Below are 71,846 nucleotides of genomic sequence, written 5' to 3' on the forward strand. Positions count from 1 at the left end.
AACTTGACACATCCATAGAAATTGTCCTTGATCTCTTGGGAAGCAATAAGATCTAGTCCCAAGAAGGTCTCTGCTAACATGGTAGGGATAGGATTCCTCCCCTCATTGATCTGATCTACCACTCCCAATAGTATTAAAGATGCAACATGGGAATTTCTGCGAAGAACATGACGTGCGAAGACCATAAAAATTAAAGCATTACATCGGCAATCCTGAAAACGAGAGTTAGTAGGATCGACGTTTTTCGAAAAAAGTTTAACAAGGTCTTGAATTTTCACGCACGTATCCGTTAAACACGGCAGAGCATCCACAATCTCATTTTTGAACAGTTTGCAAAACAGACCATGAGGAGATTCTATCCTTGAAGGTTTGATCCAGAGTCCCTCAGATGGGAGCTCTAGCATGGTACACCAATCTTCAAATATGGGACAAAGTTCAAAACGGCCAAATCGAAAGACATGAAGAACAGGATTCCAAAGTCCAGCAGCTGCTTGGAGAAACTTCCAATTTATATCCCGACTGTTCAAATAGGTGAACGAATTGATGAAATGATCAGCCATATTTCTCTGTGACTCCTCACGCGGAAGAGCTTTAATGGTATCGGCTATCCAGTTGTCCAACAAAAGGTTTGCCATAATCAGACCTGACACAAAGATAGGACGGGATAATGAGGGAATGAAGATAACTTCGAATAAACAAAGAATAAAAATAAACTTAACGATCAAGTATAAGAAGGATATTATTGATGACATCGAATGTTCCACTACTGATCAAAGATGATCAGAGACTCAGAAACGAGACCACGGTCACAAAATGACAAAAGTAGATCATAGACCGGATCTAAATCTGAAAGATGGATGTCAAAACTGCATGATCAAGGAGATTAATAATAGACTATGGCCATAAAGATAGCAGACAAACTGTCGGCCATATCTAAAGACAAGACAAGCAAACAATCTGAATAATATATGACACAACAAAAGAATGGATAAATGAGGTTTGAATCTGAGGGATAAAAAAAAGTGAAATTTATCATCATCGGGTCAAGGAATAAACCATAGCTATGAGGGTGACCAGTAGAAGCCACTAGCTAGGTTTAGATCTGAGAGATGCATAGACACGACTGATTGATTCAAGCCAGAAATCCCTACTAGAAAGTAGGTCATGATCTTATAATCAAAAGATATAGGGACATAATCTCAATAAATAGAATAACAGAGAGGCCACGACCATGAGAGGGGTAAGTAAAAGCCACTGGTCGGGTCTAGATTTGAAAAACGGACTAATACAACTGATTAGATTAGACAAGGAAACCTCACTAAAGAGTAGGCCCTCAATCTAATAATCAAAATATACATATATACATATATATACCCTAACCAGGGGCACCAGCCCTAAATATAATCCCGCAGAGTCAAGACACTTGACTCAAGACAGACATGTGAGTGTACTAGGACTGCGTTGTTGCCACATAAGGTGAGCTACAATAGTCTAAGGATAGGACAAGGCTCCTAAATCTAGGCTCCAACATGTATAAGCAATACATGTTCGTCCTTATATGAATGCAATATATATATATAAGCACATGCAGATCCTAATTGGGTTTCACTAAATCAACAAATATATCCATGTACATAATATATGTAAAATGAAAGTAGAGCTCCGGACTCAATATATCAGGTACTATGCTTATGATCCATACTTAAAATGTATAACACAAGTACGCCTAGTGTTATACATAGTATGCTTCATTGCTCATCGGCTGCTGTAAACACAAGTACGCCTAGTGTTTACGACTGCAGCACTGGCGCATAGCTTGGTAATAGATACAACAGCACCATCTGGATAGTGATATCCCATGAGATACGCATTATATATATCCCATGGAGCTAATAATAAGAAAATCAATAAAAGAGAAAAGAAAAAAAATAAAAAAAAATAAAATGATGTATGTTGTGCAGTGTGTGAATCCCTTGTTTTAAACAACTATCTGGTGCCCCTGGATTCTAAGCGATTAAATTCCCATCTATAATGATTTTAGCTCAAAATTCTTCAAAATTAATAACAAATGGCATTTTAACAGAGTTAAGCAATATCTCGAAAGAATTCCTCAGCAGAGTCGCCAGCCTGTGGACCCCGATCCGAGAGAGGGGCGGAGGGAGACGTGCCCCACGCGCAGTCTCAGGATCATCCACGTGAATGGAGAGCTCTACCAAGGAACTCTCGAAAGAAGAAATGCCTCTCACAGCATGAGTGGCGATATAAAAGGTGAGATACCTCTCGATTCGGGGACTAGCTCAGATTTGAGGCGTACCTTAAACAAAGAAGAGTCGCCATCCAAGGAAGTGGGCCAAGGATCCCATACTATGCTCTGTTGCAACGGATAACCAGAGATTATATAAAAAAAGGTTCGTGCCTGGTTACGAATTCGGAAGGTCTAAAGAGCACCTCATCCGCCCAAGTGCAAACACCTGGTCTCTTATGCCATTTACTTAATAATTTTGAAGAGTTTTGGGTGAAAATCATATGAAATGGGAACACAAATCTCCGAGAAGACGTCTATCTAATCATGCATGTCTCGGAGGAATAATAAACACACATAAAAGAAATAAAAGTGTCACCTGAGAATAACTAGGTTATGAATGTCAATTCTAAATTGGTGTCTAAGTTCTGGTGTGCAAACACATGCATGCTACAGCTAAAAGCATAAGGTCTGCGCAATAAAGTAAGAAAACACTGCAAAACATAGAAAATGACTCGATACCATATAACCCTATGACTCTAATCTATACCTAGGCCCGAGTCTTTAGATGATCTGATGTTCATCCAAAGAAGCCTACGTATCCCCGCCTCCACGAGAATCAAGGCAACGTAGTTCTTCGCACCTATTCTAATCTATGATGCCTAAGACATCTAGACCTTTAGCCTAGACTCGATCTAAAAGACCGGACTAGTTCTTAAAGCTTCTTGTGTGATTATTTACATTCCAATGGATTGTAGATTTTAGGACACCCTATATGCCCTAACTAAATGCAGGTTAGCCCTAAGCTAATGCAGGTGGTTCCTATAATCTATGTGTAGCTAGGCTGTATATCCTAAGGAAAACAGTAGGATCTATCGTATCTTAGACCTAGTCATCAATTGGCGATGTGGATCGCCAACTGACCGGACGGAGGCGTAAAACTCCTAGCTAGGACTCACTCCTAACTCTAGCACAAACAAATAAAACACACAACAAACAAACAACGAACGAGGGAGCAACTCCCGACTCAAAAACTCTCTAAATAAGACAACCTCCTAACTCTAGAGGAAGATCCTTTAAAAAAAAATATTTTGAAAGATTTTTGTAATTTTGAAAGATTTAAAATGCTTATTTTTTAAAGGTTTGGCTGGACTTGGGATGTGAATCCCAAGCTGCACTACGTACCCTGTTGAAAGGGATCAAGCCAACGTAGTTCGGAATCAGAAATCCTAACTACTCTCCTAATGACTCAAGATTTTTGGTTTTTGGAATGTTTTTGATGTTTTGGTTGTTTTATAGTGTTTTTTGAGTTTTTGACACAAGATGATTGAATCCTATCATCATAAGGGGAGGATAGACTCCTGATATCCCGCACAGGTTGGACAGCATCCTATGCTTTGCAGGGGAAAAAGACAGAAACACGACTCTGCAAGGGTTGGACAGCATCCTATACCTTGCAAGAGTGGATAGAAGAACATAATCTGATGAAAGGTTGGATAAAATCCTAACCCCTATGATGATAGAATTTGATTCCTGAACAAGAGGACTGACTCTCTAGACTAAGGATAGATTCCTATGCTAGTGGACTATCAAACTAAGATAAAGCTCACAAGTAATAAGGAAAAAGAGACCTTGTGCATATTTGGTAAAGGTAAAACACCCAGCCAGGTCGGACAGCTACCTAGCCCTAGGGTGCAACAAATGTGCAACCCAATACCCATAAGGGTAGGGGTATGTTGCCAAGCCGAGTAAGGTGTTCTCCCAAAACTAAATGACGCACAAAGAGGAGGTTTAGTAAGAGAATGAGACTGGGTAAGTCTCTCTAAAAAAAAGGGTGACTTTGTGGGACGTAGATAGTTTCCTATGCATGACTCACTGACGAGACAAAGCTCGTCTCTAAAAGATTTGACTTTCTGATGAGACATAGTGTGTCTTCAAAAGAGGTATGACATTTCATGCTGAGACATAGCTTGTCTCCCTAAAAAGGCTCTGGATTACTTTTTCAATACCCTTGCAAGAGGTTGTAATCTTGGACAAAGGCATAGCTTGGATTCCCCCAAATACAATAAGGTTGTAATCTTAACCTTATCCTTAAAGTTCGAACAAAATGGAATCTATACCATATTCCCATCTATGGACATAAAATGGTTATACCACTGTAACCATTTCAGATAAAGTGATATCTATAGCATCCAGTTCATTAGAATCCCTCATAATTTCAGAATTATCATCAGTTATTTTATATAGCAGATACAGTCATTACTATATGATTAAAATAATGATTTTCAGAACGGTTCATTATTTATGTTCAATAGAGATGGCAGAGATGGGACAAATACAGGAACTGAAGTTCAGAAAATCATGAAAATGAAGTTTGGGATGTGCAGATCTTAAATTGATTAAACAAGTTATGAGAGCCATTGAAGTTTTCAAGTAGAACTCGGTTGTTTCCAATCAATATATGAAAGTACAAGGCTGCTAGAGATCAATTCTAAAAAGAAACTGTTGCTAGCCCAATTTTAGCACCTAAAAAAAACTCAAACATACAAACTTAAAAACTAATTAATGAATCAGCTAAAGTAAAAGTTACTTTTAAATTTGACTTAGTCAGCGATTTTTCTTATGAATTTAAAGTTCAGATCAAATATCATCTTGTGCAATGTCACAATCAAATCATCAAGTGATTAACTAAGATGAAACATGCAGCTGAAATCCTAGAGTTATTATCCTATCAAAATACGACCACAATTACTAAGAAATCATTATCAACATGGCCAAATTAAGCTAGGAACATGTAACCACCACAGCATAGTTGGGTTAATATCCTCGGTCAATGTACAGTTATGAGCATGAAAATTCTTATGACATTATAGAACACAAGTTATGACCATATAAGCCTTCTGTTCAACACTATGGGCCACCCCTTTCCTTCAAAAATACAAAAGTAGTATAATCATGAAAACCTTTACAGATATTGCTACTTAATATGTTACAAAGGGTAACCACAACAGTGTACTAATATTTGCTCATGTATAAATCCTTGTATGAAACATACCCAAGACAATGTAAATATCTCATTTAGCATCACAACCAATCCGAGATAATACCGATGTGAAATCTATCAATAGCATGACCAGGACAATTCTTTCTTCTTCTTCTTTTCTTTCTTTTTATATTCACTAGGATACCATGGAGGACACAAAACACATAAAAAAGCTTGACTGAAACTTAGAATCTTTCATTTGTATAACATTCCAGGGACTGAAATATACACCTAAGTCCACAGATTTTCATTTCAGGTTAGGACTGAACAGTTCAGGTTATGATATTAATTGGTTCAAGGGTTACTAATTCCAATACCATTTACTGGAATCATAATCTCTCGATAATCTCAACATAGCCAACATGATTTGATGGTCTGTCATCTTTTCAACATTTCCAAATAGGCTAATGAAGCCAAAACAACTGTAATGGCAAATTTTCAACCCTCCCTTTAACCACCGAATCATCTAACTCAATTGTATTCTAGAGATAAGAATGAAACAAGAACAACTAACCAAGGTCTGTAAGTTATCATTCAAGATATTAATGCGAAATGAGAAGAGATGGGAGCACATCAAATATAGAGGTTGAATTCTTCACTCAAAGCTTGTATACAAAACATAACACAGCTAGCAAGGAATCTCTAAAAAGATTGAAGGACCAAATTCCAATAGTTAGATCTTATTCTAATCAAATTATTAAAATTTAAATAATCTAGAAATTCTAACACCAACAGCCCTAAGCATATAAAATCATTCATACCATCTATTTTCATACTTTTAACTCAAACAAAAGTTTAAACTATATAAAAAAAATGACAGGACCAATTAGATTTGTTGAGATAAATGGGTCTACAAAAAAATCGATATATAAAGGAAGGGGCTGTTAATATCAAGGAGATGAGGTGGTGATAATTGACTCATATTTGGTGGAAATAAGAAATCAGGTTGGAGTTTTATTAGAACAAGTGGACGGTTATCTTGAGAATTCTGTGCTATTTATACACAGTGGGATGCAATGTCCATGTTGCATATACTATGGTAGTTAGTTTTTTTTTTTTTTAAAAAAAAAAAAAAAGGGACACCTTCTCCATGACCGCTTGTGTATTTAGACTACGAACCAAGCCTCAATATACTTAAAGACACAAATAAGACATATTAACCCTGGCTTAAAATCACGCCAATTAGACAATCCTAATATGAAGTTATAAACCAAAATGAATAACAGAATCAAACTTAAATATTAAGCTTTATACTCAAATTTTTTTCAGAACTTCTATAATCTCAACTAAAATAAAGCCTTAGCTACAACCTCACATCATTCCTTAATTTTTATACAAAATAATCAAACATCCAAACCACTAACAAGATGCCTCTTATAGATGGAGATATATAACTAAAACTTTAACTATACGATACCTTTTGAGCCACACAGAATCACAGACAGATCATGTTTAAAAAAAAAATTAAAGGTTTAATGCTAAAATGAGAGCATGTAGCTTATCAAGAGTAAGATCAGGTGGCTTAAAAAAAAAAACAAATAATCATCACTTATTTTCTTAAATCAAGTAAGCAAAATATAAATTTTTTTAACAGTCTTTCTAAAGAAAACTTGAGAAATCGAGCCACACAAAGTCATCCCACCACTCAGTCCCACAATTAATCGAACAATTATGTTCATTTTCTTCTTATGATGTCAATGGAAATGACGAAACTTCAATTTAATAAATTAATAAATTCACAAATAATAAACAGAGAAAATTTGGATCAAAAGCAAACAAATTTCAAAAGTTCAGTTCTTAGATCCAAAGAGATTTAGAGTGAAATTTTTTTTTTTAGATAATAATGAATCTAAAAAAGAATAAATAATCTGCTTAAAGAAAGTTTAACAAAAATCACAGATCTAATGAAAAACAAATAAAATTTAAACATCTACTTACCTCAGACAGGCCTCTGATAAAAAATCAGCCTCTCTCTCCATAATCTCTTAGATCTCTCACAGAGATCTCTCTTCTCTGTTTAATCTTCCTTCAATTTCTCAATCCGCTCAGATCTAAGTTTTTTTTTTTTTTTATCGGATCTGAAGTAATAAATGGGGAAAAACCAGTTAGGGTTTATGCTTTTGGATCAGAGGCTATCCATCACTCCAGGTTCCAGATCCGTAAGAACGGCACAAGGAACAAATCTCCCATAGCTAACCCCATTATAGTAGATATTAAGCCTCTCAGTTTACAGATCGGAGCTCTGGCAAGTTGCCGGAGAGGTGATGGGAGAAGAAGAAGCTCGTCGGAGCTCAGATCCGTCGGAAAATGGAGTTAAGGTCAGATTTGATAGAAAATAGGCTAGATCTAGGGTTTTAAAGTGAAGATCTAGGATTTTAATGAGTATAGAAGTAAAGAGGAGGTGAAGAAGGTGATGTGGAGAAACTCCGGCGGTCGAATCTTGCCAGAGAAGAAGAAAAAGATCGGAAAAGCATGGGTTTTAAAAAAAAATGGGGATCTCTCTCGGTGAATTTTTTTCTTCTGGAAAATGAGATCTCTCCCTTCTTTACACGAATTTTTTTGGTTTTTATAAAGAAATATGGATGGTGATATCGGCACTACCAAAATGGATGAGCGCGCGGTTGCGCAAAAATTGATGATCGTGCGGTTTTGCTTGTCTTTTTTCGGATTCGGATAGATACCGCTCAGGATAAATGCACCCCCCTTCCCTGAACTTGCACTACGACTTCGCCTGGGTTCGTTTGCTAAGCAAACGCACTCGGATTTCAACAAAATTTTACGGGGAGCTAAATGACACCCTAACCTAGCTCAGGATGAAGTTTGGGGTCCTACCTTGCTGATTTGATAGGGTTTTGCTCAAACTCGAAAAGATTAGGGCATGGTCAAAATGGGGTGTCTACAGATATCAGGAGACCAAAGATTGGGCCAAGGGCTAATATGTTGGTATTTTTGAGGTTCGCTGAAGACAGTGATGCTTGAAGGTTTCTGGATCTTGGCACTAACTCAATCATTGAGGCCAGAGATGCTGAGTTCTTTGAAGACAAGTTCATCAAAGACAAGAATGTTACACTTAGTGATCTGCCAGAAAACTCTCATGCACAAGAGTCTACTGAACTAGAGGAACTTGTCTCCCTACCAGCTTATTAGGAGTTTATCAATGGAGATTCAACCATGTCTAAAGAAGTTGATGTGAATGATGATTCCATCATTCCTAAATTTCATGAGCCTTGTTCAAAGCGTATCAAGAAAGCTAAATCTTTTAGGGATGACTTTATGACATACAGTGTTGAAGCAGATCCACAGACATGCAAAGAAGTGATGAGTTCTAAAGATGCTCTACTCTGAAAAGAAGCTGTTAATGATGAGATAGACTCATTGATCCAGAACAATACTTGGGAGCTAGTAAATCTTTCTGAAGGTGCTAAGCCCATTGGTTGCAAGTGGGTCTTCAAGAAGAAGTTGCGTGCAGACGGTTCCATAGAGAAGTATAAAGCTAGATTGGTGGCTAAAGACTTCACTCAGAAAGAAGGTATAGACTTCTTTAACACTTATGCACCAGTTTGTCGGATTACAACAGTTCGTGTTTTTATCGCTTTAGCAGCAATAGAAGGAATGATTGTGCATCAGATGGATGTGAAAACGGAATTCCTAAATAGTGATCTGACTGAGGAACTGTACATGCAACAACCAGAGGGATTCTGTGTTGAAGGTCAACAGAACAAAGTGTGCAGGTTGATAAGATCTCTCTACGGTCTAAAACAAGCTCCAAAGCTATGGCACGAGAAGTTTGACAAAGTCCTCAAGAGTGATGGATTTAGTGTCAGTAACTCTGATAAATGCCTATACATCAAGGTTGATGGGGATAAGGCAGTAATCATCTGTCTCTATGTAGATGACATGATGATAATTGGGACAGATATACAGATTGTGACTTCTGTGAAAGATTTTCTTTCATCCCATTTTAGTATGAAAGATCTTGGAGCTGCCAATACTATCCTGGGGATCAGAGTTCTGAGGACAGAGTCTGGGATTAGTTTGTCTCAATCTCATTACATCGAGGGCATGCTGAAGACATATGGATATTTTGATCTGTTTGAGTTATCTGTTCCATATGACTACAACCAGAAGCTTCATAGCAATATTGGAAGAACTGTAAAGCAATTGGAGTACTCAAAGGTTATTGGTAGTCTGATGAATGCAATGCATTGCACTAGGCCAGATATCACATTTGCAGTGGGGATTCTCAGTAGGTTTACGAGCAATCCAGGTAAGGATCCAGAGATTGATGAGGTACTTGAAGGGTACTCTCAACTATTGTTTGTCCTTCTCTGGTTATCCATCAGTTGTAGAAGGTTTCTCAGATGCTAGTTGGTGTTCAGAGCCAGACGAGTCTAGATCGACTGGAGGCTTTGTTTTCACCTTGGGAGGTGCTGCGATTTCATGAAAACCCAAGAAGCAGACCATAATAGCTAAGTCTTCTATGGAGTCAGAGTTTTTTGCTTTAGAAAGTGCTGGAGATGAGGCTGAGTGGCTCAAAGATCTTCTGCTAAATCTTCCATTGAAGAAATTGCGTTTGTCGGCAATTACTATCTTTTGTGATAATCAAGCGGCCAGCTTTGTTGCAGAAAACAAGCTCTTGAATGGAAGAAAGAGGACTCTTCGTCTGAAGCACAACTATCTATCGGATCTGATAAGTCGAGGGGTCATTGCAGTGATCGATGTTCAATCATCAGAGAATGTTGTTGATCCTATGACAAAAGGTCTGAAAAGAGAATTAGTCCTGCAGACAGCCGCCAGAATGGGACTTATGTCCATTTGAGGTATGGCAATTTGCATTTGAGTTTTGGTCATTTGCATTTGAGTTATGGTCATTTGCATTTGGAATGGTCATTTTTGTTTATATCTACCATTGTAATGACGTTTATGGTTCAAAGATTTGTCTACCTAATATGTCATTAATGGTTCAAAGAATAAAACACAAGTGAACTGATTCTTGATTACTTGCATTTGTTGCAAAAAGGATTATGCATTTGTTGCAGAAATATTCTCTTACTTGTCGGAATGGGTCTCTTGCCTAGATAATCTATTTATATTTGTATCTACCATTAAACTATATTAGTGGTTCAAAGCTTAGTCTACCATCAAATATAGTTCATGGTTCAAAGAATGAAATATGAATGGATTTGTTTTGGTGCACTTTAATATAAATTGTTTGAGACCATTCCTGTGTTAGTGCACTTAACCTGTCAGAGTAGAGGATGGCTGTAAGCCTTAATGAGCCCAAAGCACTTTGTGTGTGGGATGCCTGGTAGGTGCGTGCCCTGAGGGACTCACCTATGTATGGGTAGAGGCATATCACCACTTATGTAGTCTGCGTAGACAAGACTGCTAAAGCCCTACAAAAAATGAATGTGTTGAGGTTGGCTTTAATGCCTTATTAAGTCCTAAGTATTGTAGATACTCTAAGGAGCTCACCTATGTGCGGGTGGAGATTTGCCATCTCCTATGTAATCTGAAAGATTGCTAGAGCCTACACAGAAACCTGTCATGATAAAGAGGTTGGTTTTTTAAGCCTTAATGTGGTCCGAAGTACTACGGGTACGGGGTGTTTGACAGGAACACACTAAAGAACACACCTATGTTAGGGTGGAGACTATGTGTCTTCTATGGAGCTGGCATACTCCTAGAGCCCTCGCAGAACCAGGACAAGCACTGTGTGTGCTATTTGTTTCAGGCAAGCTTGTGAGTAGTGTGGTAGTTCAAGGCGTGGCCCACTACGCACTCGTACTCTGAAGCTAGTCATGTGTGATTACTGAAAAGTAGAAAGGTGCTGGTTCAAGGCTAAGTCCACCATGTACTTACACTACAATTCAGATAATCTATTTGGAAATTCAAGTCTTCAGACATTTTCATTATGCACATTGTGACTAGAGCTCTCTGAGTTTGTGAATGATTTGAAACTTGTGGGGGATTGTTGGATTTTTTTTTTACTAAAAAAAAAAAAATCTAAGTTTCAAATATTCTATAATTGGGCTAAGGCTTTAAGGTGGCTTTTCATATTCCTTGGTACTCTAAAAGTCATGCACAAAAGGATAAAAGAGTAGGCCTTTCTTGGTGACTCTTTGTATTCCTTTTATGGTGGCTCTTTGGTTTTCTCCTTTAAGTTGAATGCCTTTAGTTCTCTCATTAAGGGTGATTCCATAAAAATGAAGAGACTCTTGGCTAGCTTCTAATAAGAGAAAAAAGAGAGAAGGAAAAGGTTCTACACCATTGTTGTGGTGTGTGGAAGGAAAGCCAACCAAGGGTGTGTCCCATATTTTGGTGTGAGATTAAGATCTACACAAGAAGCCTCAAAGTGTTTTTGTAGAGTCTGATTTGCTTAACTAGGGAGACTCGAAGCTTTGCCTTCAAAGTGTTTGGTAGGTGCACACCAACACTTAGTTGTTGTTCCTGGAGACGGTTTGGTCGTCAGATCCTTGCACCGGAATAGGGCCGAATAACGTCTTAAGCGAAGCGTTCGAGAACATACGTACAACAGCTCTACATACAAGAGAATCATCTATATTCGGTTTGATTTTTCCATCTTACTCTAAGCTTAAATTATTGCAGCTGTTCATTTTATAATTTTTCCCTATTTGCACCAACAATACTTTCCCTCCAACACAGCCAAATAATCTTTCCAAGGTTGAAAACAGTTAGCTGACAACTGCATCCCCCTTCGATCTCTCTATAAGAGCACCCCTTTGATTATTTTAGATTTTTATAACCGCATATGACATTGGCCCATGAATTGACTAATTTAACCCTTATAGTAGGGGTGCAAGTTTGGCCCTGTCAGCCGTGACCCGCCCTGAGCCCGAACAGGGTCAGGGTTGGATTTTCCAACCCTGAGGGCGGGTCAGGGTTCATTTTTTTAGACCCTGACTCAGGTCGGGTCGGGTTCTGGGTTAATGACCCGACCTTCCTGACCCGGCCTTGAGTTTTCTATTATAGAATTGAACCATCTATGTATGTTTCTTTTGCTAATGTTTTCTATTATCTTGGATTGATGTTTCTTTAGATTATTATTATTAATTGTCTCTGTTGCCCGTCATGTTGTTGAATTCATATTGTCTTATTTTGTTCCCTTTCTCTGTTTATTGATCATTTTGTTATATATGATAAGTGGTTGCTTTATTTTTGGCACTCTTAACAAGGTAACAGGTATTTGCACTAGGGTCAATTAGGGCCGGCCCTGCCCTGACCAATCAAGGCCAATCAAGGCAGGCCAGGGCCAGCACTTAGCCTGTAGGGTGGGCCATGGGTTGAGGTTCTTCGGCCCTGACTCAGGGTCAGGGCGGGTCAGGGCCGAGATAATGGGATTCAGGGTTGGGCTAGGGTTTTGAAAAACCCGACCGTGTTGCAGCCCTACCTTATAGTATTGAAAGGTGAAAATACCCTCACTCAAACCTAAGTCAGTTTTGAAGATAATATCTTTTATAAATCTCAAATAAAGTGAAATATCCTTTTTATATAAAATACTAAAATCGACTTAACTAAAAGAAATAACCACTTTTGTATATCCCTAAAGAAAGAGACTTATCGTTACCCTTTTTTTTTCTTGGAAACCAAGATATATTTCTTTGTAACCAAGATACATATATATTGTCTCTCTGTTTTTTTTCTTGGCAACCAAGAAATATTTCTTTGCAACCAAGATATATATTGTCTCTCTGTTTTTTTCTTGGCAACCAACATATATTTCTTTGTAACCAAGATACATATATATAGTGTGTAGATAACTTATCTACACATGTGTGTAGGAACCGTTTTCTCTCTCTCTCTCTCTCTCTCTCTCTCTCTCTATATATATATATATATATATATATATATATATATATAGTCTCTCTCACACACACACTAACGAGAATCCGAAGCTTTGATGAAATTTTACGGATCTCCTCATAACAAGAAAGAGAAAAACAGGTGTTGATGCAGTTGAACCTCGTGTTTCTTGGCACAAAACAAAATGAATTCCAAAATCTAACCCAAAATCCAAAACCCCTATCTAAAACTCAAACAATTCAAAACTAGGATTACTTCGTTAAATATAAGTGGTCGTCATTTCTAGAATCACTAGAAATTAAAGAATGAAATAATAGTGGTAGTCATTTAAAAAATCGCAAATTTCCTATTCGTTTATATTCAAATCATCATAATTATATTGCAAACTGAGAGAGGAGAAACCGTTTGTGTTTGGACTATACCTCTCTTTTGCTAATGTTTCAAGTAAAATCGAATCAAAATTTATGTCGATGATATTTTTGTAAAATTTTCAGATTTCACTAATCTCTGATCTTTTCATTAATACGTTTAACAGGTGCTTAAATAAGCACTTACAGATAAAGAGATAAACATAAAAGAGCTAAAGATAAGATTTGGCCTAGATTATCCCAATCCAATCTACTTTCCTAATCCAGCCCAACAATGTCAAGCTAACTAATCTCAACCTCTAATAATCCAACAGTAAGATCTTATCTTATGTGATCTCACATATCTTAACAATTTTAATTACTGACAATAATGTGTCCATGTTAGATACGATTAAATATTGGTTGAAATTTTTATTTAAAATGAAGAACATGGAGGAAACCTCATTTGTTTTAGAAATAAACATAATGGGGGATAAAAAGTTAAAGCTTTTAAGTTTATCACACAGAGTTTTTATATGGTGGCCGATCGTCAATCAACAAGGGCAGAGAGAAAAAAACTCTCCTCCTTGATTTTTGATCCAGGTCAAACCCCCCATTTTTTTTACTCCCCTTGATAAAAAAAATCAAGGGGGTTGATATTTTCTCTCTCCGCCCTTTATATGTAAAGGGCGGCCACCATATAATTTCTCTATCACAAGAAACTTATCTAGAAAAGGTCTTTAAGAAATTTAAAGTGGATAGGAGTTTAAAGAATCCTAAGATATTTGAAAGACACAGAACACTACGGGGATACACGGATTTTAGAATTTGTGATTTCTTCAAAATTGTAGATAAGAGACGAGAGAAGAAGCGGACCAGCCGTCATTTTCTGACTTCTCGCCCTTGTTTCCGTCAGCAAGAGAGTAGCAGATCATCCCATGTTTCCAGGTTTTAGAAATCTCAAGACGCAGAAGAGATTTCTAAAACCTAGATTTCTCACTTAAAATCCAAGAAACGCTGTCAGGACAGCATATAGCAGCTTGATCATGAACCCTCTTTTACACTATTTTCAAATTAAAAACCTGGATTCTAAATCCCGCGTATCCAAACGGCCCCTAGAAGGTAACATATCAAAGAAATGATATTTTTCTACGAAAATATGAGTGAGTGAAGATCAACGTATAAACATGTCTTCCTATTAGGAGGATGATTAATATTCTTTTTAACCGGGACGGGTGCACCTTTAATTTTATTGATAGAAATAAAAATTACAAGATGACATATATTGAACCTTGCCTCTAACTCGCCATAATAAAATAACAATATAACAATAAACCCTCTTTTTCCAAAACTAAACATAAAAATGTTATTTATTACGAATATAAGGAATACACAATTGGTTGCACCTAGCAACTCCTACAGAATCCTTCGGGGCACTAGAACAATTCCAAAATACTGAATTAGCACTGGTATCACCAAAAAAAAGGCAGAACAGAGATAGTATTGAGAATACGAGAATGATCTCTCTATGTTTGTCTACAAATAACATACCACCATTAGAAAAAAAAAATTTGATAAGTTAAAGATTTAAAAATTCTAACCTAGTGACAAAATAATTACAATTGGAGAATTTTGAACCTTTCAGTCTCTTCCAATCTCTCCCGTTGCCATAAGATAATGAAAATGGGGAGAGAACCCAATACATCTGGGCCGCCTTTTCCATTATATTTATAGAGAAACAGTTAGATAAAACACATTTAAAACACGTGCTTAACTACCTAAACTACTTGTGTTTGAAATTCAAAATACATAACTAAATAACTTCCGAATCTACCACTACATGATCCAACGGTCAGATCTTTCTAGATCTGATCCAATACATTCTAACAATTGCAACAACCACATCCTAAAATTTAGATTTTCACTTGTAATGGCTGTAAAGTTTATTTTTAAACGGCGAATTTAGAAAAAAATCAATTAGGCATGTTAAATCATTTTTAAACAGCGAAAAGTACTTGTTTTTTGAGATTTTAAATGATGCATGGCCTATAGTCCAGTATTTAAAAAAAAAACTGTATGGCCCACTTAATAGGATGATCCAAACCATTCATTTGTTGGGCCACAAGGTAAATAAGCTGTGCCACAAAAATTATTTCCAAAGGATGATCCTAAGTCCTAGCCCCCGATCTATAGAGGGATTGCAGATTAAAAAATTATTCGGGGACAAAAGTGGGATGTCAGGACGTCTCTTTGCATGTGGGCCACAGTGTGCACAAGTGGCTAGGCAAACAGGTCGGTTGGGCAAACAAAAGTTGTCACTTGATCTATAAGTTAACCTTTAGGATTGCACCAAGAAAAGCTAAACCGTTGATTTTAAATCCAAATAATCTTATTCGTTCAGTATAGGAACAAAATCATGTCCCGTGTGCTTGTGGGACCCAAGATTGATCCTTAGGGTCCAACCCAAATCATGTTTGTTAGCGTAGTTGATCCCTTAATTGAACTACTATATATCTCAATAGCTTGCAAGAACAAGCAACATTCTCTATAACTTGTAAGTACAAGCAACATTTTTTAAAGGCTACTGATGTTGGCACTACCATGGTTTAATAATTGCACAAAGTCAGCTTGTCTGTTCTTTTTCAAATAGCCATCAACGGCAATTACAAGTGGGGTTGGGCATGTGTCTCGATGGCTGCGGCTTTGTTTCTCACCCTTGAAAGTCGAAGGTCTGATCTTTACCAATAAAAAAACAAGCTGAGTTTGTGCAGTTAATAAAACATGATAGTGCCAGTATCAGTAACCTGTCTAAAAGGTTGGAAATATTAAATTCTTTCTAAACCACACTGACCATGTTGGATTTTTCAACGTTCAAAAAGTATTCAAAAAATCAAAATACAATGTACGGGAAATCCCAATGACTAGAAACGAATAGCCTTATCTGATTTTATTGCAATTTTAACTAACCAATTGAGGGCCAGGGGGGTGTCCAGCAAAAAGAAAGGGGGGCCCATAAATAAACACACGTTTCCTTAATTTTTCGGATTCAGAAGCAGCCTAACGCGACTTCCGATTCCGGTGGCTTCCTCCACGGTTGACAATCCACACACGGGAACACAAATACATGTTATTAAATTAAATTACCCTTAATCTACGTCATAATCACCCCCTTCTTTTTATTTAACCACACCCCTACCCCTCGCCCTATTTGAGGAAGGTTACTCTTATTTGCACTACCATGTTTCGATAATTAGACGAACTCAACTTGTTCTTTGTGTCTTCATTTCCTGCTGAGAGAGCTTTTTCGGGATAGTAATAGCTTTTGATAGCTTGTTAAATAATAAAAGTCAGCGTGAGTTCGGCCTATTATCAAAACATGGTGGTGCCAATATCATTAGCCTTTGAGGAATTATAATATGGTGTAAATGTGAAGCAAGTGTACAAGTGGTGTGGGGTCTGTTGTTTTGGTGATCCAAAACCATTCATATATTGGGTCCTACAAAAGCGATGATCCGAAAATCGATTGTCTTGCATTACATGAACTCATCTCTTCAATTTGTGGATATTTTGTACAACTTCCACATGTGTTTATTTTGTTGTTCACTTTGATAGGCCATAATTAGAAGGGCTCGGATCGTCAGGAAGGGATAATTTTGGGACATAATCGTACTTTCTGGGCCTATCATTCTATGAGGAAGTCTAGACTGAAGGGAGCCCTTGCAAAAAAGAGGTGAAAGGGTTCTCCTATTGGCTGCACATCGCCGTCATGCATTAATAATGGCTGATGTGCAGCCAATGGGGGAGCCCTTTCACCTCTTTTTTGCAAGGGCTCCCTTCAGTCTAGAATTCCTCTCATTCTATTTTAAATTGGATCGTCCATCGAAGTGCCCTACATAGGAGCCATTTCGTTAAAAGGTTTTTATAATCCAGGATGCTAAAATCCTAGATTTTACAAGGTATAATTTGGATTTTATAAGCTAAAACCTGGATTGTACATTTTTAGGGAATATTATTACAACCCTGGATTATAAAATTCATTTATCCAAATAACTTCTTAGGGGCTTAAGTTTAACGGAGAGAAAAGGGAAAAACTTGAGAGAGAGAAAAGAATCTTCATTGAAACAAAAAATTAGAAAAATGAAATGTTGTTTATCGTTTCTAGTAGGATATTTTTGTCACGAAAATAATCATGAATTAGACATAAATGAAAAAAATATAAAGGATATTTTCGTACAATGGCATTTTCCAATCAAATGTAGGACCCTTCACGGGATTTTGGCAATGGTTGGGTCATAATACAAATTAATTTCAGACCTTAAGATATGTACGCAATGGACACTGTTCACATCCAAATTCTACACCCAAGTCCTGTTCATTAACATTCAAATCTTTTAGATCCATAAGACAGGCCTTGCTTTGTATATGGGATGTCCAAAAGGTAATGAAAATCATTCATCTTAACATCAAATGATGTGTATTTTTTGTGATGGAATATGAATTGTTCTTTCATTTTTTTTTTGGGTGCAAGAATATGAATTCTTGCCTAAGACAAAAAAACACATCATTTGAAGTTCTTATGGGATGACGGGCATGAAGTTGGTTCACATGAGATCCTCATCAAGGCCTATCAAATGAATGGTTTAGAACTTTTATTACAATGAGATCACACCCCAATGTAGCATTCCCATGGCGTATTATTTCTTTTTAGTTAGGGAAACGTGACAAGAGTGCAATACGAGGACTTCCCAGGAGGTCACTCATATCCTAGTGCTATTTTCACCCAAGCATGCTTAACTTCGGAGTTCTAATGAGATCCAGTGCATTTGTGTTAGTATGATCGCACCCTATGGCCTATTATTTTAAGCTTCACTGTGTGTATGATTGTATTAGTCATACCCTCCTGAAGTGTTCTTCTGCACAATTATTTATGATCCCAAGCTGAACGTACATCCCAAGAGTTTGATAAATGATTAATAGATCAAGGATCTAAAAGCATCTGATCACATTGCTTTCAACGACATTTGGCTGGATTTTTGGTTGCTGGTGGGACCAATGGATCTGATCACACAGATGTCCCAACAGCGGTCCCAGAGAGTGGCCGTTAGGATCAAGCCTAATAACCAACATATTTTTAGCAGTTTCTCTTGTTTTATAGGTAAAGACAAAGAGAGGGGTGTCCTCATAAAGAGAAGAGTGCAAATTTCACTGAAACTCCCCATTAAAGGAACTGCTGTAGTTTCGAGTTACTGTAGACAGAGGCAGAGTCCCATTTGAGATCGTATGCCAGATATATTTCCTTAAGCCAATAGCAACTGACAGTTTCTTTTTGTCTTGCAAATGAAGAAAATTTCCCTTTAAACAAACTCTCCTCATTTCAAAGCCAAAGGTAGTTATTATCCCTCTTTAAATGCCTCCCTTTCTCCTCACCAAAATTACTGTAACTAGCCGCCTGATCTCCCAGTAGACACCATAAACAAAGACAAGATAGCCGACATTACATGGGCCCAATACTTTGCAGAAATATCCCTATAAATCAACCTCTCCACCTCCTCCATTAGAGATCTCATTACCTTAGTTTCAGTAGAGAAGAAGAGGGATCTCTGCAATATGGCCAGATTATCCCTTTCTCTTCCCATTTTTTGTATTCCCCTCCTATTTCTATCAGGTATCTTGACTCTGTTTCTCTTCCTCTCTTAGTTTAATCTTTCTCTACTTCGTAAACATAATAAATCCACACTAAGGCCGTGTTCGTTTCAGATTCTGACTGACAACAGATTGTAAGGCCCTCTGCCGATTATTGGAATCAAAATCAAAATCAATGATTTTGATTCCAATAATCGGTAGTTGGCTTACAACCGGTGGTCACAATCTCAAACGAAGAGAACGCAAGTCTTAGGTTCAAGTCCATAAGACACCAATACCAATGCATGACAATTCTCCTCTGCCTTATTTTGCAGGTGTCTTATCAGCTTCCTTCACGTTAACCAACAACTGCGGCTACTCAGTCTGGCCCGGGATCCTATCCAGCGCAGGCACGGCTCCAATCTCAACAACGGGCTTCGCTCTCCAAACGGGCCAATCCAAGACCCTCTCAGTACCCACATCATGGTCCGGTCGGATCTGGGGTCGGACCCTATGCTCCGAAGACTCTACCGGTAAATTCTCGTGCATGACCGGCGATTGCGGGTCAGGAAAACTCGAATGCAACGGTCAAGGAGCGATCCCGGCGACCCTAGCCGAATTCACGCTCGACGGCAGCGATGGCCTCGATTTTTATGATGTGAGCCTAGTGGACGGCTATAATTTACCGATGTTGGTGGTCCCACAAGGTGGTAAGGATGGGAATTGTAGTACTACCGGGTGTTTGGTGGACCTCAATGGGATTTGTCCCTCGGATTTGAGGGTTTTGGGAAGTGATGGGAGCGAGAACGTGGCTTGTAAAAGCGCGTGTGGTGCGTTTGGTGAACCGCAGTATTGTTGTAGTGGGGAGTACGGGAATCCGAATACGTGCAAACCAAGTTCTTATTCCCAGTTCTTCAAGCATGCTTGTCCACGCGCGTATAGTTACGCGTACGACGATGGGAGTAGCACTTTTACGTGCGCATCCGCGAATTATGTGATCACCTTCTGCCCTACGATCTCCAGGTACGAAAATGAGGGTGGGGTTATTAAAATGAGGGGGTTTGAAAATATCGGGGATTGTTGATTTCAAATTGTTTGGATGAGGATGGATAGTTAGATATTTTATGAACTGAGGCCATACTCGAAAGCTTTTTGAAGTCAAAATCATGTTGAAAGGGGAGCGCATAATCCTACAGGGCAAAAAAAATCATTACCGGACCGTTTGGATACGCGGATTTTAGAATCTGAGTTTTTAATTTGAAAACAGTGTAAAAGAAGGTTCATATTCTGGTGGCTGCATGCTATCCTTTCAGCGTTTCTCGGATTTTAAGTAAGAAAACCAGGTTTTAGAAATCTCATGAGGGTTAGAGACTGTTTTCAAACAAGATTTTAAGCAGCCGGATTTTGGAATCCAGATTTTTAGTTTGAAAATAGTGTAATCTTGGGTTAAAGACGAGAGAAGAAGCAGACCAGCCGTCGTTTTTTACTCATTTTTTTACTTTTGTCCCTTCTTCCCATCAGCAAAAGAGTAGCAGATCGTCCCATATTTCCAGGTGTTAGAAATCTTAAGATGTCGGAGAGATTTTTAAAACTTGATTTTCTTCTTAAAATCTAAGATACACTGTCAAGATAGAACATACAGCAGCTTGATCATGAACCCTCTTTTACACTGTCTTCAAACTAAAAACATGGATTTTTAAATTCGCGTATCCAAACAGTCCCTAAATAATTTCTAATGTTTTGTCTTCCTATTTTACCCTTCAAATTTTTAACAACCCACGGATGGTCTGTTGCAAGTGAGCACAGCCACGAAGACAAACTATGCTGAAAAGTGAGCCTCTCCATGGCTGCTTCCGATAGACCATCCGCGAAATGCCTCTTGCCTAGCAAATCCCAAAAAGTTATCTGAAGTATATTTCAGTAATTAACAAAAATCTGAGTGTAGGGTTTTATAGTAATTTTACACAGAAAATCTTCTAGCTACTGGGATTAAAGGCGTTTTCGTGAATATCACTTCAACGTCCAATGATATTTTAATGTAGGGGTATTTTAGTAATTTTACTCAGAAAATATCTTATATTTAATTATTTACTGATATTGATGGCGGTTTCGTAAATATATCCTCAACACCGACATTCGATATTTTTCGGATTTAATGACATAGGTCGGCTGAGTAGAGGCCGAAAGACACGTTTACGTCTCGGAAACAAATTTCTCACCGCCCATTGTAACGTGCAGGCCACCGAAACGTTACGTCAGCTACTTTTTTGTATACTTTGTATACATGGGCCCCACAATGCATGTGACATTTCGGAAAGTGTGTGTGTGTGTTGTTTTTTACCGAAACGTTACGTCAGGTATCGTTTTTTACTCTATTATTCGTTTTGGTTTTTTTGCAGCCTTAAATCGTCGGACGGAAAGAATCCTGCGGCAGCCGAATTACCACTCGTGAACAGCAGCATGATCTTCACGAGCGGTGATGAGATCAGCCACGCGTCACCACTCATCAAGCCATGGAGAATCCTAGCCGTTGTTATTTTGGCCTTGTTCTTCCAACTCTTCCACTAATTTTTAGCAGAGAATTCTAAATTTAGCTGCACGTGTCACTGGTGGGCCCCACTGGAAGAGAAGATATCACGTGCGTAGAGATAGTGACGTTGTTAGGAGGGAAATTCACTCGTGGGCCCCACTACAAGGAGGGAAATTCAAGATTTTTTAGACTTTTTTTTTTTGTTTAATCTTTTAATTAATTATTAGGACAGAATATTAGGAAAAAAATGAAGAAGAATTACATTGTTTATAGCACGCATATGTATACGCGATTCACACGGTAGGAGATGAAAGGGGGGTGCATAGATTAAAATGTGGGGTGGCTTTTTTGGGTTGCATTCTTTGATAGAATATTTATTTGTTGCTTATGGAAGCATCGCCTAGTAATGCCAAAAGCCAGTTGAATTTTTTTTGTCCTCTCTCTCCCTCTCTCTCTCTCTCTCTCTCTCTCTCTCTCTCTCTCTCTCTCAATATTTGTGGCATTTTGTTTTTATCGTTGTTTGGTCTGGATGTGATCTAAAAGGGTGCTCTTTTACTTGGCTTAGATAATCTATTTATAAAGATAATCTATTTATATCATTTATTGGGTTTCTTCATGTTGATAAGGTGGTAAATAATATTGGCACCCCTCTTTTGTTTTTCCTTTTCTTAGAAAGAGAAATGGGTAAGTGGGGGATGTGCTGGTTTGAAAGGACTTGTTTTGTTTTTGCTCGGGGCAGGGGTGATGCCAGAAATTTTGCACAGGCGGTGAAAAAATTATAGTAATATTTTTTCTCCAAACAAATGAAAGCAATATTATAGTTTCCAAAAAAACCCCTCATATATATTCTATCACCAACATACACTGTGGTAAACAAATATGACATCTTGCGATGGTAAAATTAAAATTTTAAAGTTTTCTATCTTAGGGATGATCGGAAAGGGAGGCATATTTTTTTTAAAATGGGGTAAGTATAAAAAAGTATTAAAAAATAAAGGTAGATTTTTTTCCCAAAAAATTAAGGGGGGCAATTGTCCCCCTTCCCTTTCAAGTGCCATCGCCCTTGGCTCCGGGGGGGGGGGGGGGATACATCAAGTTTACGTAATTAAGAAATGACGATGATTTTTTCACCCCCTGTAGGATAATGCGCCCCACTTTTAACTGATTCGGCGTTGAAAAGCATAAAAGTTTGACTACAATTCACATTAACAGGGGGACACATTATCCTACGAAGGGGTTGAAAAAATCATCACCCTAAATTTTCCCCACGATTCACATTAAAACGGGGCGCATTATCCTACCGAGGGGTTGAAAAAATCATCAACCTAAAGTTTGCCCACAATTCATGTTAAACGTGGGGCGCATTATCCTACAGAGGGGTTGAAAAAATCATCACCCTAAAGTTTGCCCACAATTCACATTGAAAGGGGGTGCATTATCCTACAGGGGCGAAAAAATTATCTCCCTTGAGAAAATGAATGGATGTCTGCTTCATTAGTTGGGACAAGGGAGTTGTTTGATCGGACGGTTATGCAATCTTCTTAAATTTATGGGATCTCACTAGCCGTTTGTGTGTTCTTTTTTTATTTACTCATAACTTACAATAAAAGAATATGACATGAGCACCATTAATTGATTCTCTTCATTTTGTTTTTAGCTAATTTCACTGATTCGATGTTTGACATCTTGTTGCGTACAGTAGCAAGCAACAACCAGAAAATGTGTAAAATAAAGAAGGGAGGTCATTATCAAAACAGGAATTAACAATATCATATCCTCTTAAACATAGTGTGAGATGATATCATCACCACCTGATTTTAAACAAAGTGTAAAATGTTTTTTGTCGTTTTGAGTTGGATTTTCTTAAAGTTATGAAAATACCCATGCACTCAGGACTAGGATGGCCCATCAGATTTTAGTCACGATCCAATATAATTTTGGGCCTTAAGCATTCAATAGACACGCTCAGATCAGATACTGTGGCCAAATCTTGTTTATTAACATTCTCATCCATCAGACAGACTGTGTCAACAATGCCCCTAAAGTTGTGTAAATTCAACTTTCTCAAATGTCATGAGTGAGCCGTGGGAGAAAGAGGGAGAGAGGAGTAGAGAAAAAGGAAAATACAAAAGAAGGAGAAAGAGCAGGAATAAGAAGAAGAGGAAGGAGAGGAGAAGAGAAGTCTTCACTAAATTCGTTGGGTTGGGAGTTCTGGGAGTTTAGGACAATGACTGTGTTACGTGTCCACTCTTGAATAAAGTAGTTGGGGTAGCGTTAGAGTTGTGTGGGTTCTAGATAAGTATGAGAGATTTGATTTGGTCGATGCTAGTTGACTATTTATCTTCTTAGAGTTTATCTTCTAGGAATTTTAGTGGGACTCTTCCTATATTGTTGGGGATTAACACTGGTTGTAATCTTTTATATAAGGAGACGAAAAATAAAGAAACGTAGGCTGATTTTTCTATCTTACACTAACGTGTAAAATTTCTTTTTTTTTCTTCTGTTTCATCTACTTCCCTTGATTTCTCAAGACAGGGAACACTAAAAGTGACCTGCCCATACCAGATTGGTTGTAAATCTACCTACCATTCTTATTGTACACGCGTTGGCTAAGGTTGGCTGAGCTGAAAACCCCCCAAAATCATTATGAAGGACAGAGTTAGCCTCTTTAATTAGTTGGAGTTACTTTTTAGACATTTAGGGGCTGTTTTGGATACACGGATTTTATAATCCAAGTTTTTAGTTTGAAAGCAGTGTAAAAGCGGGTTCATGATCAAGCTGTTGTATGCCGTCCTGACAGCGTTTCTTAGATTTTAAGTGAGAAATTCATGTTTTAAAAATCTCTCCTGCATCCTAAGATTTCTAAAACCTGGAAATATGGGAGGACTTGCTACTCTCTTGCTGGCGAAGAGAAGGGCGAGAAGTAAAAAACGACGCTAGTCCGCTTCTTCTCTTGTCTCTTAGCTACAATTTTGAAAAAAATATTCTAAAATCCACATATCCAAACGGCCCCTTAGATTAGACACATTATATCTCCAAAAGAGCAATTTTAAGAGGCTGAAAACTAACACAGTTTGGAGTCGTAGACAAACCACACTGTGCCCCGTATCCGATCATTTGCTTTTCATTGTGAGTGAAATGAGGTCTTGGAAAGGGATGCCATACGCTATTAGAACCATCGACGAACCTAAAAAGGGTTGAAGCTTATCATTTTATAGGATCATTGGAAGACCTGTCTAAACTATTCTAGAATTTGTGTTGAGGTTAGTGCAGAGAAAGAACTCTCTAAAAATTGTCCACATCGAATATGATTGGAAGCCATCGGCCTGCGACCTTTGCAAAGACTTCAACACAATGTCCATTATCACTTAAACAAAAAGTGACAGAAACCTCCAAAGTCCAAAAAATGGAATGGGTCCCAAAGAAAGACAATGATCTCAGGGTTGAGGAAACAAATACTCCCTCCGGTTCGAAGGCAGAAAATCCATTCAAGTTGAACCCGTCTGGTCTGGGTTGAACCCGTTGCAAGTTGCACCCCTACTAATGAGGAGTGCCATTATCAAAAGGAAAGAGCTAAAGAGATTTTAGAAAAAAGGAGGTAAAATTTTTTGCTGAAATTAGGAAGGTTTTAGATATTCCCATGTCGGAAAAGACAGGGCATTGGACTTTATTGTTGTGCCTATTGCTTCATGTGCACTTAAAGCAACCACAAGTTTCAATCCTACGTAAGTGAATGACCATACCACAACCCTCATCGGCTGGACATGTTGAGTGAAGGGCTTCCTTTAACAACCTGGGCCCCCTCAAAATACATATCATGTGATAAAAGGGGGACCCTAAGACAAACCTTACGTGGTGCCAAGTCAGAACCTAAATGCATGTCTCCATGTAGGCCCACACCAAGATTCAGACTATCTAAGTGGGCCCCATATACTATCCACACTCAATTAAGGCTCCAAGGCTTCTTTCAACATCACTTCTATCCTAAGCACATTCGATTAATCTCGACCGTTGAGGGTGAGATATGGACAACACATATTGCAGGTTTGCAATACACGCGTTGCCAGATCTCGGCTGCTGTTTTGTACACGTGGATGATTCCTGATCATGTGCCCTTGTTTATCAACTTAGGTCCTAAGTCACATGATCTTATTATCTAAGTGTATAAGGGTCATGATATCTGCACTTGGTTGCTTTGATAATGGCACTCCTCGTAAGGAGAACAGTGCAAGAATATCCTTGTTCTAATCAGTTTTTTCATGACGAGAATATCATTGTTCTTATTATAAAATGACAACCATATCCCTAACTTGATATACGTGGCAATATTTATTGTTGCTCTTTCCGACCATCTATAACAAACATATGCTCATATCATATTTTCCTTTGACCCTGTTTTGATTGCAAGAAAAATATTTCTAAACTATTCAATAAAATTATTGCAATCTGAACATGACTATTGGCTCCGTTTCTTGGACATAAATAAAATGGGCTCGGGTTTGAGCCTGTAGCTCAATGGTTGAAACCTTGTATCTCAACCTTGAGGTCGGTGGCTTGATCTCAGTTTACCTACCAAAAAAATAAAAATAAAATGAGCGTAAAAACAATAGGAGTAATGGAATCATGTCACGCCATTGGATCTCGCCTGTCAATCACGTCTTTCCCTTGATCACGCCCATGGTTTAAAATTTTGGTTTCGGTAACCATTTCGGACCCCACCGAAAACCGAAGTTTCAGCGAAATCCGAAATTTGGTAATTTGGTTCGAAATTCCGGACTGAAATTCCAACCGAAATTTTGTAACTCTTTTTAAAAATAAATAAATAATGGCATTTAATTGAAATTTCTGTCCGAAATTCGGTAAATGGCAAAAAAGGAAATTTCGGTAAACTCCGGTTTCGGTCTCCACCGAAATCCGAAATTTGAAACCATGATCAAGCCCATGCCTAGATCTCACTTAGCCGTTGGATTATGTACACATCACACCCAATGACCGGATCATTTCCATTCGCATCTGCATGCTCAGCCATTGTATTTCCCATCTACAAAAAATGATTCTTATAAATGAGTTAAAAAACGTGATTCTAATACTGAAAGCGAAAAAAAATACCAATGACTCCGATTCCCAATCACCTTACAACACGACTAAGATGTTTTTAGTGTTCTCACACTGAATTCTACCATAATTTGAAAGCAATGGCAACGTGCGTGGTTGCGTGAGCCGACCTAAACCAATGATTCCAATGGCTTTGTAGTTTTAACTTGCGTAAGGCGACCACATTCTTCTCCCCTTGTCTCTGTTTTTTCCATTATTCATACAAATATCACATAATATTATCTATTTTTCTCTCCTCTGAGTATGAAATCCAAAATGCATCTGGGTTTTGTTTTTTCAATTCATTCATCTTATCTTTGAATTTTTTGGAGCTTCAAAAGTTGTTTAGAGTCAAAGGAATGAGAATGATAGAAGTTGATATATTGGAATTTTCACTTGGTGTTTGAATGCACGACATTACAATATACACCCACTACTCATTTTCTAATGAGAAGTTACATTCTGTATTTGAACACGAAAAAGAGTCCTGCTTTTTCACCTTTGACATTTTTTCTCATGTGGGCCAGATGCATTATAGATGTCATCCAAAATGCCTCCTAATCCAAAAAAAAAGGGGGACATGCTATTCCCACTTCCTTTTTTTTTCTAATCACATTCCTCACTTCATAATTCTACTTTGAATTGACATTGGTAGTTTTTCTTTTGTTCGGAATTGTAATTACCTTAAATAGCTAATTAGAAAGTGTCATTATCAAGGTTTAAAATTTCGGTTTCGGTACCGGTTTCGGACCGTGAAATTATGAAATTTCGGTCGAAATCTGGTACTTGACCCGAAACTAATATTTTATTCAATATTAAATTTCGGTGAAATATTAAATTAATATTAAAAAACATATTTTTTGGGTCAAATTTCGGAAAAACCGAAATTTCTACCGAAATTCCGATATCATTTTCCCACAAAGAAAAAAGGGCACATGATATTCTCACATACATGTCAAAAGCTCCAATACAAAATTCTTTAACACGTGAAATATACATGAAACTTGTTTCTTTAGGAAGAAATGCTCTTCAAACCATCGCTTTATGCTATTTGGAAATGGGAAAATAGAAAACTGTGAAGAAAGCCTGATGTATGGTATGTGAAACTAACCAGACCTCACGTGATCACACATGGGAAAGGATTGTATGTGGGCAGTGGGCCCATAGTTAGCAAAACGTGTTTGGGCAAATCAACCAAAAATTCGAGTTTAAGACACTATTGGTTAAAAATTTCGGAGTAAAGAAAACGGAAACACGAAAAAAATGCTTTTAAAATTATGTCATTTAGGAAAGTTGAAAAGTTGGCCCAAAAAACACATTTAATACTTCTAAAACCTCAACTTTAAAAACAGAGTTTTTTTCACTGTAGAAGTTTTAAAATGACGTTTTGCTGACTGTGTGGGTCCACTATAATTGGGTCATTGCTAGATAATTGCACCGACTTCATAGATAGACGTGGCAAAAAGTGACCTGGACCCGCGGGTCCACCCGGCCTGCCTTAAATTAGGGGTACGGGTCACCAATCAGTGACCCGTTGGAAATTGACCTGAGGGTCCACCCGGCATGTCAAAACTGGGCCGGGCCGGGTGGACCCGCGGGTGCCCGTGGAGAAGTATAAAAAGATTTTATTTTACCCTTTTTCGGTAATTGTCATATTTTGCTACATTTTTTCGGTACTTTTTTCGTATTTTTTCTACTTTAGTGCCATTTTTCCACTATTAAGTTTAGTACCGCATGATTTTTATTTATTGCTATTATTTATTGCTAGCCACCTTTGCACAAATCGCACTTCCTGCTTTTTGTACATAAGACAACTCTCAAAAAGTCAACATGAATGGGCTAACAGCGCGCATGATCACATGCAATTGGAGAAGGTGGCTGGCAAATCCCTTTATAAATAAAAAAAATCTTAAAAAATTATGTCAAAAATCCGGGTCACCCGCGGGTTGACCCGACCCGTACGGGTTAAACCTTAGTGACTCGTAAAATTTTCCGGGTCATTTTGACCCGGAACCGTACGTGCCGGGTCAAACCAGGCCCGGCCCGGCCGTTTGCCAGGTCTATTCATAGATGTCTTGCAAATCAACTGTGTGTGGGCCCACTGGTGCAACTTTTCTGAATAATTCCCATTAGACAATGTAAGCTCCCCCATTAGGTCGTGCAGTTATCAGTTCGTTTTTTTTGGGTGTGGAAAAAGGAGATTGTTTATTAAAGAGCAATTCTAGACTGAAGGGAGCCCTTGCTTAGCTATGATGGTGATGTGTAGCCATTAGGAGAACCCTTTCACCTCTTTTTTGCAAGGGCTCCCTTCAGTTTAGACTTCCTTTTGTTTGAAAAATGGAAAAAACAAATCTCTCTGATTATTGCGCTAGAAGGAGGGCTTGAACCTCCGACCTTGTGGTTAACAGCCACACGCTCTAGCCAACTGAGCTATTCCAGCTTTTGATATTGCTTATTATAAATTTTAAATTACATTTTATAATTATGTGAAAACTATCGCCTTGGATTGGTTGACAGTGTTGATATTCTTATGCCTTAGAGAAAATCGGTATGGATCTTTGGTGGTAAACGTTGAATAAAACATTTCATTTTAAGGGTGATCCTAAAGCTTCAAACCTTCTAGAAACCTTCCCTTTTCTCAGTTTCTCCTTGCTCTACGAGGTTCAGTGATGGGAACCCGCTTTAATCGCTCTTTCATGTGGATTAGAAAAGAGAGATTAATACAAGATTACGTGTGCAAGTAGAGGACCAAGATGAACTGTTTTATAGAGGATTGGGAGAGTGTATGGAGGCTCCCAATAGTCAGTTCATCACCTTGTGATATTGGTACTGTACTTTGTAAATAATCTCATTGGCTTTGCAATCTTCAAAATGCTATCCACATCCAATTAGAGTGTCAAAATAAAGAAAGGAGTCTCTATATAAAAACAAGAGAGGTGCATGTCATTTCCTATTGACAAATAAACAAAATCTAATCGCTTTTGTAAACCCTTATTAAACCCAACCATAGTTGTTTCAAAAACCAGATGAACATAATCAATTATTGGATAGAGCAAGCTGAAATTTGATGGGCTTTCTCAGTGTTGAACAGAGCAGCTGCCCTTGGGTATGTGATCCGTGATGATCAACGGCCTCTATGGAAGCAAGAGTGGACTACTTGTTCAATGATCTAAACCATTTATTTGCTAGGGTTAAGTGTGGTGCGCCATACATCAAAACTCTCTCCCAAGTGGAGTCGGGCATGTTCGACCATTATAAAAAAAAATTCCTAAGTTTGTTTTGGATTTTTAGAACTGATTACGAGTTCAAAACTGATTATTGGACTCAAATTTATGTTTAATTTTGAGTACAATAATCAGCTTCGGACTCACAATAGATTCTCTAAATTCAAAACAATTATGGCCTAAATTTTGTCTTGGAAAATGATTTTTCCAAGGTTTGATTACCCTTTTTTTAAAAAAATTATCTACAGAAAAAACATTATCAAGCCTGAGAAAAATAATTTTCCTAGGCAAAAAATTTATTGGGTTTCCAAACATCCCTATTTAATTTGTGGGCTTTTAATAGGGATGTAAATGGACAGAGTTTGGCTCTGATCTACCTATATCTAGGTCATGGTCCATTTGATTTCCTTATGGTGGGATCCTTTGCAGATAGCCTTTTGGATCTTACTTAATTTCTAAGTTTCAAATTCAACCGAACACAGAGCATCCCAGGTCCTACTTATCTTGTACCTCGTTTATGGGGCTATTTGGTTTAGATTATGACAACTGATTGTGGAGTCTCCAACCGATTATTGGACTCAAATCTAGTGCAATTTTCGGTCCAATAATCAGTTGGGGACTCCACAATCAGTTGTCCTAATCTAAAACAAACCGTGCCTGAGACTTACGGTTAGGGAAGGGAAGAGGCAAGAAGCTATAGAGAATGAGAGCGACCAAGGTATAGTAAAAAAAACGAAATGCCAACAAAAATGAGAAGTTGTTTGTGGTATTGGGTAGGATTATTTGATGTAACGAAATCCCTTGTGAATAGACCTAATCATGTCCACTAACGTTAGGATATGGATAACAATCCAAACTAATATCGAACCTTAGGATATGGATCCAATGGACAGGGTCGGATCCAGCCTCTGTGCCCAAATCCTGTCCATTAACATCCGTATCCTTCGGATCCATCAGACCGTCTGAGTCCATGTACACACATGCCTTTAAATAGACAGTTAGAAACTCTAAAACAATAGCCTCCATTACAAAAAAAAAAAAAAAAAAAAAGCCTCGACAAAATGATAGAGTAAAATAGTTTTTTGAGGGAAAATTTCAGGGCATAGCATCCATAACAAGGTACATCTAAATGGTTTGGATCATTGAACAAGTGGCATCCACTTAGTATGATGGGCTACTTATTAGACGGCCAATGCCATCTTTTCGGCACGCCATTAATCAGGATCATCTGACAGGACCCCATGGGCCTATGAGGTGAGGTCAAAAGCTAGCCCAACACGAACTGGGCTAGCTTTACAAAGGTCAATTTCACAATTTTTATTTGGGATAACAGTAAGTAATGAGCTGCTCATTTTAGAATTTTAACATCGATTTTGAGTCCAAAACTGATTCTTGGCAAAATGAGGTGTTTGGTTCGCTGTGGAGAATTAATTTTGGATTCAAATCAATTCTACATCCCAATAATATGTGTCTTTTTGTTGGAATCCGTTTTGAGTCCATAATTGATTCTACACAGGGAACCACACACCAAACTTTGCGAAATGCCAAAATCACGTTTTGGCCTCAAAATCATTTCTCAAAATCCAAAACAAACATGGCTTAGGGAAATCATATCGGAGTCATAAATCCAAAACAAACATGGTACCAAACCAATTGCTATTTCCTGCAATTACCTTTTGACTCCATTTCTTTCGACTTAAAATGGGCGTAAAACAATTTTTACGGCTATTTTTACTTAAAAATTGATGTGAAATTTGTTCTAGGACCATTTTATATAAAAAGAATCAGTTGCCAATCAAAATATAAATAAAAGTAATTCACTCATCCCATACAACCAATCAATTTGAAACCAAAAACATGTGGGACCCACCTAATCTTACAAATGGTGGGCCCACATCGAACCACTGTCACCATTGTTAAGTTCATTGCACAAACTCACAGAGGGTCATTCCTCTTTAGCAGTATCTTATCCTTAGGTGATATAACTTATCTCCAAAGTTCCATGAGAACAAAAGCTGAAGATAGGCCAAATCCTAAAGCAAGAAACACCAATTAGACAAACTACAACACAAAGTAGATAGCAAAAATCATCCAACTTGCTGCTTTCCCCCATCTATTTATATCTAAAACACGTCTTTCCTTGACCTCTTTTTCAACTTATATCCATCAAAAGCTCATGTGAAGTTAATATTTATGGCAATCTTTTTCTTGCCAAGTAGGAGGTTTCCTTCTTTGTGCAAATGGACTAGAAGTTGCACCATCTTTGTAGCTTCTTTTGACCTTCTCTACGTAAGTTTGCATGGAAAGCAAATCAAGAAACAAAAGCGGAAGCAAAAGGGGAGGAATAAGCCCTCTTTTGCCGTGGATTTGCATGGTCATATATTTCTATAAGGAGTGCTATCAAATCAATGTAGTGGGAAGTGGTGCAGAACTTTGATTAAAGGAAAAAGAAACAAAAGGAAGAAACAGATGCTTGATAAAAAGCTATGGGAAAACCTTATCTACAAAACTTTACACATGGATGGATGTCCAAACGTAAAGAGCTGAAAAACTATATAATTTATGAGCAAGTAACCATCTACTTGGTAAGGGCACTCAGAAAACGTGACTTATGAAATTATAATGAGGACTTGGTTTTGATAATTTTAAATGTTGGTTTGCCTCTCACAGATTCATACTTTGTAGGAATCCTGGTTGTTTCATTAAACTTTTTACCATGTTAGACTTTTCAAGGCTAATACCCCTGCTTTTAGAATTTCATTATGTATAACTTGAAACATAGTATAACTCCTTAAATTTGCCTGAATCCCCAAGTTTTCGGTTCAATGGACCATCACCTTAATTTTTTCATAGTTGACTTGTCGGGTAAGTTAGAAACCCTTCTTTTTCTTAGATAGAAAATGGTGATTACTATTAATACCTTACTCCACTTAGCAGTGTAAGGTGACTGTTAGGCCTAAAATCGGTAACAGATATGGCAGTGACGTGTGAGCTGAGCTGGCGGACCCGAGGAGCTGAGGTAAAGGAATTGAGTCTTGCACAAGAGAGCACGAGGTCAGAAGACCAACCCGGAGTCGTTGCTTCGGACGGGCCTTTCGACACTCAAGTCAGTATAAGCAGGAGTGCAGAGCCAAAAAAAACTTTAAGAGTGGTGGTTCAGAAGTTATTCCGCCATTTGCTTTGAGCCTTTAGAGGCCTTTTATAGAAGGAGACCTAGGTTGGTTGGATTACCTACCTGTGGACCCCGATCCCGAGGACGAATGGGCTAGAGACACGAGATCCCACGCCGATCCTCTCAGATCTCCACAATGTGAAGGAGAGCTCTACCAAGGAACTCTCGAAATGATGCCACTCACAGCATGGGTGGCGATATAAATGAGATACCTCTTGATTCAAGGACTAGCCCGGAACCAAGATGTACCTATAACAAATAAGAGTCGCCATCCAGGGAAGTAGGCCCTGGATCCTATGAAATACTCTGTTGCAACGGATAACCAGAGATACAAAAGTTAGTGCCTGATGACGAATGGGGAAGGTATTAAGCGCCCCCAATTCGCCCAAGTGCAAGCACCTGGTCTCTTATGCCATTTTTAATTAATTTTGAAGAGTTTTGGGCTAAAATCATGTGAAATGGGAACGAACACCCCCGAAGAAACGTCTATCTAAGCATGCATGACTCGGGGATGGGCAAAAGAAAATAAACATCCAAATCCTAACTCACCGTATCTACTCCTAACCTATCACATCTAGGAAAGCAATAACATCCGCATGCACAGCTACAACTAAGCAAGTAATAGCAGATATGATAAGCAGAAAAGCAGTAAATATCTACAGCTAAGCATGTGAAACTAAACGCACAAGGAATAAGCAAGCTAAAAGTAAACACACAAGGAACCAAAGACAAACACACGATAAACTAAAAGATGCGAGGGAAGAAAGGAATCAGAAAATAGACGGTATGCGCAAACCCAAAATGCCAAGGAAAAGAAAATGGGACATACGATAGACTCAGGGAGCGATTCTAACGGAATCGAGCTCAGTGATCCTGATCCGCTAAAGATCAGACAAGTCTCGTGATCGTCATAGCCTATCATTAGGCTCAGCGAGGACAATCCCTGTGAAGGGGCCACGCTACGTCGTCGCCCATCCCAAAACCCGATAAAACGTCAGAAAACCGATAAAACCGGCAAACCACGATTAAAATTGGAAATGAAATGAAAAGAAGGCTCCGAGTGACCTGGCAATCACCATCCTTGCCCATTTTGGTTTTTGTATTTTTGGGAAAAGCTTGAAAGATATTTTTAGATGCTGAAATGATTTTTTTTTGAAGGGTTGAAATGATTTTATTGAAAAGTTTGACTAAACTTGGGATGACGATCCCAAGCTACCTACGTACCCTGTAAAAAGAGATCAAGCCAACGTAGTTCGAACAGCTTTTCGAAAAACGCTTTTGTTGTTTTCGATGTTTTTTGGATTTTTTGTTATTTGATTTTATGTATTTTTATCCCTTTTGATCGAAATGGGGTTTTGGCTCAAGAGGTTGCCGTCCGTAATCGCCTAAACCCGACGATTGTTCCCAAAATTGATGGGGATCCCGAAATGCAAGGAGAATCTCAAGGAACGTGTGAAAAGATGAACCCGAAGAAGGGAAGAAGTGAATCCCTAACCCTGCAGAAAATGATCATCTCAGAGAGGAAGGAATCCTTAAGCCTTGTAAGAAAGGATGGCCTCCAAGAAGGGAAAATCCCTAAGCCCATGAGAAATGAAGAGATAGGCAAAGAGACATGAAGGGCAACGGGGTTGTCGGCTAGACTGACTTGCTGCATATGAACCAAGGTCGACCTGACTAAGATGGGTCAAACATTTCGATCAACTTGTTTCACAAGAAACAAAGTCAATCTGTCACAGTAATAAATCAGATATCTCAAGTGACCCATTCCTTAAGGAACGAAGCCAGGTCAACCAAAGAAATACAATCGTCCTAACCAACTTGTCCCCATACGAAGCGAAATCAATGTAACCAAGGCAAGAGACTTGCTATATTATTAGAATGAAGATAAACCACAGAGCATAGGTTGAATAGACCAAGAAGAAACTCATATACCTAACATTACTAAGAAGTACGCTGAATAAAGAATAAGAGGTAAAAGATAGAGTTTGCCCTTCTAAAACATTATGAAACCTTTATCTATGTATACTCACACAACCTGAAAATCACTCTCAAAAGCAAACATAAAACCGAAACTAGAGTTTAAGGACAGCAAACATAGAGCAAATCTAAACCTCCGGTTTTACATGTAGAAACCCAAATTGAGAATATTAAAATGAATTGCAGGCCTAGCACTATCATGATAAACAGAATTCTCATTTAAAACATGAATGGCATAAAGAGAGAGTGAAGGTTACCTGAGTTGTCAAGAGATTGGTGCTTGAAGTTCTTCTCGTTATAATTAGATCTTTGGCGCTTGGATGTAAGACCCATGATAAGAGTTGGAATAATGCCCTTCCAAAATCCTGCCATGCCTACTTCACAATAAACCTCCTGTGCCAGAAATTCTAATTTTCTGCAGCTTTACTCTTGAACAGTCTATGGTGTTGGACGAGTGGACCTCCAACCACAAGAACAGATCTAATATATATATATATATATATATATATATATATATATACCTTGCAAGCTACAAGAGAGAAAATGGAAGAAGGAAGAAAGCTTGAATCCCAAGCTTGATACCTCTCTTGCTCAGTCGACCTCAATAGAAGAAAGGGGTAAAACCCTAAGTTTCAAAGAAGATTCATCAAAAGCTCCCTTCAAAAGAAAGTAAAGTGGGTTTCTACAGAGGATCCAATGGTCGAAATGAAGTGGGTTTCGGTTGAAGCAACAAGGTCTGATGGTATATGGTGGTGGTGGTGATGGTGATAGAAAAGAAAAATGGGCTCTGTGGAGATGGTGGCTCGGTGGAGGAGGGCTAGGGCAGTAAAGGAGATGGAGGGAGTGATGGTGATGGTGGAGGATGGTGGTCGGTGGTGGCTTGGGAAGATGAAGAATGGCGATAAAGGGGAATTCGATGGAGATGGAGGTGAGGGAAGTGAATGGCTGAGATTAAGGGTGAGAAAATGGGTTTGGATATCAAGGGTGAAGGTAGAGGATGGTCGGATTCCGGCAAAAGTCGCCGGAATCAATGGAGGCCGGGGTTGAACTTCGATGTGGGTTTTAAGGGGTGGTGGATGAGGAGATGGTGGTTGGAGAAGGGTGGAAGAGGAAGAGGGTTTGGGTTAATGGTGGATGACGATGGTGGTGGTGATTGGGTGGTTCGGTTGGAGGAGGAGTTGGGAAAAATAAAATGGGTTTGGTGATAAGGGTAAAGGAAATGGTGGGGGATTTCAATGGAGGTGGAGGTGGAGGTGGAGGTGGTGGTGCCGGATTCCGGTAAGGCCACCGGAATCAATGGAGGTTGGGGGTTGTTTGAAATGGGTTTAGATGTTGAAAATTGAGGAGGTAGGGGGTGGCTGTGGTAAGAGGGTTTGGTGGTGGAAGGGTTGGGTGGTGGTGGAGCTGAGGATGGTGGCGGTGGTTGGTGGTGGCCGGTCTCCTCCTTTTCTGCTACTCTCTTTGTTTTTTTTTTTCTCCTCTGTGTATCCTCCTCTCCCTCTGCTATTCTCCGTTTTTCTTTTAGAAAAATCTCTGCCTCCCCAATGGTGGCCGTGGTATGGGTGGAGAAGGAGGTTGGAGTGCGGTGGCTGAGGGAAAAGGGTTTGGTGGTGGAAGAGTTGGGTGGTAGGAACCGGTGGTGGTGGTGGTGATTGGGTGGGGTATGGTGGAGGTTAGCTCCGGATTCCGGCCGGTGGCGATGGAATCCGAGACCAAGCTCCCCTTCTTTCTTCTTCCCTCCCTCTCTGTGTATTCTCTCCTCCCTCTGCTCTCCTCTCTTCTTTTTTTATTTTTGGAAAAATCTCACTCCCTGGTGTTGTTCTTGCGGCTGCTCGTCTCCCCTTTTTTTCCAGAAAATGGGGCTCCCTCCTCTTTACCCATGGGACTCTTTGTGGTTATATAGATAGGGTTGAAACCTTCATCTAATCTTAGCCATTCATTTCATTCCTTTCTTGATCCTATGGCCCTTGCTTATTACTTGTAGAGGAAGCAACAGAAGGTTCCAAAAATGCCCTCCTGCCAACAAGAAATGGTATATTCTGCCCTAATTCGGTTTCTTAAAGAACAAGCAAAATGATAAAATTAGCCCCCTCCTTGCTCCATGGACACCCCTATATGGCATATTTATGACTACCATATTTTTTCTACAGGGGGGCTTGGGCAAAAACAGGATGATAAAGAAAATAATATTCTCGCCCCTCTTTCTTTGTACAGGACAGCCCTTCTTAGTACACATATTACCAATCCTTACGCACAACAGGGTGGTCCCTGGTGAAAACGAAGGGCAAATAGAGGAGGCCTTGGTGGTTACCCAACTGGTACAGGCACATCTCTTCAGGAAGTTCGGGATTTGGTTCGGGACCTCGACTCAACTTCGGGATTGGGATTTTATTTGATTTCGAGAATTTATTCAATTTTGGGGAAAATGGTCCGGTCAAAATGGGGTGTCTACACTACCCCAGGACAGGTGTCGGCCCTTTTGTGGGTTTAGGTTCACCTACTCTTAGGCAATTACCGAATTACCCCTGAGCAGGTGTTGGATTTGTGGTGGGCCTTTTAAGGGCCACGTGTCGATAGCTAATTGGTCGTTGCTTTTCATACCTTATCAGTTGCCCCCCAGTTCTCCAAGTCATTGTGATGATTTGGGGAAGTATGAGGCTGTGCTCCGGAGCGACTGGAAAAATGAAGCGAAAGGATCTGTCCGGCCAAGCCATCTAGGCGGCCTGGGACGGGCAGAAACTTGGAGTGAAATCTGTCCGGCCAAGCCATCTGGGCGGCCTGGGCCGGGCAGATTTTTGTCTTTTAACGGATGCGTCATATTCTGTTCGGCTTGAGCTGGGCAGATTTTTGTCTTTTAGCGGACACATCACATTCTTTCCGGCTTGGGCCGGGCAGATTTTTGTCTTCTAGCGGAAGCGTCATATTCTATCCGGGTTGGGCCGGGCAGATTTTTGTCTTGTAGCGGATGCGTCATATTCTGTCTGGCTTGGGCCGGGCATATTTTTGTCTTGTAGCGGACACGTCATATTCTGTCCGGCTTGGGCCGGACATATTTTTGTCTTCTAGCGGACGCGTCATATTCTGTCCGGCTTGGGCCTGACAGATTTTTGTCTTTTAGCGGACGCGTCATATTCTGTCCACTTGGGCCGGGCAGATTTTTGTCTTTTAGCGGACGCGTCACATTCTTTCGGCTTGGGCCGGGTAGATTTTTGTCTTCTAGCGGAAGCGTCATATTCTGTCCGGCTTGAGCCGGGCAGATTTTTGTCTTATAGAGACGCGTCATATTTTGTCCGGCTTAGGCCGGGCAGATTTTTGTCTTGTAGCGGACGCGTCATATTCTGTCCGGATTGGGCCGGGCAGCTTTTAAGACGGGCACAATCACTTAGAAGGAAGGTATCCCGTGCTCAAGCGCTTCATAGACAACCCTTAACCACTTGAAGATTTTTTCGCATCCACATTGTACACGCGTAGCCTATACATGTGCGCCCTTGCCTCGAAGTGTGTGCCCTTCATTAATGAGGAACACGTGGCGCTTCTTGGATCGCGAATGCGAACCGCCTCAAGCTTCAAGCTTATAAAAGGAGGTTTTCACCTTTCACATTTCATTTTCACTTTTTAATTCTGCCTTTTTGCTCATTCTGCTCTGCTTGTTTGGGTCGTCAGGTTGTGGTCGTTTGCGGGTTAGGAGCCTCCCTCTTCAGACCGGTAATCTTCTTGAGCGCGTCTTTTATTCGTTTCTTTTTCTGCGTCCTTCATGTCCCGTAGTGAATCTAGTTCTGAGTCCAGTTATGGGTTGTCCTCAGGGGAGTCTACATCCTCTAGAGTTCGGGGTCTAGCTCATTAGAGAGGACCCAAATGAATCCGCCCAGGGTTCCCGGCCCGTACATAGCGAGTCCTAGCGTTAGTGTAGAGATCTTAGATAGTGGGGACGAGGTGATTTTGGATTTGAATACCACCCCGGCCCCGACGGATAGTTACTTCCGAGCAGAGGTGAGTGGGGGTAGTGATGTTGCGCAGGCGTCCACCACTTTTGTTCTGGGCCGGGTTGTTGAGGTTATAGCTGCGGCTCGGATGGACGCCAATCCCCAGTATAACATTCAGGCTCTGTACGAGGAGAATATCCTTGACGAGTCCAGGCTAGGGGAGGTTAGGGATAGATATTGCATCCCTGAGCGATTCAAACTGAGGGCGGCCATAGAGGGAGATAGGGCCAGCAATGAGAGTGCCGACGTCTGTATATATGATGAGTCCTTGAGAGCCGGGCTTAGGTTCCCTTTGCACCCCTTCTTTGCCGAGATCCTCCGATATTACGGCCTGGCGCCAGCCCAGGTCCCATCGAATTCATGGAGGACACTGGTCGGGTTCATATATCTAGTACAAGGTCGTCTCGAAAGGAACCTGTCCATACCTCTATTCTGTATGTGTGCACATCTGAAGAGGCACAAGGACGGGGGTTGGATCTACATCAGCCAGCGTCCCGAGGTGAAGATGATCACGAGCATCCCGTCCTCTATTCATAAGTGGAAGAACCGGTTCTTCTATGTTGAGGACAGCGAGTTCTCCGAGCCATGGCTGGTTCCATTAAAAATGGGATACGCCGGACACGCTTGCGCTGAGTCGCAAGTCGGGCCTCGAAGGAGAGGACGGGCTCACGTTTGCTTGAGTCTGTGACGAGCTGCAACGAACGGGCATGATTCATTGTGAGGAGTTCTCTAAGGAAGAGATTCTGGTCGGGCTCGGCATTTGTTCTGCGACCCCTGCACGTATGTGACTAGTCTTGCTTTTGAGCTCATCTTTTCTTTCCTTCGTTCCTGACCGGTTTTTGTTTGTCCTGTCGAATTTCAGAAATGCAGAAGTAGTCCCAGCTAGAGAAGGTGAGGCAAGGGGCCTTTGGTAGGGGCCAGAGCCAGCAGGGCAAAAAAAGGAAAGCTCCCGAGGTGTCGAGCCCTGCACCGAGTCAGGATGCACCCCCCAAGGGCAAGCCCACTGTGAAGCTGGTCGGCGCGTACGGCCGGGGAGCGAGGTCCTCTAAGTTAGGGGGCGCAGCTAAGTCCAACCCGCCCCCGCGAGGTCCGGGGACAATATTTTCCGGCCCAACTGGGCCGTTCAGAAGAGCGACACGGGCTTAGGTGAGAGTCGAGTAGCTATAGAGATCATCACCAAAGGCCTACTGAACCAGGACAAGCTCCAGGTTCTAAATGAGCCTCCAGCTGCGGCCGACGAGGCCATTTTTTCTTCACTTTACTAGGTACGGGCCCCACCTTTTTTTTTTGGTAGCCCGTTACTCATTCATTTTCGCTGATCCCCAGATCGGATTGTATTATCATGACTTCCGCGAGAAGAGCCGGAAGTTTTCTGAAGCAATCACTAAGTCCGAGGAGGAGAACGACAAGCTGATGTAGGAGGCTGCCGAGCTCAATAGGTCCATCAAGAATATGGATGAGGAGATAAAGAGGCTCAAGTCCGATAATGCCGCCCAGAAGTATAAGGCCTCCGACGCCCTCAATGCGCAGAGGGAGAGAGCCCGGGAGAGGCAGATAGCGGCCATCGAAGAGGCGGTGCAGAAGAAAGAGGATGAACTCAGTAGTTTGTCCACAGAATCTTATAAGTTGGGGTTCATGGATTGCCTTGAGCAGGTCAAGGGATCCAACCCGAATGTCGTCCTCACGGGCCTCGTCCTTCCTGATCCGCCGGTGGCCAGGGACGAAGACGAGGATGACGCCTACGCAGTAGCTGAAGCCCCGGTGGTAGATCCCCCACGGGATGGTGGTCATGGGGTGTCTTGAGCTCCCCATTTTTCCTCTTTGGCACAGTTTCTTGATTCTTTTTGTAATGGCCCTTGGAGGCCCTACTTTTTGTAATGGCCCTTCGAGGCCCACCTTTTCATGAATAGAAGTTACATTTCGCTGTCTACTGCCTCCGCTTGTGTGTCTCTGACTAGTATTGATTAACTCAACACTTGTACAACAGTTTGCTTCCAAACAGGATGGCACCCTCGGTAGGTGTAAGCCCAATGGTTCCCACCTTGGCATTCCCATCTTATTTTGATGATTCCAATACACAAGTGATTTAAGATCACTAATATGTTTGCATGTCTAAGTTGTAGATCATAATTGTGCTAAGACAAGATTGCTTGGATTGAGGCTAAGAAGCTCTCATTGGACTACTTATGAAGGCCAAAGACATCGGAGATCCAAGTCGAATGAAGACTTGAAGAATCACAATTGAAGATCAAAGTTGTATTAGAATGTATAAGATCCAATCTTAGTTTAGATTTTAAGAGGCATAAATTAAGTAAATAAACACACACCCTAAATGTTTAAGTGATTGTCCTTGTGGTGTTCCAACTCTTTGGAACCGTAATAACAATCCCAACTTGGTGTAAAGTTGGAAGTTGTGGGACCCGATCCCGCGAGAGGGGTGGGGCGCGAGCCGCCACGCTCTTCTCTAGGTCTCTCGTACCCACGCAATTGGCGTGCGCTATTTTATTATTGATTTTAATTCATCTTTTATGTGAACTTGGGATCACTAAGGCAATCCGAATTCCACACAAAAGATAGTGACAGAGTCGCCACCTAGATGTGGGATCTAGGACCCATAATTAACCAGAAATCTAGACTCGCTACCTGGTTACGAGAATGGAAGGTATGGGGAGTTATCCACCACATGCACCATTCCTGCCTGATAATCGGTCTTCGATTCCAAAAGCTAACTCTTTTAAATTTATTTTAAATGGCTCATTTAACTCTACATTAATGTGCGAACTATGTGACATGCATCCTAAGATCTAATTTCAATGCAATTCCTAAATGGGGTGAAATGTGAACTTTATTAACCTAGATGCATTCTAATTTTTTTAGCCGTTCACAGTTTAGACTCATGCGGGCCAGGAGTGCATGATTCTATATACCTAACTAGAATGCTTAGATGCCTATATGAGTGATTTGACATTTTATGAGATTTGATGAGATTTAGTTTAAGTTGAATTTGATTAATTGATTTGATTTAAAATGACCTATGCTATATGAACCTAGATCTAATTCTATGGACCTAAGTTGCATTTTTAGTGTATTTGTGAGAATTTGGATTCAAAAGTTCTATTGGGGAACCTAGAGTGCCACTTCTAAGTTTTTCAATCCTAGAACCTAAAACTTAAGAATTTGGAGGTTTAGATTTTGAATTGAAGTTTTCCAATTTGATGTAAGTTCTTAGATTTTTTAAGGTTTTTCTTTTTTATTCCAAGGAGTTCCAAATTCAACAAAGTAACTAATCATGCATAATGACCAAAGAACTAAACATGCAATCAATGATTTGAGAATTGGAGAAGGGATAGAAAGAGGGATGGAAGAGACGAAGAAGGGTGTGAGGGAACGGGAAGGGTGGAGAAAGGTGCGGCTGAACTTAGTTTTGCCAAGTTGCCTACGTACCCCGTCGCGGGGATCAAGCCACACGTAGTTCCGATGGGGTGGTTGAGATTAAGCTCGGGTTGTAGGATTGGGTTGATTTGGCTCGGGTTAGGAGTGGGTTGGACCGGGTTGAGGCTGAGTCTTGGTCCGAGTTGAGGCTGAGTCTTGGTCCGAGTCTGACGGGGTTGAGGCTGAGTTTCGGTCCAAGTCGGACTGGGTTGGGGTTTGGGTTACAGGTTTTGGGGTTAGAGGTGCTATTTTAGGTTGGTGTGCAGCTAGGGCCGGGTTAGGGTGCAACCTTATGCTTGGTCAAGGTGCAACCTTGGGTTCCAATAAGGGTAGGGGTGCAACTTGGGTGCGGTCTGGACTTCGGCCATGTAGTTTTGGTATGAGGAACACTGGCTACGGCACTGCTGGGTTGTATATGGATGGGGATATGATGAGTATGTATGCATGGGTTGTGTATTGGATAAGGGGATGTAGGAGGGGAAATGATGTAGGATGAGATGCATGATATAATGAGTATGTGGGCTGTTGGGGAAGGGGTATTTGAATCGGCCTATGAATTGCATGTGATGAATGGGATCTGCTAATGGTGAATGGGGCATGTGGTTAAGCCATGGGTACATGAATATGGTTGCATGGGTTAGGCTACATGGGTTGGACTACATGGGCTGGGCAACATGGGTTTAAGCATTTATGGTTTAGACATGGCTGTTTCGGTGGGATAGGCTGGGATTGATTGACATGGCTGAATGAGCCATGAGTTAGGGAAGAGCACATAAGGCCGAGTGGGTCATGGGAATCGAATGGGCCATAGGACGGTTGGAGGCAGAATTGGGAATTAGGCTATTGATCCGATTGGCTATGGGATGGCGGTGGGGTCGGTTTGCGGGTTTTGGGTTCGACTCAAGTTGGGCGTGGGTGAGTTGGGTTCGGGTTGAGTTCACCTGGGTTAGGCTCGGGCTTGGGGGTTGACTTGGGTTGGACCGAGTGCGGCTAGGGATGCGGCTTAGATTGGGCTTGGGCGTGGCTTGGTTTGGGCTCAGGGTATTGGGCAAGGCCGAACAGGGTGAGGTTAAGGCCAAGGGAGCCATCGGGTTTGGGTCAAAACCAGAAGGGCTTGGGTTTGGGTCAACTTGGGTTGGACCGAGTCGACTTGGGTCGGCTCCGAGTTGGACCAAGTTAGCTCGTGCTCAACTCAGGTTTAGTCGGGTTGCATGAGTTGGGTTCGGGTTGAGCCGGGCTGACTCGGGTCAGGTCCAAGTTGAATCGGGTTGGGTTGGGGCTGAACCAAGTTGGGTTGAGTGGAGCCGGGTATGGGCTGAACCGGGTTGGGAAAGGTCGAAGGATTCAGTTCATGACATTGGTATATGCTAAATTTGCACAAGCCGAAACAGAACATGATAATGGCTGGGGCATAATACAGGATGCTTTGGTTGGAAAAATGGGTATACTTTGGACTGTTTGTGTGAACAAAACTAGGCGCAATGGGGCTGTTTTGGATGGCAGGCATAGACCGAGTGAATTAAGGACAGGCAGGATGTGCCAGGTTGCACCAAGGATTGGGTATCTAAAGGAAACTAAATTGGTCTTGAGGATGAGGTTAGGATTGAGAAGGAAAAATAGTTCTACTATGCAAACTAATGCTCATTAATATGCAAGTTAAAACTAACATGGGATCTTAATATGCAAACTAGTATGACTTGGGTTTTCACAACAGTATGAACATGCATCCTAATGCGCAATTTATGATCTATAAGCACAAATTTAAAGGATGCCTTTTGTTAACATGAAGAACCAAATGACAAAGGCCTACCTCTGCGAAGATTGGGGTCGATCCACGTAACGCTCCTCGAAGCCCTTCCTCGATCCTCCCGTTTGCCGATGGTTGATGGACGCCACCAATAAGTTATTGATGTGTAAGGTTTGAATGGTTGAGTGGGATAAGGATTCAGCTAGGGTGGTTTGACCACTTTGGGCAATTAGAGTGATTCACTCAAAGAGATGGGAGGGTTGGTGTAGTGAGATGGCCAATGGGTATGAGTTTAGATAGTGGGTTTTGGGCTATGCTAGGGAATGGAAGGGAGCCCAGTTAGGCCATATGCGAGCGGGAAGGGGATCAAATTTTTCAAAGGTGGGAGGGAGTGGGAATTCTCTTTTTTTTCTTTTAACAAATATGATGTCACCATTGTGACATCATCAAGGTTCGATGCTCAATTCATGTGGGTCAGCCATGTGGGGCGCCCACCATGGTGGTCGACCCATATGGGTGAACCCACATGAGCTCCATCTTTACGGGCTTTAGCCCAATGGGCCATTTCACACGAGTTTCGGGTTTTTCCGTAAAAATTCAATAAAATCTTTCTAAATTCAACATTCTATATATGGATCCAACCCATTTGACATTTATGGTGCATCCCTCACACATGATCAAACCATCTTTTTTGGGAAAATAATTTTTCGGACCAAAATGCCCCTATTTGACAATTACACATCCAAATGTGACCATAATAACCTTAAATTGGTTCACCCCTAAAGGAAAATGTTAAAAATGGAAAGTCTTTGTGATCAAACTTCAAAAATAGAAACTTTTAAAGTTGGGTCCTTTTGATGAGCAATATCAAACAAGATCATTTGGTACTCCCTGAAAATAGCCAAAATGCCCTCAACACTTAGAATTTCCAAATTAAGCGAAACTCTTGAGAAATTCTAAATTTAGCAGGTTTTCCAAAATTCAGGAAATCATTCATAATCTCTCAGACATATTTCGGGGATCAAAAGAATTACACAGGAAAAGACCAAATTACTCTGAGGTGCTAGAATTTGGTAAGACTAGGGAAAACCTTGAGAAATTCTAAAAATAGCAGATTTTCAAAAATTTATGAACGGACTCATAACTTAGGGACTAAATATGATATGTTTGGAAATGTCTAAAATACCCCCGAAGTGCAAGACTAAGAGAAAATCTTGAGAGATCTAAATTTGGCAGGTTTCCCAAATCTTACGAAATTACTCTTAATCCATCTGCCGTACCCTCGAGATGGTTTTGGACATAAGAGAAATGATTGAAATATCCATAAGATGATGAAAATGTGGAAGCCCCATGAGTTTCTAAAAAAAAGCAGCTTTTTCAAAATTTATAAAATCACTCAAAATTTCTCAAATATAACTCGGGGGTCAAATGAGACACATCGGGAATGACCAACATACCCCTTCAGTTCAAAATAGGCAAAAATGAGGGAAACCCTGAAAATTCTAAAAATAGCAGGTTTTTTTTCATTTGCTTGGAAACTTAAACTTTCATCTTCCAGAGGCCAAAGGAACCTCCTGGAGACCTTCAGGATCGCGAATCAACTTCAAAACTCCCATAATGAGGTGAAATCTACCCTAAAATGCATAGATGCCTAATCTAATGCTGAATACGGACTCAAGACTCGATGATACTACCGAATCTTTCGCTTTTTAAAGCGTAGCAAAATGGGGGTGTCTACAGAAGCCCAAAAACAAGAATTGAAAATCTGCTTGACATAGGCTTCTTGGAACTCCGAGAGAATCCTCGGAGCTCCGAGCTCGGAACTCGGAGAAATCCTCGGAGCTCCGAGATTTGGTCCAGTATCTTTTTTCCAACTTCTGTGTGTATTCCCGGAACTCCGAGATAATTTCTCGGAACTCCGAGAAAATCTCTCGGAACTCCGAGAACACTATAACGGGAAGAAATTTGTGTCCGTTGTGAAATTTACCATAATTACGACTATGCGCCTCAAACGGTCATATTTGGTTTTTCTATATATATGGGTATTCCCACCTTCCCAATGATCAATCCTAACACTCTAAAACTATATTTGAATATCCCAAGAGTGAATCAAACTTGTTTATGCCTCTCATCCTCTAGATTTATGATTTGGATCATTAGGCTCAAATTTGTACATCTTCTACAAATCTTGTAAACCTTTGTGAGGGATTTTTTTAGTTCTTTCTTTCTTTATCAAGATTGTATTCGGGTGAGTGTTCGGAGAAGCGGAGCCCACTCTCCGTGGTGAAGATTGCCACCAAGGTTAAAGCATTCGAAATTGTAATCGGCACCGATCTTCGCAGAAGTTAAGAAGATCAAATAGTGAAGCCATCAACGGGTTTGGTTGGTGGAGTGGAGTAGGCCTCGCATTTGGAGGACCGAACCACTTTAAATCTCGGGTGCACTCTCTCTTGTCTCTTGCTCTACATTTGCATTGCACTTAAGATTTAACTTGTTGTGCTTGATTTTTTGTTCTTGATCTCTTAATCTTCAAAATTGGGTTAGAAGTTTTCAAAAGGTTAAAACTTGTTAGGAACCTAATTTTACCTCCTCATTAGTTGCCATACTCGGGACCACCCTTGGAATTTCACTTGGTATCAGAGCCTTGGTTCTTAAAAAGATTTTCTTTTCTTAAAATCTTTGGTAAATTTTTTTTAAAATTTTAACAAGGGAAAGATCATAAGATCTTTGGCAACTTTCTAATTGTGAAATGGCAAATGTAAATGGAACCGGACTTCCGGAAGGCCATTCCACAACTAGACCTCCCTTCTTTGATGGGTCCAACTATGGACATTGGAAGACAAGGATGCACATCTATCTTCTTTCGATAGATGTGGAGCTTTGGCACATTGTAGAAAATGGATATACTTTGCCTTCCAAACCATTTGAAGAATGGAATGTTGTAGAGAAAATGCATGCAAATTTAAATTACAAAGCTATAAATTCTTTGTTTTGCGCCTTATCTACGGAGGAGTTTAATAGAGTAGCTCTTTTTTATTCCGCCAAGGTTATTTGGGATACACTTGCCGTTACCAATGAGGGAACATCACAAGTCAAGGATTCCAAATAAACTTGTTAAAGAGCAAATATGAAATGTTTAGAATGCGTGAAAATGAAAGTATTTCCGGTATGTATACCTGATTTTCTAAAATTTCTAATGAATTAGTTAATCTTGGTAAATCTTATCCTACTGATGAGGTTGTGAGAAGTTGCTTAGGTCACTTCCTCCTTATTGGGATCCAAAGGTCACCGGCATCCAAGAATCTAAAGATCTCAAGGCGCTAACCATAGAGGAGCTTGTAGGATCTCTTATCACTCATGAGATACTCCTCACTAGCCGTCAAGAAGAGAAGAATCCGAAAGAGAAAGAAAGAGAAAGTCGATCTCTAGCTCTAAAGGCCTCCAAGACGGACTCATCATCAAGTGATGCGGATAGCGATGAGGAAGAAGCGTTAAGAAAATTTAAAAGCTTATGGAGAAAGAAGCATAAAAAGGATAAAAAGAAGAGGAAAGAAGAAAATGAAGGAGAATGAGGATTAAGGTGTTACAATTGCAAGAAGACGGAACACAAGAGATCGGAGTGTCCACTTCTCAAGTCATCCTCCTCAAAGTACAAGGGAAAGAAGGATTGGAAGAAGAACAAGGTTCTTGTAGCCGCTTGGGATGCTTATAGCACCTCAGGCAAAAGTTCAAGTGAAGGGGAAGCAGATAAGGATGATCTTTGCCTCATGGCACTCTCCCATGAAGTTGAGGTAAATTCTAACCCCTTTTGTTATTCATCAAGTAGTGATAGTGAAAAAATATCTTATGATGAATTGTGCATAACCTTGCATTCTCAAATTTCTAAAAATAAAGTTCTTAAAAAATTATTTTCAAAATTAGAAAATGAACTTAATGTTTTGAAAAATGAGTCATCTTCTTCCATATCTAAATCTTAAGCACAACTTGAAAATTTTAAACTTGAGATTGAAACCCTTAAGGGTTGTTTGGATGAGAAAATTTGCCAATTAGCACAATTTCAAAATGTGGCAAACTCTTCCAAATCTTATGAAGATGAATTTAATGATTCTTTAAATCAAATAACCCATCTTCATAATGAAAATGAAAGGTTAAGATTATGTCTCCATGGAGTTCTAAATGGTGACAAAATTATTGACATAATCTTGACGAAGGCTAGTCATAGACCTAATCATGCATTTTATGATAGGACTAGTCTATCAAACCCTCATGTTAGATGCCATTATTGTGGAATCAATGGTCATTACCAATTTCAATGTACATATAAAATTAGGGATTGTGGCGGAACCAAGAAAGCTTGGGTTCCCAAAGCCCCCATATGATTCTCTTCATATGTGCTTAGATTAGGGGCTTGAACTTAAAATTGAATATCTTTTTATGTTTATTTAAATATCCCCTCTTGTATCGAATTTGTTTTTCAAATTGGGGGAGTTCTATGTTTGTCTTTTTCCTTGAAAAAGGGGGAGCTTAAAAATTGAAAATTTTTATCCCTTTCTTTTACCCCATCTTTTTGATAGATGCCAAAGGGGGAGAGAAATCTAGTGTAAGAAAATATATGCATGCTTTTATTGAAAAATCTCTTGTGCTTGTCATCATAAAAAAGTGGGAGATTGTAAGCCCAATGGTTCCCACCTTGGCATTCCCATCTTATTTTGATGATTCCAATACACAAGTGATTTAAGATCACTAATGTGTTTGCATGTCTAAGTTGTAGATCATAATTGTGCTAAGACAAGATTGCTTGGATTGAGGCCAATAAGCTCTCATTGGACTACTTATGAAGGCCAAGACATCGGAGATCTAAGTCGAATGAAGATTTGAAGAATCACAATTGAAGATCGAAGTTGTATTAGAATGTATAAGATCCAATCTTAGTTTAGATTTTAAGAGGCATAAATTAAGTAAATAAACACACACCCTAAATGTTTAAGTGATTTTCCTTGTGGTGTTCCAACTCTTTGGAACCCTCATAACAATCCCAACTTGGTGCAAAGTTGGAAGCCCAAAAACAAGAATTGAAAATTTGCTTGACATAGGCTTCTCGGAACTCCGAGAAATCCTCGGAGCTCCGAGATTTGGTCCAGTAGCTTTTTTCCAACTTCTGTGTGTATTCTCGGAACTCCGAGATAATTTCTTGGAACTCCGAGAATTTCTCAGAACTCCGAGAACATTATAACGGGAAGAAATTTGTGACCGTTGGGAACTTTGCCATAATTACGACTATGCCTCTCAAACGGTCATATTTGGTTTTTCTATATATATGGGTATTCCCACCTTCCCAATGATCAATCATAACACTCTAAAACTATATTTGAATATCCCAAGAGTGAATCAAACTTGTTTATGCCTCTCATCCTCTAGATTTAGGATTTGGATCATTAGGCTCAAATTTGTACATCTTCTACAAATCTTGTAAACCCTTGTGAGGGATTGTTTTTAGTTCTTTCTTTCTTTATCAAGATTGTATTCGGGCGAGTGTTCGGAGAAGCGGAGCCCACTCTCCGTGGTGAAGATTGCCACCAAGGTTTAAGCATTCGAAATTGTAATCGGCACCGATCTTTGCCGAAGTTAAGAAGATCAAATAGTGAAGCCATCAACGGGTTTGGTTGGTGGAGTGGAGTAGGCCTCGCATTTGGAGGACCGAACCACTTTAAATCTCGGGTGCACTCTCTCTTGTCTCTTGCTCTACATTTGCATTGCACTTAAGATTTAACTTGTTGTGCTTGATTTTTCATTCTTGATCTCTTAATCTTCAAAATTGGGTTAGAAGTTTTCAAAAGGTTAAAACTTGTTAGGAACCTAATTTTACCTCCTCATTAGTTGCCATACTCAGGACCACCCTTGGAATTTCAATAGCTATTCAAGTTTTCCTTGACCCGGATCTCGCAAAGGTTTGTTTTTCTGTCCGCGCCCGTTCCTGACCAGAAGTGCGCTCCCGGTCTTTTTGGAGACGAGCCGGGGTGAACCAAGCAGTGAGTACCCAAGTTTTGGTGAACTGGGTTTCTGAGCGGGTTTGGTTTTCTGCCCGGGCCTGTTCCTGACCAGAAGTGCACTTCTGGTCTTTGTGGAGACGAGCCGGGGTGAACCAAGCAGTGAGTACCCATGTTTTGGAGAACTGGGTTTCTGAGCGGATTTGGTTTTCTGCCCGGGCCCGTTCCTGACCAGAACTGCGCTTCCGGTCTTTGTGGAGACGAGCCGGGGTGAACCAAGCAGTGAGTACCCAAGTTTTGGTGAACTGGGTTTCTGAGCGGATTTGGTTTTTTGCCTGGGCCCGTTCCTTACCAGAAGTGCGCTTCCGGACTTTGTGGAGACGAGCCGGGGTGAACCAAGCAGTGAGTACCCAAGTTTTGGTGAACTGGATTTCTGAAACGAAATTCGCCTTTGCCCCAAGTGGCTAGCTATTGATAATATTTTCGAAGGTTCTTCGAATTCTAGGTGTGGGGTAGTAGGTGCTCCCCAAGCGTTTCCAGCTTGTAACTCCTTGGGCGAATCACCTCTTTCACTCGGTACGGCCCCTCCCAGGTAGGGGAGAGTTGGTCTACCTTCTTCGGTTGGGAGATAGCTGCCTTCCTTAGGACTAGGTCCCCTGTTCGGAATTCTCTCGGACGTATCTTCAGGTCGTGATAGTTGGACACTTTCTGTTTGTAGGCAGCGACCCTGATTCGGGATTCTTCCTGGGCTTCTTCCAGCAGGTCAAGGTTTGCGCGGAGCCCATTTCCATTGAGCTGCTCATTGAAGTTGGTGACTCTGGGAGACGGGACGCCAACATCGACGGGTATTAAGGCCTCAGTTCCAAAAGACAAGTTGAATGGCGATTCCCCCGTAGCGGTGCGCGGGGTGGTACGATACGCCCAGAGGACGTGATAAAGTTCGTCTGCCCAACGGCCTGCCTTCTCGTCCAGCCTCTTTTTGATTCCCTGGAGTAGGATTATGTTCGTTACTTCGGTCTGCCCATTCATCTGAGGGTGCGCCACTGAAGTGAATCTTTGTTCGATCTTCAAGTCAGAGCAGAATTTTTGAAAGGTCCGACAGTCGAACTGTCTGCCGTTGTCCGTTATCAAGACACGGGGTATCCCGAATCCTCAAACGACTGACTTCCGGAAGAAGGTCTGCACGTTTTGCTCCGTGATCTGGGCCAGAGATTCAGCCTCCACCCCCTTGGTAAAATAGTCAATGGCTACCACAACGAACTCAAGTCTCCCGGAGGCTTGTGGAAAGGGGTCCAAGATGTCCATCCCCCATACTGCGAAAGGGAGCGGGCTGATGATCGGGGCCATGGACACAGCAGGTTGATGGATGGTGGGAGAGAACTTTTGGCATCTCTCACACATTTTGACCAGGTCCAGAGTGTCTTGCCTCAAGGTTGGCCAGTACAGGCCTCTCAGCAATACTTTGATGGGCAGGGGCTTGCCCCCCAGGTGTTCCTCGCAAATTCCTTCGTGCGTCTCTTGCAGAGCGTATGCGGCGTTGCTTGGCCGAAGGCATTTTAGGTATGGAAGGGTGTACGACCTTTTGTACAGGCTCTCACCATCGAGGGAAAATCGAGCTGCTCTCTGTATCACTTTGCGGGCTTCCTTCTTGGCTTCGGGAAGCTTCCGGCTACGTAGGTACTCAATAATTTCGTCCATCCAGCACGGCTCGTGGTCAACCTGCATTACTTCGACGGCCTAATTTTCGATACTGGATTTCTTCAGAAATTCCATACATATACTCATAAGAGTGGTGTAACCAGATGCAGCCAGCTTAGACAGCACATCCGCTTTTGCATTTTTTGTTCTAGGGATTCTGATGACCTCGAAGTTCTTGAACTTGCTGGCCAACTGGCGGACCTTGGAGAGGTACTTGATCATGCACTCGTCGCGGGCCTCATAGACTTCTTGGATCTGGTTTGCGACCAGCTGGGAGTCGCAATACGCCTTCAGCCTTTGGGCGCTGGTCTGGACTACTAGGTTAATTCCGGCGATGAGAGCCTCATATTCTGCCTCATTGTTGGACGCACGGAATCCGAACCTTAACGCATAATCCAGAACAAAGTTATCGAGCCCAGTGAGAATCAAACCGGCTCCATAACCAACCTTGTTTGAAGATCCGGCCACATATACTTCCCAGAGCGGTTCTTTGGACGATGGGTTCTGTTCTGCCGGTACAGAGATGTCTTCTGTTCTTCCTGGTTTAGTCTCAGCTTCCGTTCGTTCTCCAGTTGTAGTTGCATTCTCTGCAATCGGGGTTTGGGCGACTTCAGATTCGATGCTTTGCTGGTGGATGGTGCACTCGACCACGAAGTCTGCCAGCACTTGGGCTTTTATCGCCTGTCTAGGCAGGTACTGGATATCAAATTCGCTCAGCTCCACGGCCCATTTCACAAGTTTCCCTGAGGTGTCTGGTCTGTGGAGAACCTGTCTGAGTGGCTGATCAGTCAGGACCTTTATTGTGTAGGCTTGAAAATACGGCCTCAGTTTTCTGGCCGCCATGATCAGGGCGTATGCCAATTTCTCAACCCGCTGGTACCTGATTTCAGCGTCGTGTAGGACTTTACTGACATAGTAGATCGGTTTCTGCTGGTTGTGCTCTTCTCGGATTAGCACAGCTACCAGTGCCTGGGGGCTTATGGATAAGTACAAAAGTAGCTCCTCCCCCGGCTCTGGCTTTGTCAACAGCGGTGGAGAGGACAAATACTGTTTTAACTCTTCGAATGCGACTTGGCACTCCTATGTCCATGGTGCCGTTTTAATTCCTTTGAAAGCGTTGAAGAAAGGCAGGCATCTCTCTGCAGACTTTGAGATGAAGCTGTAGACACCCCATTCTGACTGTGCCCTAAATCTCTCTTGTTTGAGCAAAACCCCATCAAATCAACGAGGTAGGGTCCCAAATTCACCCTAAGCTAGCTTAGAGTCCCAGCAAGGTCCCTGCAAAATTTCGTCAAAATCCGAGCACGTTTGCCTAGCGAACGAGCCGAGAGAGGACCGTAGTGTAAACCAAAAAGCGGGGTGGATTATCCTGGATGGGGCTGAACCTAGGCCGAATGGGACAAAGGTTACGGGCGCGCCATATCAATTTTCCGTGCGCTTATCAAATGGTAGTGCCATTATCAATTTCCCATATTCCCTATAAATAAATAAAAAATTCTTTGACAGAGGGGGATTTCCAGATCTGAGAAAAGAGAGAGAAACCCATTTTCTGCGATCGTCTTCTCTAGCCGGATTTTCACCGGATTCCGGCCATTTTCTGTCAGATTTTCCTTCTATTCTCCATCTTCATTTCAGCCGTTTCATTTTCCCCTATGGTAAAGCCTAGATCCGGTCTTTGTGATCCAAAATCCGGCAGATCTCCACTTCGATTTCCATCTCCAACCGGATCCGATTCATCTCTTCCACTTAGCCACCACTCCCCTCCTCCATCTATAAAAGCCGAGAGCATTCGAGAAGAGGGATTTGATTTTTTTTTCTCGTTGGCTAAAATCAGAGAGTGAGAGAGAAAATTTCCAATTTCAAACCCTCATTCGAAACCCTAGTCCTTTTTCCGAACGAAATTTCTCAGATTCCGACGTGTTTTCCATCAAATCCGTTTGCTATCATCATCTTCATCTCTTCTTTTACATTTTGGGGATTTGGAACAAAAGAACACAGAGAAGTTAAGGTTTTAGCAGAGAGATTTGAGTAGATCAGGAGGAATTGAGAGTAGAGAGAAAGGATCTTTGGTCTCCTTCTCTGGTGGCTACACCGGAATCCTAACCTCTGTCATTCTTGCTCCGCTTGACCAGATCCATTCTCTATCATTGTTCTTTATTAATTTTGCAAAATTCATAGATTCGACTTTGCCGGAGCTCCGATCTTTTTGATTTCCAATAAATCTGGACAAAAATTCCAGTTTATTTTATCCTTCCGGCAAGTTATTTCTTCTTCGGGAATCCTCTGCAATTTCCGGTCATTCATATTCGCCATCCACCAGCTTCAACAAGGAGAATCGCATTTTATTTCGAGTTTCAATTCGGCAAAGGTAAATTTCTTCTCTGGCGCTGTTTATACTCTTCTTTGGTAATGAACAACATGTGCTTTCTCTTGAATTTGTGGCTTAATTTTAGGTAAATGATAGTAGCCTAATGAGGAAGATAACTAAGGCTTCATTTACATCAACTGAATTCATTTGTTAATTGCTCAGAAGGCCATTTATCAACCAATTCTTTGTATATGAGAGTAGCCCTTATACGAATTAACTGAACAAAACGGAAATTAATTAGGGGATGATATGTGTGGCTGGCCACATGTAAAGATTGGCTAATAAATGCCTTCTCTAAAATTTTTTTTAGTAAAACTTGCATATAATGCTCAATTTTTAGATGAAAAGTGCTTGAAAGATTGGATATAGAACTTGAAATGAAGAAATGAAGTTTCATGTAATGGATGGCAGGGGAATGATATTAGCATAATCATGTCTAATTATGTACCCGGTTTAAGCTTGCCTTATATAATTGCTGCCCATTGTTTCAATTCAAAAGCACACAAGTGTTGTTTGTTTCACATTTAGTCAGAAAGCTATAGCGGCAACCATGATGCCTAGGCTTCTGAGGGTTGTTTGGATCAGACTCACTGGATTTCATGAAAAGGCCTCTTAGGCACCGTCTTCTGACAGGGGGTTTATATGTAACCTTATCAGATGGAGCTATGCTGAATTTTTTCCTTGAACTGTTGAATAGAATTGAGTTGTTGATGCTCTGAATGTTACTATTAGTGTATGCCATAATGGTTGGTGATTGACTCTTGGGATGATTTGATCTTCTCTTGGAGCTCCCCTCCTTGTCGCTGGTCTCCTTAGATTTTCCATCCTCGTTGAGCTTGTAGCCCCTATGAATATGCACCGAGCCTTCTCTGTTTAGGGCTTCAAATCCTGCAATCATGGATACTCCTTTATTTTCACCTGTTAGAGTTATAACACTTATTGCTTGTTCGTCCAGAGGCTGCTTTGGGTGCCCTGTGGCCACCTTGTGGACAAACTTTGAAATACCGTCCCTGATATCCTTCTGCAGAGTGGGTGTTTTTTCCTCTTGAGACATTGAAGCTCTCGGTTGCGTTTCACTGTCTGTATATCTTTCCTTTCGTCCGGTGAAAATTGTGGGTTTGCTCTCTTTTCCCAAAGAACCTGTTGGTGTTGATTTGTTTTCACTGGTGATTGCTTGCTTCTCCATCATTTTTGTTCTTACGACTGGCATCTCTGTCGTGGATCCAGTTGTCATTTTCAGCTGACCTTCGGTTCTTGCTTTTGGATTTGATTCCATTGCAAGAAGCTTGGGGTCCGCATTTTCCTTTGGCTCTTCATACCCTCCCAGCGCTTCTTGGGCAGATGTAGATGCAACTTGTGGTTTGGAGCGTGATAACTGTATTGGCTCCGTCTCCACCTTAGCTGGCTGAGAAATTGGTTCTGTTGGGGGACTGCCCCGCATTTTTTATCGTGTTTGTGCCTCTGGCAAAGTTTTTGCCTTAGGCTGAGGTTCTTGAAACACTGTCTGAGATGATATAGGCTGAGGCTGAGTTTCCTTAGGAGAGGCTGGTTTGAGTTGAGGGGCAGATGGCCTAGATGGAGATGGTGGCTGAGATGCTGTTCGAGTTATGGGTTACAACTGAGAGGGCGATGAAGGCGTTAGCCCAAGCCCATCATTAGGGGACTTGCTCAGTCCAAGTAGCACTCCTCTCTTTTATTTAAAAGACTTGCTCAGTCTTTTAGATGTATCCCTTAAGAAATTAGGTTTCCCTCTATCATTGCAAGGGCAATGAAAGAGACATCTTGAGCCCACCCTTTAAGGAGACAAGCTATGTCTCAGCAGATAGTCAATACCCTTTAGGGAGACAAGTGTTGTCTCAAATAGAGAATCATACTCTTTTTGGAGACTTGCTTAGTCTCATTGACACCCTTCCTTGTCTCTCCTTTTCTCTAGAAGACATGCTTTGTCTATATAACACCCCCTCTCTTAGAGTCACCAATTTATGAGTCAGTCTTAGTATAGGAGTCGGTCTTTCAGTTTCCGGAGTCAGTCCTATCATCATAGGGCTTTAGGATTCTTTCCAACCTCTCATCAAATCATGTATTTTTTCATCCACTCTTGCAAGGTATAAGATGTTGTCCAACCCTTGCAGAGTCGTGATTATGTTCAATTCCCCCGCAAAGCATAGGATGCTGTCCAACCTTTGTGGGATATTCAGGAGTCCGTCCTACCCTTATGATGATAGGATTCTGTCCTCTTGTGTCAAAAATTCAAAAACACTTGAAAAACATCTGAAAAATAAAAAATCTCAAAAGTCTTGAGTCGTTGAGAGTAGTTAGGAAAGTCTGTTCCGAACTACGTTGGCTTGATCCCTTTCAACAGGGTACGTAGTGCAGCTTGGGATTCACATCCCAAGTCCAGCCAAACCTTTCAAAATAAATATTTTAAACCTTCAAAAATTATAAAATTCTTCAAAACCTTTTCGAAAAGATCTTCCCCTAGAGTTAGGAGTCTGTCCTAGCTGTTTATGGTGTTTAGAGTTAGGAGGCTGTCCTGATTTGTATTGATATGGTGTCTTGTCGCGTGAGTGTCCCTAGAGTTAAGAGGCCTCGAGTTGATCGGTTAGACATATAGTCGAACCGATGGCTAGACTATGAAGCATATAGTCAGCCCACGATTTTCTTTAGGATGCACAGCCCAGTTACACATATGATATAGGGCCCACCTGCATTAACTTAAGGCTAATCAACTTGCATTAGTTAGGGCATATAGAGAGTCCTAAAAATTACAATTCACTTAAAATTAATTAAATCATACAAAAACTTTAAAAATCAGTCGAGTCTAATGGATCGAGTCTAGGATAGCGGTACTAGATGGTTAGGCATCGTAGTTTAGAATAGGTCATCGAACTACGTTGACTCCGATTCTTCCCGAGGCCGAGAAACGTAGAGCAGCTGGGATGGACGGCCATCTTGGTCCGAGTCAAGTCCTGCATTAGAGTTTTATGATTCATCTTGTCCAGTCATATATAGAGTTGATTTGTGTTATATGTTTTGCTGTGCTTTCTTATTTTCATGTACAGATCATATACCTTTAGTTGTAGCATGCATGTGTTTGCACACCAGAACTTAGACATCAATTAGGTATGACACTCATAACCTAGCAATTCTGAGGCGACATTACTTTCATTTATTTTGTGTGTGCTTATTAATCATCTCCGAGACATGCATGATTAGATAGACGTCTTCTCGGAGATATTCGTTCCCATTTCATATGACTTTCGCTGAAAACTCTTCAAAATCAATAATAAATGGCATAAGAGACCAGGTGCTTGCACTTGGGCGGACGAGGTGCTCTTTGGACCTTCCAAATTCGTAACCACGCATGAATCTTATTTTATATCTCTGGTTATCCGTTGCAACAGAGCATAGTATGGGATCCTTGGCCCACTTTCTTGGATGATGACTCTTCTTTGTTTAAGGTACGCCTCGAATCTGGGATAGTCCCCGAATCGAGAGGTATCTCACCTTTTATCGCCACTCATACTGTGAGGGGCACTTCTTTCGAGAGTTCCTTGGTAGAGCTCTCCATTCACGTGGATGATCCTGAGAGACCAGTGTGGGGCCCGTCCCCCGCCTCTCTCGGATCGGGGTCCACAGAAGCGCCCCAGTGCGGCTGCCATTCTGGTTAGCCGCTGTACTTCTCTAATGGTCCTCGGTGGAGTGAGCTCCACCACGGCTTTGATCTTTTCCGGATTGGCCTCTATCCCACTTCGGCTGACCATGAATCCTAAGAATTTTTCCGAACTGACACCGAAGGTGCACTTGGTGGTATTGAGCTTCATGTTATGCTCCCTTAGGACTTGGAATGTCTCTTTCAGGTCGGAGACATGATCTTGTGCACTTTGGCTTTTGACCAGCATATCATCTACATAGACTTCCATGTTACGGTCGATTTGTTTCTCGAAGAGCTTGTTCACGAGCCTCTGATATGTGGCTCCGGCATTTTTTAGGCCGAAAGGCATGACGCAGTAACAATATGCCCCCTGATATGTTATGAAGGATGTCTTTGGTATATCTGATTCATACATTCTGATTTGATTGTACTCGGAGAAGGTGTCCATGAAGCTCAGCAGTTCGTGACCTGTGGTGGCATCAATGAGCTGGTCGATTTTCGGTAGCGGGTAGCTGTCATTGGGACAAGCTTTGTTCAGATCGGTGAAATCAATGCAGGTCCTCCACTTCCCATTGGCTTTCTTTACTAGGACCACGTTCGCTAGCCAGTCCGGATACTGGATTTCTTGAATGAAGTCAGCCCTCAGGAACCTCTCCACTTCTTCCTTGATCGCCTGCCGCCTTTCTAGGGCAAAATGTCTCCTATTTTGTTTCATCGGTCTGCAAGTGAGATCAACACCGAGTCTGTGCGTGCTAACCGCCGGCCATGTCTGCGGGAACCCATGCAAAGACATCTGCATTGTCTTGAAGAAACTGGGTGAGGTTCTGTCGGGTGATACTATCCAGAGAGGAGCCGATTTGGACGACCTTCTCACTATCGCCCTCGCACAGAGGGATGGAGATGAGGTCTTCGGCGGGCTGATTCACCTGGGCTTCATCTCTCAGATCAAGTAGCTCAATCAGCAGCGATTTTGAGGCATTTTTGCCTTTGAGTGCCATGGCATAGCACTCCTTGGACTGTGGTTGATCTCCTCTGACTTCACCCACGCCGATTGGTGTTATAAACTTCATTTTATGGTGATATGTTGAGGCGACGACGCGGATGAGGTTCTGGCCGGGTCGTCCCAAGATAGTATTATAGACCGAGGCGACCCTCACTACCAGGAAGTTGACCATCACGAACGCTTGACAGGGCGGCTCCCCGACGAGGACTGGGAGTTCAATCTGTTCTTCTACTTTTACGATCTCTCCCTAGAAACCGAACAGGTCAGAGTTTGCTGGCCTCAAGCGGTCGTCTCATATCATCATTTGCTTAAAAGCATGATAGTACAGGATATCGGCCGAACTCCCGTTGTCGACAAGGATTTTCTTCAACTCCCAGTTCGCGACGAGCATGGTTAGGATCAGTTCGTCGTTGTGAGATAGTATCAAGTTGTCGAGATCCGCATATGAAAAGGCGATTTCGTTCTCCGTTTTCATCTTTTTTCTGCATGTGTGCACGGCATGGACTCGGCGTGCGTAGGCTTTTCGAGCAGCAAATGATGTGCCCCCAGCGGCCGGTCCGCCCATAATTGTGCTGATGACAGCCTTAGGCTGGGATCGGTGCATCTCTGGCAGTGGACTTAATGGTGGGGGAGATTGATTCCGCGCAGGAGGCGGCTGTGATCGCCGAGGGCTCTGGCCCTAAAGGCTCTTCTCCCTGCGCTCGCTTCTGCGGCCGTCATCTTTGACATATTTTTTCAAGTATCCCCGACTGATTAGCAACTCGATTTCCTCCTTGAGCTGTCAGCACTCGTCTGTGTCGTGCCCGTGGTCCCTGTGGAACCGACAGTACTTCGACTTATCTCTCTTGTTTCCTTTGGAGATCATCCTGGTCGGCCATCTTACGAATTCTTCTCCTCTGATCGCAGCCAGCATGTGTCTCCGGGAGGTGTTGAGAGAGGTAAAGTTCTCCTCCCTCCTCTGGGGGGACCTCTCTCTTCTGGGGGCCTTATCATCCCTACGCTGCTTGGTAGGGTTCTTTTCTTCAGAGGTTCTCCTCAGGTTTGAGTCTAAGGCCGCCAGAGTCTCCTCCACGGCTATATATTCCTCGGCTCTAGCCATCAGATCCACCAGTGAGTGCGGGTTCTGGCGAGCAACTGATCGGCAAAAATCATTGGATTTGGCGCCTGCGAGGAGCGCATTCATGGCGGCTGAGGGATCCAAATTCGGCACTTGGAGAGCCTCCCTGTTGAAACGGCTGGCGAATGTTTTCAGAGATTCATTATCCTCCTGCCGTAAGGCCATCATGGATGCTGTTGTTTTCCTTGGCCTCTGGCTGCTCATAAAATGGCGGACCACATCGTCCCCAAAGTCCTCAAAGTTGCTGATGGAGTTCGGCTTGATCATCGAGTACCAGTCTCAGGCTGCACCGGTCAGCGTAGTCGGGAATGCTCTGCAGAGGAATCTGTCAGAGGCGCCGTGGAGGAGCATCATAGTCCTGAAGGTCTCCAGGTGGTCTACAGGGTCGGTGGTTCCGTCATATTGCGGAACTGTCGGCATTTTGAACCCTCTGGGTGCTAGCGCGTTCATAACATTATCGGTGAATGGAGGTCTGCTAGAGTACATCTTCACAGTGGGCCGGCCTTGATCCTTTGCCAGCTCTTCTATGCGGTGGTCTATCTCTTCTATCCTCCGTAGCATTGGATCAGCACTTTGGTTTGCTCAGCCCAATGATTTGTTTTTCTTTACTGAGGGGCTCGCAGCAGAGCCGGAATGACTTTCCGGACTCCTTCGATGATGCCAGGATCTTTCCTGCGGCGCACGGGTTTCCTTGGCTTGGTGCTTTTGCACGGAGCGAGATCGTGACCTCTGGCGGCGGCGAGGCTCTGTGTGGGCCTGCCTGGTTCTGGAATGATGGACTCGCCTTGTGGAGTGGTGGGTTCGGTTTCCACTAGGGCGGACTGAGGAGCGAGATCGTGACCTCTGGCGGCGGCGAGGCTCTGTGTGGGCCTGCCTGGTTCTGGAATGATGGACTCGCCTTGTGGAGTGGTGGGTCCGGTTTCCACCTGCGAGGCGATTCGGTCACTTCGAACCCCGCGAGGTACCACAGCTCGGGTAGTTCGGCAGTTGGTATCCGAGCACTCTTCCGCCCTGCCATTTTGTATAGGGGATTTGAACAGCTTTTAGTTCAGGGTCCCACGGATGGCGCCAATCTGTTAGGCCTAAAATCGGTAACAAATACGGCAGTGACGTGTGAGCTGAGCTGGCGGACCCGAGGAGCTGAGGTAAAGGAATTGAGTCCTGAACAAGAGAGCACGAGGTCAGAAGACCAACCTGGAGTCGTTGCTCCGGACGGACCCTTCGACAGTCAAGTCAGTATGAGCAGGAGTGCAGAGCCAAAAAAAACTTTAAGAGTGGTGGTTCAGAAGTTATTCCCCCCTTTGCTTTGAGCCTTTAGAGGCCTTCTATAGAAGGAGACCTGGGGTGGTTGGATTACCTACCCCAGGACAGGTGTCGGCCCTTTTGTGGGTTTAGGTTCACCTACTCTTAGGCAATTACCGAATTACTCCTGGGCAGGTGTTAGGATTTGTGGTGGGCCCTTTAAGGGCCACGTGTCGATAGCTAATTGGTCGTTGCTTTTCATACCCCATCAGTGACCATACCTGAGCATGCCAGGCTGCTTAGCTACATGTCCTATTAACAGTTGAATAAGATCGAACTTAGTTTCCAGTTAACACCTCTTGTACAATGGGTATGAATAAATTTTTTTCCTCTTATTGGTTTCTAAGAAAAAGGCTTACAATTTAATTCACTTGTCAAGGTTTACATTCTTGGTTTTACAAATGGCCAAAGATGGCCTTCCTGCGAGCTAATCATAGAACCTTTTGACTTGGCTCTACGGAGTGTGATGGCTCCCTGAAAATATATGTCTCTTTAACGATGTAAAGATCCCTCTGATTAGGGTTGAATTTTTTTCTCAGCTGGGCTCCGTTTCTTTTGACCTAAAATGGGCATAAAATAAAATTTTCACCCATTTTCCACTTTAAAATAGGCATAAAATTTGTTTAGGCCCATTTTAATTACTACCCATGCACATGCTTTAAAGTTTTTTTTTTTTTTTTTGCTGTTTTTATTCCCACACTATAATAGAATGATCCAGACCGTCCATGGATGGGCCATAATGTAAATAGGTTGTTCCCAAAAAATCATTTCCATAGGATGATCCTAGCCCTCTGATCTATGGAGGAATTGCATATTATTATTTATGAAAACCTCTATAGATTGGAGGGCTAGGATCATCCTATGGAAATGGTTTTTGCGGTACAACCTATTTACGTTGTGTTCCATTACATGGACAGTTTGGATCATCCTATGATGTGGTCCGTATAGTACTTTCTAAGGTATATTAATTAATTGAAGCACATACTTTTCCAATGGAAAATATAATATACTAGCATTCTTAGCCCTTGCTGTGGTGTAAAATGGTGGGCCCCACCTATAAAACATGACGTGTAAAATAGTTGGCCCCACTACATCAAAATGTAAGCTGTAAAATAGTTGGCCCCACTACATCAAAATGTAAGCTGTAAAATTTGGACTCCACCTTATGCATGGGCTGGGGGTGATGGTGGGCCCCACCCCATCCAAGTATAAGGTCTAAAATTCTGGGCCCAGCCCTATGCATGGGTTTCGGTGGAGGCCGTGTGTCACACCAATCAAAACATGAGGTAAAATGGCTCACGACCCGGTGCATGGGTTTGGTGGAGACCAGGATGGTGAGGCAAAACCCCCCACCCCGCCAACACACACAAAAAACGAATGACAGTGTCAAGAAACATGTTAGTATAGGGAAAATTATTAAAAAAAGATCTCAAAATCATGAGAAAGGGGTGTCAAGTATGGCCAGAGGTGTTTTAGGACAAGAATACCCTTTTCTTTCTTTTCCCTCCACATTTTGGGGATGGATACCAATGCACTTCACCGACCATTTTCACCTTTTTATCTTCTTCCCCAAGCCATTGCCATTTATCTATCTTTTCCCTCAACCGTTTATTTTCTTCTTCCCCAAGCCAACCCTTTCCACACAGTAAAACTCCACTGCCATTGCCATTAAGAAAAAAACTCCATTGGTTCTCTTTATTTTACTTTGGGTAATAATCCTATGCTTAGGTTTTACATGTTTTTTGCATGTTTTCTGTTTACAGTGATATGGTTTATTCTCATTCTCTTTACAGTGCTCTCTTTCTTTGCTTGCATGTTTGGTTTGACCTCTCTCTCTCGAGGAAAACCCGAATGGAACTCCTATCTATACAAACAGAACCACTAATTAAAAGGGCTCAAAACCACTATTTATACCACGACGCCACTGTTTATTCATCGAAACCAATCTATAGTAGTTCCTAGAGTATACATAGTTGTTCTGCGTGTGTAAATACACTCATGACCATATCTAATGAATAAGAGACACTTTAAACACCCAGAACATCTATTTATACAGTTGGAACTATTATTTAGACCTCTAAACCACTAAATTATTCTTCCAAGAGTGTAAAAAATGGTTCATACATTCTAATAGTATTTCAATGGTTTTAAACGTTATCAAAAATCAGATGCACTATTTAAACACTCAGAACATCCATGTATACACTTGGAACCTTTATTTAGACCTAGGAACCACAATTTAGTGGTTCTAATAGATCAAATAGTGGTTCATACATTATAATAGTATTCTATTGGTTCGAAAAGTGATTATGAGTGTATCAATAGTGGTTTAAATACTCATAATCACTATTTAAACACTTGGAACCACTATTTATACGTCGGACCACTAAATAGTGGTTCCGAGATTGTAATAGTAGTTTATAGTTTATTAATAGTGGTTCTAACATTCTAAAGTTGGCATATTTTGTCCTTGGAACCACTATTTTGATATTAGAACCACTAATTTAAACCTAGGACCCACTATTTAATGAGATACAAATTTTGACTTTCTGACATTCGAAGAAGTTCTTCGGACTTCCGATGGATTCCAATAGTTTTGTTAAAAATTCCTACACAATCGGGAGTTCGAAGGGAACCATCGGACGTCTGAACGTCCCCTTTTGATCTCCAGGGGTGTCCTCATCAATTATTCCATGATATATAAAAAAAAAGGAGAAAAGTACGGAATGTGTGCGATAGTTTCAAGGAATTACGGATTTCGGTACTTTTGAAACAAGAATCAAACAGGCTTGATTCTTCAAAATCAGGTGGGAAAAAGACCCGGATACCCTTTTGACATGATCAAAGTCCTCATATGTTACCCTTCCTGATGGATGAGAACATCAATCATTATCTTTAAAAATTTTAAAGGATGAGAACGTCAATGCAGGGGGAGTGAAAATATCATCAAAAAGAGTTAAAGTTTCCCACTTTTCACATAAAATCACGTACGTCTCTCTTGGCTTAGAATGGTGATGTTATTGAACCTTTTATTATTTCCCACGTCGCTTTTGGTTTAGAATGCCGCCGGATTCTTGAGTACGCCGCAACAATATTAAGTACGCCGCTTGATTCAAGAAATACTCATCGTTCAAAGATATCAAGTACGCTGCTGGATTCTAGAGTACGCCGTCGGAATATCGAGTACGCTACTAGATTTTCTGGGTTCAAACATGTGTTCCAAACGTATCGAGTACCCACCGGAATATCAAATATGCCGTCGGATTCTAGAAAACGCCGCCAGAATATCAAGGGGTACGTCGGCGGAATCTCATACAGAGAGACGATATTATTAGAAGACGCCATTGTTCCATATTGATGTCCACGTGTTGTGGATCCGACCGTCTATGCATATTGGCGACGGCCAAGATTTAAAAGAACCCAAGGGACTCTGGGTTCAAAGAAAGATTTCAAATCCAAACCAAACCGTCTGTGTGTAGAGGCGTCAGCGTTCCAAAAAGTTTTTCAACACGTGTCAAGCATGCATCCGTCTCTAGTTATTTCCGACGGCCAAGATAGAAATGAACCAAGGTTCTGTCGGTTCAAATACACGTTCAGACGAACCAAAAGAAGCCTCGTGAAGTGCGCCATTTACTGGGCAGTAATGAAAAAGGGGATTTATGTTGATGTCAGAAGGGTATCAGTCTTTTTCCCACCTAATTTTGAAGAATTATCCGTGTTTGATTCTTGTTTTCAAAAGTACCAGAAATCCGTAATTCCTCGAAACTATCGTCACCCATTCGGTACTTTTCTCTAAAAAAAAGATTTTATATTGTTATTTTGTAATAAGGGATTTGTAAATAATATTATGATCAATTACTAATGGGGGACAAAAATTAGGTGGAATTATCAACAAGACCCATGCTTTTCAGAAATTATCAACGAGGGACAAAAGAGGTCTTGTCATTAAAAGCTGACAAAAATGCCCTTTTCTTAAGCAACATGTTTTGCTTTTCCACTTTTCCCTCTTCTCTCATATTTCCCTCTTTTTTTTTTACTTTTTCATTTTCAATTTTGATTTTTTTACCTTACCAGTCATCTTCTTCATCATTTAGCCACCATTGGAGGTGGGAAAACTCAAAATTTTGAAACGTGAGTTCATTCCCATCTATTTCTCAATATCTAGGTTTTGTTTTTTATTTGTTTTAGGGTTTTGCATTTCTCCTTCTCCCTTTCAATAGAGGATGAGGAAGATGAATCGTACGGTAGAAAGAAAAAAAACGTGAAAATGAACGAGTGAAAAAAAAACAAGAAGTAAAAGCGTGTTCATAAGGGACTTGATAAGCCCATTCGGAATTTGGTAACCCCATTTTGATACTGGATAACCCCAACTCCAGAGACTTGAAAACCCCCTTCCAAAACTCCAGTACCCTTAGGCAATTTTAAGGGACTTGATAAGCCCATTCGTAAATTGGTAACCCCATTTTGATACTAGATAACCCCAATCCCAAATACTTGAAAACCCCTTTCCAAAACTCTAGTGCCCTCGGCCAATTTTCAAGGACTTGATAAGCCCGTTCGGATATTGGTAACCCCATTTTGATACTTGATAACCCCAATCCTAGAGACTTGAAAACCTCCTTCCAAAACTCCAGTACCCTCGGCCAATTTTCAAGGACTTGATAAGCCCATTCAGAAATTGGTAACCCCATTTTTTATACTAGATAACCCCAATCCCAGAGACTTGAAAACCCCCTTCCAAAACTCTAGTACCCTTGGCCAATTTTCAGGGACTTGATCACCCCATTCAGAAATTAGTAACCCCATTTTTTATACTAGATAAGCCCATTTCTAGAGACTTGAAAACCCTCTTCCAAAACTTCAGTACTCTCGGCCAATTTTCAAGCACTTGATAAGCCCATTCGGAAATTGGTAACCCTACTTTTGAGAGTTACTAACCCCCTTCCAGAGAGTTGATAAACACCTTCTGCTACAAAACCCCCTGCTTATAGCAACTCTTCTAATGGCATTACAATTCTGCTCATGATAGAAATAACAAAAGAAATGGATGTTGTTTTCATTAAATGTGCTTCATGTATTACATCCCAATTTGTGTATGACAAAAAAAAATAAAAATTAAGTAAATCAAAAAATGTGTAGCCATCCATTCATGTATTACATCAACTTTTTCTTATACAACCACTTGTCTTCCAAAAAAGTGAGTGAAGCCATCCATGCATTATCTCCAGAACTCACCCTAAAAAAAATAGCTTAAACCTTAAACAAGATAAATCAGAAACAGATGAATGAAAAATAGTGCAAAACCCTAAAAAAAAAAAAAAAAAAAAAAAAACCTAAATACAAAGAGATAGATGGTAAGAACTCAACATTCAAGTTTTCAAGATTTGCCAACAACAATGGTGGCTGAACAAGGAGGAAGATGACTGGTAGGGTAAAAAATAAAAAAGGTGATAATCGAAAAGTAAAAGAAGAGGGAAGAAGGAAAAACCAAGGTCAAAACGTATTGTAAATGCCAAAGGGCATTTTCGTCCAGCTTTTACTAACAAGACCTTTTTTGTCCCCCATTGATAATTTTTGAAAAGCATGGCCCTGTTGATAATTTTGCCTATTGTTTGTCCCCCATTGGTAATTGGTCCATAATATTATACTCTAAAATAATGGAAAAGTAAAAGAAGAGGGAAGAAGTAAAAACCAAGGTCAAAACGTATTGTAAATGCCAAAGGGCATTTTCGTCCAGCTTTTACTAACAAGACCTTTTTTGTCCCCCATTGATAATTTTTGAAAAGCATGGCCCTGTTGATAATTTTGCCTATTGTTTGTCCCCCATTGGTAATTGGTCCATAATATTATACTCTAAAATGAAGGACATCAAACCTCACTGGAATCCAATGCTTAGCATGTGAGAGGTCATAATTACACAAGGAAACACCCACAAGGACCCCACCCTATAAGCCCTTTCCACATGTCATTATCTCAGCCGGTGCTGTCATGACGTGGGAAGGGAAAACCAACTGGTTGTCTAGTATTGCATGTTGGCTGGAGGGTGGGTCATGCATACACGTCAGCAAGATGCTGACAGGGATGGGCATCAGCATATTTTTGGTGGGCCCATGACACTTTAGCACCCAGTTGGGTTGCATTTCCTTAGTGTGCAACTTGGGTCGGGCTCAACCCGAGCCTGATGGGTTCAAACCGATTTTGGTTCGGGTTGGGTTGGCAATTGCTCGGTTTGGGTTGGGTTAGGGTTAAGAAAAGCCAACCTGATTAAATTTCAGGTTGGATAAGGCTTGAGGCCTTGGCAACCACACCCGACTTGAACCTGACCTCCATCCCTAATTTTATCCTGACTTTTTTAGGGTTATGTTTTCGTTTCTTATATTTTTCTGTTTGGCCATAGGGGAACACAAACTCAACTCGACTTAAATCGACCCGATTTGGAAATAAAAACAGTTAGATGAGTTGGGAGAGGGTAGGGAGATTTAGAGCGGGATGGTTTATGTTTATAATTTTTCTTGTATTTTTCTGTTTGGCCCTAGGTGTTCGACAAACCCAACTCGACTTAATCCGACCCAACTTAGAAAAAAACAAGTTAGATGAGTTGGGTTAGGGTTGAGAGATCTAGAGTGGGTTGGGTTAGGGTTGACCATCCTCAACTCAAGGTTCGGGTTGGCCTTAAGATCCGATCCGAGTTGGACCTCACATTTGCTAGTGTTGAGGGAAGAAAACCACTAACGGTCATAAGCTGACGGTGACGGTTCCCGTCGGCAGAATCGAGGCCACTCAACTAACGCCGTTAAGTGGTGGGTGGGGAGTGGCCAACGCAGAAAAACGGTCGGATTTTGGGGTGGAGAACTCCTTTTTGATACTGACACCACCTCCTCGATCTCCATACACGGGCAAATCTCGAACCACTAGAACGAACCAGATTCTCCCACGTGTCGTTATAATGAAAAAATGGCCCTTTACGAAAGCGACAATTTACTAAGATTCTAAATGACGAAAAAACCCCTTCCATCTAATAATTACACCAACTTTCACCAAACGAAATGATTTCCTCGTTAAAAAGCAATTCCACCAACACTTATAATCGCTTATAGTTCAGTGTTCTAAAAAACCCATCCCCTTTTTTGATAAACACACCCATTTCCTAGACCACCCTACTCTTTTTTTCCCATTTTAGGGGATCAAAAGAAAGCAGAAAAAGGTCAGTGGGCTGAAAAGAGAGAGGAGGGAGGGGGTGTTTTTAGTATAAAAATGGAGGAGTTGATTAGAATACTCCCTCACTCCCCACACCAAGATAATTTATGGGCGATTCTCAACCTATTCTCCATTCTTCCTCTCTCACTGCAATCTATCAAAGCAAAAAACCTTGCCTAGGCTACTGTTCTTCTTGTTCTTCCTCTCCTCTGTCCCTTTCTTTCCATACAAAACCCCAAAACAAACACCCATTGCTTCAACCAATGCAGCTTTTCTTGCAGGGAGATTCTTAGAAGGGAGAAAGTCAAAAACCCAAAAAGGGTCACATCAGATACAATAAGTCTTCAGAGGAAAAAATAAAGGCCATCAAAGAGAAGAGAAAGAAAACTATGAATACCTTCTCATATCTCATTCTTAGCTTTGTTTTCCACTACATTTTCAAAGGTAAGAGTGTGCTGACTCTCACTGTAAATGTACATCTGAAAAATCTACATTTTTACATAATTTTTTTTTTCCAGTTTTGTTTGTTAATTTCTCTTGGATTTCTCTTATTAATCAAAACAACAACGCATTAGCCAATGTTGACAAAAACAATATTGAACAACTTATTTCCAATAATGAGCATTTCAATATTGTTCATGCCAATGTTGCCTAGCACATGTTTTTCAATAATAGGCTTTCCAATATTGCGTAGGCTAATGAGTTAGCTATGTTGGTATGGGACGCCATGGTGAGGTTATGTGATTCTTGTGCTAGGTATGTGTCTCGACACTGCCTAAGTGCTTAAAAATTTATCTAGTGATTAATTAAGATATTTATTGAGATACATAAAGTAATATGTTTCTAATAATATCTCTTTTACCACAGGGGTCACAGGTGCAACATTTACCTTTACCAACAACTGCGATTACACGGTTTGGCCGGGAATTCTTTCAAATTCCGGTAGCCCAAAGCTCGAAACCACCGGATTCGAGCTACCCAAAGGAAGTTCCCAATCTTTCCAAGCTCCGACGGGGTGGTCCGGGAGGTTTTGGGGTCGAACCGGGTGCAATTTCGACAATTCCGGTCAGGGCACTTGCACCACCGCAGACTGTGGCTCCGGCCAAATCGAATGCAATGGCTCCGGTGCGGCCCCACCAGCGACTCTAGCCGAGTTCACACTAGGATCCGGGACACAAGATTTCTATGATGTTAGCCTAGTGGATGGCTATAATCTTCCTATGGTGGTGATGGGTAGTGGTGGGACCGGGACTTGTGGGGCCACGGGGTGTATTGTGGATTTGAATAGAAATTGTCCGGAGGAATTGAGGGTTGGAAATGGAGAGGGTTGTAGGAGTGCTTGTGAGGCATTTGGGAAGCCCGAATACTGTTGTAGTGGGGAGTATTCGAATCCGAATACTTATAGGCCTTCCGTTTATTCGGAAATGTTCAAGTCAGCATGTCCGAAGTCTTATAGCTATGCTTATGATGATGCTACTAGTACTTTTACTTGTACCGGGGCCAATTATGAGATTACATTTTGTCAAGGTTTGGTCAGGTAAGGAATGAGGATGAAAGGGTCTTGGGTCTTATTTTTTTCTTCTATTTTTCTTGAATTTGGTTTTTTTTTTTTTTAATCTTGGTTTTACATGTTTTTTTTTATATTTTTGTGTTGGGTTTTTTATGTTTTGTTTTTGGATTTAGGTTTTCTTGTTGTTTGGTGAAAATGGGTTATTTTTTCTGATTATTCCTATGTGAAAAGGGGGGGTTTTGTTTGTATTTTTTTTACTGGGACTTTATAATTCTTTGGTAGAATTACAAAATTTCTTATTTTTTCTTTTTAGTTTAGGGGTTTCTTAAAGTTGGTTTTGGCTGAAGTTTTTATGATTTTAGGGGTTTCTTAAAGTTGGTTTAGCTTAAGTTTTTATGATTTCTGTTGTTGAATTTGATGAGAAAATGGCAAGCTGTCTTAAATTGGTCAAGTGGGTCTGTTTTAGTTAAAGATTTCCAGACTAAACTGATTTTTCTTTCTCTTCTGTCTTCCCACCATTTCATTCATCTTATTCTTTAATAAAAGTGGGTTTTCACTCTGCTTTTTTTAAACTTGTTAAATTGAAAAAGCTTCTTGGATACTTATTCCATGTCTCCTCTTTTCCCCTTCTCATAAAATTTGCTTTTTTTTTTTTCTTTTTTGCTTTTGACAGTCAGAAATCATCCAAAGATTCTCCAAGAACAGCAGGGGTGATGCTGGGAGATCAGTCTTTGTTAGCAAACTTGGCTACTGCAGATACAATGAGGGTTTCTTTTGCTCATCAAAATGCATTTATTTCTGCTATTCTCATCATCACCTTCCTTTTTTTGTAGCCCCTTCAAAGCACTCAATTGTAGCATAAATTCCCATGTAATACCCATTTTTAGATTTTGATATACTGTACTTTTCTTAATACATGAGTTTTATATAAATATTTGTCTTTGGAAATATTTGTCTGGTTATCATGTGGAGCTAAAGCAAACCAAAGTTAGCTCTGTTCGATGGGGTCTTCATTTGATTTTTACATGAAAAAAGGTGTTTGCTTCAATGAAAAACTGACTCTGATATGGACCACTTTGCTGCAATTGCAGGCTTCTTGAGTGTTTTTGGGAAATGACATTCCCACTCCCTTGACTCAATGATGGCATTCTCATCTTTACTTCACACTTTTCAGATTGTTTATTGAGAGCATTTTGGAATTTGTAACAACCTTTAAAATCTAACTACAAATGTCTAGAACAAGGTTCATACATTATTGGGCATATTTAGTGGGGTTGTAGGTACTAATATAAATTGATACATCAGGAGATATATGGCATCATGTAAAACAATAGGATTGCAACTTGGATCAGGCCCAACCCGAACCCACTGGTTTTAACTAGATTTTGGCTCTTGTTAGGGCTGGGACTTGGGAAAAGCCAACCTGATTTGATTGCCTTGACTAGAACCTGGCCGCGTCATCCTAATTTTATCAAGATTTTAATTTTACTCCCAACCGGCTTCTCTTTTTTTTTTTCTCTCTTTTTGTCCCCATCCAGGTCTGATATAAGAAATCAGGTTACACACATTATGTTAGGGTTCGGTTAGGGTTGACCCTCCTCAACCTGAGGTTTGGATTGGGTTGGGCTAGGGTTTAGGTAATGCAACTTGGGTTGGGATAGGGTTTGGTCTCAACCCGAGCCAACCCGGCCTGAGTAGCATCCCTATAGGGTTGGTCTCAACCTGACCCAAGTGAAACCCAACCCGGCCTGAGGTTGCACCTCTAGTAACAA

The 71,846-nt window shown here is 41.0% G+C and overlaps 4 protein-coding genes, 1 non-coding gene and 1 pseudogene across 5 annotated transcripts; 2 read left to right on the top strand and 4 right to left on the bottom strand.

The window, feature by feature from the left end:
* Positions 1-18,180: 18,180 nt before the first annotated feature.
* On the bottom strand, positions 18,181-18,301 carry LOC143886955 (5S ribosomal RNA; annotated as a pseudogene).
* A 415-nt stretch (positions 18,302-18,716) lies between these two features.
* LOC143886474 (thaumatin-like protein 1) lies at positions 18,717-22,049 on the top strand. Its single transcript, XM_077390449.1, has 3 exons — positions 18,717-19,121; positions 19,414-20,101; positions 21,478-22,049. The coding sequence occupies exons 1-3, from the start codon at positions 19,064-19,066 to the stop codon at positions 21,644-21,646; spliced, it is 915 nt and encodes a 304-aa protein (XP_077246564.1). The 5' UTR covers positions 18,717-19,063; the 3' UTR covers positions 21,647-22,049.
* Positions 22,050-29,068: 7,019 nt separating this feature from the next.
* TRNAN-GUU (transfer RNA asparagine (anticodon GUU)) lies at positions 29,069-29,142 on the bottom strand. Its single transcript has one exon. It is a non-coding gene; the product is annotated as a tRNA-Asn (tRNA).
* Positions 29,143-51,961: 22,819 nt separating this feature from the next.
* Positions 51,962-52,765, bottom strand: LOC143885918 (uncharacterized). Its single transcript, XM_077389953.1, has one exon. It carries the CDS (start codon positions 52,763-52,765, stop codon positions 51,962-51,964), a length of 804 nt encoding a protein of 267 aa, XP_077246068.1.
* A 2,012-nt stretch (positions 52,766-54,777) lies between these two features.
* On the bottom strand, positions 54,778-55,731 carry LOC143885919 (uncharacterized). The gene has a single exon (XM_077389954.1). It carries the CDS (start codon positions 55,729-55,731, stop codon positions 54,778-54,780), a length of 954 nt encoding a protein of 317 aa, XP_077246069.1.
* A 12,836-nt stretch (positions 55,732-68,567) lies between these two features.
* Positions 68,568-71,022, top strand: LOC143886475 (thaumatin-like protein 1). The gene is made up of 3 exons (XM_077390450.1): positions 68,568-69,008; positions 69,432-70,101; positions 70,748-71,022. Exons 1-3 carry the CDS (start codon positions 68,954-68,956, stop codon positions 70,905-70,907), a joined length of 885 nt encoding a protein of 294 aa, XP_077246565.1. The 5' UTR covers positions 68,568-68,953; the 3' UTR covers positions 70,908-71,022.
* The last annotated feature ends 824 nt before the right edge of the window (positions 71,023-71,846 follow it).

This window comes from Tasmannia lanceolata, unplaced genomic scaffold (genome assembly GCF_043159265.1).
Source record: "Tasmannia lanceolata isolate RefF3 unplaced genomic scaffold, GAP_Taslan_0.1 ptg000011l, whole genome shotgun sequence".
In the NCBI taxonomy this organism is placed as follows: domain Eukaryota; kingdom Viridiplantae; phylum Streptophyta; class Magnoliopsida; order Canellales; family Winteraceae; genus Tasmannia; species Tasmannia lanceolata.

Bases quoted from the DNA above. Each gene is read 5' to 3' on its own strand.
- LOC143886474 (XM_077390449.1), top strand. From the start codon at position 19,064: ATGGCCAGATTATCCCTTTCTCTTCCCATTTTTTGTATTCCCCTCCTA. The intron at 19,122-19,413 runs GTATCTTGACTC...CTTATTTTGCAG, and splicing joins TCCCCTCCTATTTCTATCAG to GTGTCTTATCAGCTTCCTTC. The intron at 20,102-21,477 runs GTACGAAAATGA...GTTTTTTTGCAG, and splicing joins TTCTGCCCTACGATCTCCAG to CCTTAAATCGTCGGACGGAA.
- LOC143885919 (XM_077389954.1), bottom strand. From the start codon at position 55,731: ATGCGGGGCAGTCCCCCAACAGAACCAATTTCTCAGCCAGCTAAGGTG.
- LOC143886475 (XM_077390450.1), top strand. From the start codon at position 68,954: ATGAATACCTTCTCATATCTCATTCTTAGCTTTGTTTTCCACTACATT. The intron at 69,009-69,431 runs GTAAGAGTGTGC...CTTTTACCACAG, and splicing joins TTTCCACTACATTTTCAAAG to GGGTCACAGGTGCAACATTT. The intron at 70,102-70,747 runs GTAAGGAATGAG...TGCTTTTGACAG, and splicing joins TTTTGTCAAGGTTTGGTCAG to TCAGAAATCATCCAAAGATT.
- LOC143885918 (XM_077389953.1), bottom strand. From the start codon at position 52,765: ATGGCGGCCAGAAAACTGAGGCCGTATTTTCAAGCCTACACAATAAAG.